The sequence below is a fragment of the Dasypus novemcinctus genome, chromosome 8, assembly GCF_030445035.2.
Source record: "Dasypus novemcinctus isolate mDasNov1 chromosome 8, mDasNov1.1.hap2, whole genome shotgun sequence".
Classification (NCBI taxonomy): domain Eukaryota; kingdom Metazoa; phylum Chordata; class Mammalia; order Cingulata; family Dasypodidae; genus Dasypus; species Dasypus novemcinctus.
Window position 1 is genome coordinate 79,452,221 of NC_080680.1, and position 72,089 is coordinate 79,524,309.

General features: G+C 41.4%; 2 protein-coding genes and 1 non-coding gene across 3 annotated transcripts in view; 1 reads left to right on the forward strand and 2 right to left on the reverse strand.

The window, feature by feature from the left end:
* Window positions 1–6,844, reverse strand: part of LOC101415473 (protein SPATA31F3-like) — a 10,260-nt gene extending 3,416 nt beyond the window's left edge. Inside the window, exons 1-5 of the mRNA XM_071216834.1 lie at window positions 6,701–6,844; window positions 6,174–6,219; window positions 5,609–5,669; window positions 3,295–3,791; window positions 1–1,449 (exon numbers count right to left, since the gene is read on the reverse strand). The exon at window positions 1–1,449 is cut by the window's left edge and continues 3,416 nt beyond it. Of these exons, the coding sequence (XP_071072935.1) occupies window positions 1,091–1,449; window positions 3,295–3,791; window positions 5,609–5,669; window positions 6,174–6,219; window positions 6,701–6,844 (1,107 nt within the window). The 3' untranslated portion in view covers window positions 1–1,090. The remainder of the gene's footprint in view (window positions 1,450–3,294; window positions 3,792–5,608; window positions 5,670–6,173; window positions 6,220–6,700) is intronic.
* LOC111762046 (small nucleolar RNA SNORA72) lies at window positions 4,824–4,957 on the forward strand. Its single transcript, XR_002795261.1, has one exon. It is a non-coding gene; the product is annotated as a small nucleolar RNA SNORA72 (small nucleolar RNA).
* Window positions 6,845–24,432: 17,588 nt separating the features above from the next.
* Window positions 24,433–37,466, reverse strand: LOC131279468 (protein SPATA31F3). Its single transcript, XM_058302023.1, has 5 exons — window positions 37,285–37,466; window positions 36,584–36,629; window positions 29,824–29,884; window positions 28,370–28,866; window positions 24,433–24,978 (listed from the first exon to the last, which is right to left on the reverse strand). The coding sequence occupies exons 1-5, from the start codon at window positions 37,429–37,431 to the stop codon at window positions 24,692–24,694; spliced, it is 1,038 nt and encodes a 345-aa protein (XP_058158006.1). The 5' UTR covers window positions 37,432–37,466; the 3' UTR covers window positions 24,433–24,691.
* Between the last annotated feature and the right edge of the window lie 34,623 nt (window positions 37,467–72,089).

The window sequence follows — 72,089 nt, forward strand, 5'->3', positions numbered from 1 at the left end:
CCTTAACAACCCCTCATAAACTAGGTTAAGTACCCTGTGTTCTTTCACCTACTTCCTCTAACTAGCTCCTATCACAGTGCTTTTAATGATTTTTTTATTATCCCATGAGACCACAAGCTCCATGGGGGCAAGGCCTGCATCTTGTTCACTGCAGTGTCTAGTGTCTGGCATAGTATCTGGCACATAGTAAGTACTCAGATACTTGAATTGTTGAATGCAGGACTCAACTCATAATCATTGTCATTGTGACCCTTTTAGAGACCTCCTCATCAACTGATCTTCATTCTAGGGGGCATTCATACATGCAGCTGGCAGGCAGTGGAGGTGGGAAACAGGCAACAGGGCTGCAGCAAGCTCCCAGATGGAATACCCTTCAAGCTCCTGTCAATACCAACAGAGCAGAGAGGGGAGATTTTGGTTCTGACATCTGTCATATTAGCTATGTGCATTCAATAAACACAAAAAACACCTCTTCAAAGAACTCCACTAAAAAACTTCTCTCTGTGTTGTGGGTACATATGCCATTCATTAATGAACTTTGCCTCTTTGGGTGGGCCAAGAATGCTTTGGATCTCCAGGTACTCCCCCTTGCCAATACTCTCATCATGCCCACATTGCTCCTCTGGGGCCCAAGGACATCTTGGGAAGCCATGACTGAATCCAGGCCACCTTTAACCTCGATGCACCTCAGGCAAAGGCCTTGCTTCACTGCTCAAGTCCCTTTTTCCACACTCCAGCATGAGAATGGGAGGAGTTGTGTGGAATGATGACCCATATGAGATGTGAGTTTAACTCCTATACCAGATGGGAAGTGCTTTCTACCACCCTACATGCTCCATCATATGTCACAGTGAAAATAAGGGGGCACATACAGCTGGCTCTTTGAGGTATAAAGTATATTTGGGGAGAGTCCTACCTCACTTGCACATTAATGGAAATGATAGTGACAGCTATTTTCAGGGGGACGCAGAGGTTTGGGAACCTACAAACTCCTCCTGTTCGGGTTGGGTATTCTCCTTGTGTAGATCTGTGCCTTCAACTGAAATAAGAGTTGAGACCTGGGATGGATTTTCTGGTTGGGTGGCACAAGTCAGTTGATGATAGTGCTAGCAGTAGTGGGTAGGGTGGCCAAGGACACAGGAAAGATGGAATGAAGGGAACGTTGCTGGAGCTGATCGTCTGGGAACTGAAGGGTGTTGGAAATGGTCTGTCTCTCCTCCTCAGTGTGGAGAAGCTGGGCCGTGGGGTTCCTTTTTGTGTTCTCCAACTTAGCACCCCCCACAGGGTCTTTGGTGGGGGGTTGGCTCTTTTCAACATTTTCCATCCTGGGTTTGGCTTCTGTCTCAGCCTTAGAAAGGGGAATGGATTCCTTGTGTTCTTCACCATTCTTCTCAGGGTTAATCGAGTTCAGGAACTGCTTAACTGTATTTCCCAAGCCAGCTTCTGGAGCTTTTGGAAAGATGAGACTCTTGTGAGTATTGGCTGCCCTTACCAGACCCTACAATTCTTGACTCTAGAAAGTGTGGCTGTTCAAAATTGACTCTGCAAAACGTGACCCTGGAAAACTAGGCCTTTTGAAGTCTGGCCTTGCAGTCATTGGCCCAGCAAAGTTTTACCTCTGAGGCTGTCTCTGTAGACCTGAAATAACTGACCCTGGATAATTTGCACCTTCAAATATTTTACCTGCAAAATTTGGCCAGCAAGTTATTTTTGTAAGGCCTTGGGCACTGCAAATTAGCCATTTCTCTAGATTCCTTATTTGCGTAAGGTCATCTAGCGTGGCTTAACTTTCTTGCATTTCACTTTTTTTTTTTTTGAGGGTTGATTTATTTTTCCAGTATTATAGTTTGATAAATTTCAAACCTATAAGGAAATTGTAAGAATAGAGCAAACAACGCTTATCTGTCACCTAAATAACAATACTTAATATTTTGCCACATTTGCTTAACATCTCTATGTATGTAAAGGTATATACTATTTTATCCCTTTCTCCCTCTGAACCATTTGAGGGTTGTTGCATGTCATTCTTTTCAGGTCTTTTTGCCCCAGATAAACCTGAAAAATGCTATTGGATCTCAAGGTGGAAAAGAAACTGTTGAAGGGAACAGCAAACTTAGAGGATGGAAATGATGCCTCTAGATATGTGCTACCCTCTAGTAACTCTAGGCATTCACTTGGCCAAACTAAATTTCTTTTACAGTTGTGGGAAGAGATGGTACCCTGGCAGATCCTCCCACATTTGAGTCAGTGTGGCTTAAAACATTCCTTGTCCTGGACAAGAATCTGCAGCATGGGAAATTACCCACAGCCACAATGAGTCAGAACAAGCAACTGTTCCCACTGGCCTCCCGGGCTGCAGGCTTGGAGAGACTCATACTGGTCAGGGTTGTACCGCTCTGGGCAGGGCCTGCTGGCCAGCACGGGACAGGATGGACTGTCAGATCAACTGCTTCTGGAGGTGGAATCCCAGCAGTCACTGGGCGCGCCCCAGGAAAAAGCTAGTTCCCTGAAATGGACTTCCCCAACTAGGCAGGCCCTGAGCCTGGGGGAAGGGTATACAATATGCCTCAGAATTACACTGTAAGTTTCTCTGGGTCCGCAGAGATCTCTGGACAACAGCTGGAAAGCCCCACTGAAGCTGGAGCTGTCTCTGAGCAGGTTCTAGTCCAAGCTCACACATGGCCAAAGTCAGAAATAGGACACTGATCTGGGCTTATAGGTTGTCAGTTGGAGAAACCCAAATTGGGGGATGTGGGGAAGAAGGTAGGGCTGACTGGAAGGGGGGAAATTTTAGTCAGGATGGAGCTGAAGGAGAAACCACTGAAGAGAAAGGGGCCAGGGCTTCCCTTTCATGGACTTATCTCCAGAGGCAGACCAAGGACTCAATGCGCAGAGAAGAGAAACCACAGTAGAGGTAGCTGTGTTCCTCCTGCACAGAGCACTGAGGCCACAGCCTGTCCCCAGGCATCGGACCAAGGCTTTTAGAAGCTGAAGAGTGGGGGACGTTAGAGAAAGAGCTATGGAGTTTGGGATTTGCTCACAGTGTACTTCTGCTCTGAGTCCATAGTGGATGCTTTAAAAGCCAGAAAACTTGTACAGGCTGGCCAGACTTCATGAACCCTACCTGGGGAGCCCTCAAGTGTGGAAACACACCCATTTATGTACTTGAGAATCTCAGGGCTTCAAGACCTAGGAACAGTAGGTGAGCAGGGAATACAGGGTCACAGCGTGTTCAGGTTCGTGAACTCCGGGTTCAGAAAAGGCAAGGGGACCTAGTATTCAAGGGCTGCTGACCTTGGTTCTCCAGGGCAAATTCAGAATTGTTCTTCCTCCTCTTCTGCTGGTCGACAGGAATCCTAGGCTCCTCGAGGCTTGAAGAGGACAGAGCTTCCGCGTCCCAGGACACATCGGGTAGTCGCAGTCCCTGCCTGTGCTGCAGGAGTTCAGTGCGGTAATCTCGGATGCTGACTGTACTGGGTGACTGGGCAGCTATCTGGGTTAAGGATTTCTGATCTGTTAATTGTGTCAGTGTGGAGGTTAGAGATACCAGTGAAAGCTCTCTAGACTGCTGGGAAGGCTGCTCCAGACTCTGCTCAAAAGAGACACTAGACACGGACAAAATCTCTAGGCAAGAAGAGACCTGCGATGATTCCGATGAAATGGGGGAGATCGGGGCGTTCTCACCCACCAACAGTTGCTTAACCTCAAGAGCCACAGCATTGCAGACTTGGCAGCAGGGATCTGCACACAGGAGCCGCCGCACACTTCCCTCCTGAGGAAGCCAGCCCTGGCTGGGAAGGGAAACATGGCAGCTGTTACTGAAGTGAGTCCTCTGCCTCCTTGGAAGAGAGTGGCATGGAGGATAGGGCTGCCCTCCCCATGTCCTGTAAGCCCTAAGGCCTACCTCACAATAGTCTACCCCTTTGCTTTTTCTCCCTAAGATAATGGCATTCAGTGGGTTAGGGCTGCCTTGACTTAGTATCTGGGCTTGTTGAACTAGAGGGCAGGTAGAACTGAGAGTTGGGGGTCAGTTTTTGCTTCCCTGTACTGAGGAGCTAATGAGAAGGGAATCAGGCTGATAGAAGAGCCAAGTGTTGAGCTGATGGGGTGTCACCAGGAGCATCACTAGGTAAAACCTGGGGGAGTCTCTTTGGGTCTAAGAAACAGAGCCTGGAATTCAGCTTTTCCATACTATGGAAATGAGATCCTTACGTAAGAACTATGCATTCTGGGGCTAGAGCCTGTCCCTGGTCCTCTATCAAATATCTCTTCTATTTTTTTTTTTTTTATTTCTCTCCTCTTTCTCCCCCCCCCCCCCCCCCCCAGTTGTCTGCTCTCTGTATCCATTTGCTGTGTGTTCTTCTGTGACTGCTTCTATCCTTATCAGCGGCACCGGGAATCTGTGTTTCTTTTTGTTGTGTCAGCTCTCCGTGTGGGCGGCGCCATTCTTGGGCAGGCTGCACTTTCTTTCGCGCTGGGCGGCTCTCTTTATGGGGTGCACTCCTTGGGCGTGGGGCTCCCCTACGCGGGGGACACCCCTGTGTTGCACGGCACTCCTTGCGCGCATCAGCACTGCGCATGGCCAGCTCCACACGGGTCAAGGAGGCCCAGGGTTTGAACCGCGGACCTCCCATGTGGTAGCAGACGCCCTAACCACTGGGCCAAGCCCGCTTCCCTAGCCAATATCTCTTGGGAACCAATCCTGTTCTCTAGAGCTCTTATGAAGAGGATAAGTTTTTAGGCTTCTGTCTGGGGGCTGTCCCAGGGGATTTTGTCAGCAGGGTTCAGCCAGCTCAGATGAGCTTGTTTTTGAAAAGGTCTATCTGCGAATATTCACGCTGTCCTGATTTTGTGATAATCAGGGTAGGCTAAATGTTCACTATATTAGAAACCATGCATGTGTCCCCAGACCTAGTTTTTCTCCCTAGGGCTGGTTTTTAGAATGCTGGTGATAAACCAAGCCTGATTTATGATATGACCATCCTGTATGGGAAATGACTAAGTCAAGATATCTTTGGCCAACTTTAAGAGATAAAGCAACTACAATAATTTTGAAAATAACCAGTATTAATTTTGCAGAGTTATTTTTAAAGAAGGGAAAATTTGTGATTACCAGTTGCCATTAAATGAATTGTAAAATTATTGTTTTATTTTCTAGGTGATTCTGATATCATTAGAAGCATGCCAGAACAGACTGATGAAAAGTAAATCATGTAAAAAATTTCTTAATAAAGCTTGTTTTAAAAGCAAAAAAAGAAAAAGAAAAAAAAGAAAAGAAAAGGTCTATGTGCATAAGTGCAAAGAAAATACAACGAGGATGATTTATATATGAGAAATCCATTTTCCTGCCTGGATGAATTTGTGCCATAGCTGAATTCAACCCCATGTAGAGGCATTGACCTGAATTCCTAGAATAATATATCTGTAGCTTCCCTCCTGGGATGTGTGACCTGTATGCCCTCACAATCCCCTGAAACCATGAACAAGTCTCTTAGGGAGTGGCTTCTTTCCAGCCATTATCCCTCTCCTCATCGTACTCATCAGATTAAGCTAAGAATTAATTACAGACCAGAATGGGGTTAGGAGATAGCTGTGAGCAACAAATCACCTTTTTAAGAGAGAGAGCAGCTCCCGTGGCTTTTCAGCTTCTTCCTGGGAAGCTCTCCTAGCTGAGAAAACAAGAGACAATGGTGTGTGAGATGGGAGACAGTTAATGGACATGCTATAGAAAACTATATAGTGAGGTCCTTGACTCTGAGTGAAATTTGACTGTAAGCCAAGAATCAGTGCTGTAAGTCATGTCTATGTACAACTTAAAACATTTACAATGTGGTCATTCCTAATCTTTTATCTTTACAACCACAGTGTGAGTGAGGTTGGATCATCAGTGTTGTGCCCATAACAAGACTGAGAAAAGAAGTGATTTCCCCAAGGTCATATAACTAACAAATGGCAGATAAGAACTTCTGCTCTGCTTCGCTATTTCTCCTTCCCAGTTGGGGTAAGGTAGAGAATTTTGGAATATATACAGGCTCTGATTTCCCATCCAAAGAAGTTTTTTCAACAAGTTGTTAATTTAGGAAATTGGGACCTTCAGTGGTCAGAGAGGGTCAGAAATCCATGGGAACATCACCCACAGTGGAGGAGAGTCAGAAGAGAGATTGGGACTTTACCTCTTGATGTTCTATCTCTAGCCCTTTGTCTGACTCTTCGATGACTCTGAAAGACAAAAAGTTAGGAGTGTGAATCTGAAGCACCATTTTCTTTTCATATGTATAATGAGACAAACTCCACAGACAGTAGACAATCCTTTTCTATATACCAGTTTTTTATACTCTTATACATTACTTTTCCCTACTCCCCCCCTTTTCACCTCATCTCCCTTCTCTGCTTAGTTCTGATTCACTTTGAGGTTCTTCTGTACATCCCACCACCCAAGACAAGTTCTGGAGGGAGGCTTAGAATGAGGGCATAGGAAAAGTGGAACAGATTAAAGAGTCAGTTATTTAAGTAGCCAAATGACCTCAGCCATCAAGCTACCACCAACCAGAAAAATCACCCAAATTGGAGCTTTTCTGGGATCCAGCATGGAAAACCCCATTAAAAAAGCTGTGGGTAAGAATAACAAGTGAAAGTGAAAGGATACAATTTTTCTTGTTGAAACTTAATCAGTTCAGTCATTATTATAGCATTTCCCTACCCGACAACAGCTCCTGGTGTGTCCCAACCTTAATCCTTGGTGGCTTCTTTTCACTTTCCAAATAATTAGGATAATGATGAAGATGGAACCATAGGTATATAAGGGATATCCAACATCCCACAAAATAAATGTAGGGCTCAACATGACCTAAACCTCACTAGCTATCCATCTTCCTAGCCTTCCAGGGTCTTGGAACTTAATGCCTCCAGATTCTACACCTTGTCATGTTTGCCTCACAGAAGATGGAACTAGGCCACAGAGTGCATCATAAAGTCCTAATTTTTTAACAAGGCACACATAGCATCACACACCTTTATCTGTCTTAGAGATGCTCATGTGGTGATTCAGTGTTTAGATGACGGTGTCTTGTAAGTGAGGGTTGCAGAGCCTGGGACTAAAGGTGCCATAGTCACAGGTAGCACATACATTCTCATGCTCCCATACTTCCTGATGGCTCAGTTCTCTCCTTAATGACAACAGTATAATCACCCATCCCCAGATAATTGTATCTTTAAGCAGTTTTCCCTTTAAGAGATAATGATGAGTTTAGAGGAACTCCATCAACTCCATCACCTATACAGGGGAGATAACTGAAGAAACATAAGAGTATAGGACCAGTATCATCTTGTTAAGTCTTGGAAACAGAGTTTTGATGTAAAACGCAATGTGTAGTCTGTGTTAAGGGGTTCAGGAGAAAGACCATGTCTGATAGGACAATAAAAGGACAAAGCACCAGTCCTTTCAAATATCATTCTGAGAATCAGAGGACTCTTGCCAGTCTGTGTGCTCAGGCTTGCAGAGGGGTGGAAAGAATGTAAGCACTGCCTTCCCTGGAGGTACATAAATGAGACTCACTTCTGGAGGTCTGTCCAAGTCTTGTTTTTCCAGATCTGCCTCTGCAGATCTTACAGCATCTTTTATGCTTTTTTATGGAGATGGATTATTGACAAGGCTTTTAATTAAAGGTCAAGTTTGTGGCTCTTTGATTGAATCAACATGATTGTAATGTTTGGCTAAAAGTGTTTTTTGTTTTGTTTTGGAAAATCTGAATTCGAACCTTTTAGGTAGGGCAGCTTTTTTCCTGTTCAAACCTAATACTCTAACATATCGATGTCCATTGATTCACTTACAGTCCCTGTCAACATTGTGATATACCTCCAATATGCCAGGAGTTCTGTATTTCCTTGAGAAGGTCTTCCCTGGTGAGGGGTATCCTACACCAAAAATTCCTTAGGCTGAAAATCTCTGAAGAAGATATTTGGTCCTTGGTCCAGCATCCAGCCCCCCCACCCAACAGGCATGGTGAACACTCAATATGTGCTCAACCCTAAGCTGGTCAAAGGTAAAAAGACATTCGAGTTTATTGCATGCCTACTCTCAGGACACTTAAAAATCTAGTTTCAAATACAGGATTAATTCACAAAGCAAGAGTCAACAATTTATTTCAAATAATTTTATGTACCCAATTTTTAGGCTCAGATCTCAAACATAACATTTCAAGAGAGAAAGCTTAGAGAGACTCAGGGTGGGTATAAAAGTACAGAATGTGGGGGAAAACAGTGTTCCAAGTGGAGAGAAACTTACCAACAAATAAAAATACTGAGGAATGGCTCATGGATTTCCTTTGACAGTGAGATAAGCAGTTGACCTCTAAACAAAGGTGCAGTTGGGTAGATTGGAGAGGAATTATGAAAAAAGATTGGAGGAGCAGGCATGATTCCTCTTGAAGGAGGACTTTGGCATTTATTTTATTTCAACCTTTATAATTAATTATTTTTTAAAGTAAAAAATAATATACAACCAGTAAGATGGTGGCAGAGTAAGGAGTTCCTAGAGTCAGCTCATGCTATAGTGCAGTTAGTAATTACCCAGAGCTTTCTAAAGCACTGGTTTGGAGGCTCCAGGAGACCAGAAGAGCATCCTGCAACATCCTTGAAGGAATGGAAGGAGGAGACTGCCCATCTGCAGAGAAGATGCATAAGTAGAGTGCTCCATGCCACGGAGGCCAGTGCCCATCCTCTACTGGAGGCTCAGGCTGCCTTAGAAGCTGTTACATGACTGGAATTGGAAACTCCACTTCCCAAAAATGGGGGAGGAGAGATGGTTGGGCACCAACTTCAGCTAAATAGTAAATTTGGCGGGCTAAAGTATAATCCTAAGAACAGCTAAAGTTTGAACCTGTCCAAGTCAGAAAGAGGCTGGTAGCTGCCATCTTAACTTCGTGCCTGGCACGAGGGGAAGGGGGGCAGACTGAAAATCACAGTGCTGGTAGGGACTGGCTTCTTTCCATCCAGGTCAGATTGCAACTCTAGCATGAGCCCCAGCCCCACCTCCGGCAGGGAGGAAGCTGGGGAGAGCTGTGCCAGGCTCTCAGGGAACTTACAGGCCATGCCACAGAGGTGGTGATTATTCCACTTTGGCAGTGCAAGCTGCCCCAGGAGCTATTCTGTGGCTAGAATTTGAAGCTCCATTTCCCAAAAATGGGGGAGGAAGAGACAGTTGGCCACCGACTTCAACTACTGATTGGTAAATTTAGCTGGCTAAAGTATAACCCTAAGAATAGCTAAAGTTTGAACCTGTCCAAGTTGGAAAGAGGCTGGTGGCTGCCATTTTGACTCTGGCCCCAGCATGAAAGAAGCTGGGCTGACTGAAAATCACAGTGAAAGTAGATACTGGTTTCTTTCAACCAGATTGGCCTGCAGCCCTAGCCCAGGCTTCAGTCCCCCCTCTGACAGGGAGGATGCTGGTGGACACTGCACCAGCCTATCCAGGTAACTACTGGTACATTTGGCTGGCACAGACTGAATTATCAGAAGTCTTCTGGGGCAACTGTGATCATCTTGGACCCACACTGCCTAGATTGCTGCCCACACCTGCAGCTCCATCCCTGCCCCAGGCAGGGGAGAAAGGGGGTGTGAAGCTTCATTAAGTCTCTCTAGGCATCTAGAATCTAGGCCTGCACGACTTGGATTATTCCACATAGCTGTGACTCTGTCCCTACTCCTGGCAAAGGAGAAAGTTGGGGAAGCTTCATCCCAGGGGCACTGCGGACAGCTTGAGTCTCCACAGTTTATAGTAGCAACTACATCCTTGGTTTCTATTACACAAACAGCAAGGAAAAACAGCCAAGAAACACTAAATTAAAGAGAAAAACTGCACCCAGAATAAATAATCTAGTAAGCCAGATGCCAAGACAGCAACAAAAAATTACAGTTCTCACCAAGAAACAGGAAGATATGGCCCAGTTAAAGCAACAAGATAAACCACCAGATAACATAAAGGAGTTGAGATAACTAATCATAGGTTTTCAAACCTCCTTAATAAATTCAATGAGATGGCTAATGAGATTAAGGATATTAAGACATTGGATGAACACAAAGAAAAATTTGAAAGCATACATAGAAAAGTAGCAGATCTTATGGTAATGTAAGGTGCAATAAATGAAAATTAAAACACACTGGATATTCACCAAATGCAATGAATGTCCCACGATGATGAAAGAGGTTGCTGATGTGGGAGGAGTGGGGTGAGGGGGGTAGGGGGTATATGGGGACTCATAATTTTTTAATGTAACATTTTTTAAAAATAGAGGAAAAAATACACACACTGGAATCATATAATAGCAGAACTGAGGAAAGAGAAGAAAGGATTGGTGAGGTTGAAGAAATGGCCTCTGAAAGCGAACATACAAAAGAAGAGATGAAGAAAAGAATGGAAAAATTTGAACAAGGTCTCAGGGAACTAAACAACAGCAAGAGATGTGCAAACATATGTGTCATGGATGTCCAAAAAGAAGAGAAGGGAAAGGGGTGGAAGGAATATTGAAGAATAATGGTAGAAAATTTCTCAACCCTATTGAAGGACATAGATATCCATGTCCAAGAAGCATAATGTACTCCCATCCAAAAAAAAATCTGAATAGACCAACTCTGAGACACATAGTAATCAGAATGTCAAATGCCAAAGACAAAGAATTATGAGAGCAGCAAGAGAAAAGCAATGCATAACATAAAAGGGATACACAATAAGATTAAGTGCTGATTTCTCACCAGAAACCACTGAGGCAAGAAGACAATGGTATGATATATTTAAGACATTGCAAGAGAAAAACTTGAGCCAATAATCTTATATGCAGCAAGATTGCCTTTCAAAAATGAGGGCAAGTATAGAATATTCACAGATAAAGAGAAACTGAAAGAACTTGTAACCAAGAGACCAGATTTGCAGTAAATACTAAAGAGTATGCTACAGCCTGAAAAGAAAGGAGAGGTCTGGAAGAGAGTCTAGAAATGAAGATTATATAAATAAAAGTAACTAAAAGTGTCAAAAGGGGTGAAAATAAAATATGACAGATTAAACCCAAATATTCAGGAATAAACTTAACCAATGATACGTATTTAGAAAACTACAACTCTATGTTAAAAGAAATTTTAAGAAAGGCCTAAATAATTGGAAGGATATTCCATGCTCATGAATTGCAAGACTAAATATCATTAAAATGTCAATTCTACTTAAATTGATATACAGATTCAATGCAATCCAGATAAAAATTCCACCAGCATTTTAAAAAAATAAATGGAAAAATGATTATCAAATTCATTTGGTAGGGTAAGGGGTCCTGAAGAACTGGAAACATCTTAAAAAGGAAAGTGAAGTTGGAGGACTCACATTTCTGGACTTTAAATCATATTACCTAGGTACAGTGGTAAATACAACATAGTGCTGGTATAAAGACAGACATATAGATCAGTGGAACCAAATTGATGGTTCAGAAACAGACCCTCACATGTATGCTCAAGTGATTTTTGATTAGCCTGTCAAATCCACCACACTTCGGCAGAAGAGTCCATTCAACAAATGATGCTGAGAGAACTGCATATCCATAGCCAAAAGGAGGAAAGAGGAACCCTATCTCATTAACTCAAAATGAATAAAAAACATAAATATAAAAGCAAAAACCATAAAGCTTCTAAAAGGAAATGTAGGAAAATATTCTCAAGACCTGGTGGTAGGTGGTGGAGTCTTAAAGAAGAGGAGTATTGAGATGGACTACTGGTGTTCAATGTATGTAGAAGTTTTAATTAGCTTTACTGTAAATGTGGAAATGTACAGAGTTGATGGTAATATATTACAGTGAGTAACAGCTGGTTTATAAATGGGGATGTGGCTGAAAATGGCAGTCTAGGGATGTAAATGCCAACTGACAGAAAGCTAGAGAATGATGTAGGGACTGAATAGCACAGTAAACCCATAGGTGGATGAGAATTGTGGTTGATGGTACAGATGCAAGAGCGTCCTTTGTTAGCTAGAGTATATATACATCACTATTGCAGGGTGGCGGGAATGTGGAGAAGCATGGGAAAAATACAACTGGGGTGACCTATGAACTGTAGTTAACAGTAATAATGCAACATTCATGCATCTTTGCCAAAGATGTACTGTGCTGATAATAGGGGAGTATGGAAAAAGTGTATCAAGTGTATGCTATTGACACAGTAATGGTCTGATGATCTTATCTCATAATCTGTAACAAATGTTCCATCACAGTGTGGTGTGTTGATAGTGGGGTTTTGTATGGCAATTCTGCACATGTGCATGTTTGCTTTGTAAGTTCACAACTCTTACTATACACTTATTGTTTATGTATGTTCATGTATAAATATATAGAAATATTATTATTATAGGGTGGGTTGGGGAAAAATACAACAAATGTAAGATGCTTTGGTTAGTAGTAATATTTTGACAATACTCTGTAATCATTAGTTTAAAATATTTCACAAAATTGCAAGATATTGGTCGTAAGGTAAGGTATTAGAGCCCTGTATGATGTTATGTATTTTGTTTTGTAAGTTCACAACTATTACTATACATTTAATGTTTATGTATGTTTATGTATGAGTGATATACTTCAATAAAAAATTTTTTTAAGTAAAAATAAATAGAAAAAACAGCATGTATGGGGTACCGTCAGGCAATAGAATGGCAGGCTAGGAACTGGATCCAAGAGCACTGTGGTGAAGCAATGGATTCCTAAAGTAATGGCTAGTCACTGGAGAACATCCAGACCACTTGGGGCCTGGGTTTTCTCAAAGAGCAGGAGTCCCACATAGGGCAAAAAGTGACTCTCTTTTTTACACATTTTTCTTAGATGTGCAGTGAGCTCAGTATGTTTGAGTGTGCATTCTGCATTTTAAAAAAAAACTTTATTTTGAAATAACTTCAAACTTACAGGAAAGTTGCAAAAATAATACAAAAGTCAATACAAAGAACTCCATTTTGCCACATTTTTTATATAATTTTATCTATATGTCTGTCTTTATTTTCTAGAAACTTTGAATATAGGTTGCATACATCACACTCCACTAAACATTTAATACTTCTATGTACATTTCTTAAGAACAAGAGCATTCAGTTGTGTAACCACCTCAAGTACAGCTATCAAGTTCAAGAAATTTAACATTGATATAAAGCATACATCCATATTCTAATTTTTTCAGTTGTCCCAATAATGTCCTTTGAGGCATTTTCTCCTAATGTGATTAATCCCTCATCATATGTTTGGGAGTGGTTGAGTTGGGAATTTTTATGTTGTATATGTGTTACCACAAGTAAAAGAAGAAAAAAAAGAGACAATGACAATAAAATGCAACGCATTCTGCTTTTCTTCTCTTTTTTTTCCCCACAGATCCTGTTTCTGCTGGTTTTCCATACCCTTGCCTAAGATCACTTTCTATGTTAGGTGTGTAGCTTTCCTTGAAGCTCTAAGACTTTCTTCAGGCACTTACTTCCAGGACCCAATTCTTGATTGCCCTGAAATTCTGCAAACTAATGAAGAGATGTTACTCTTGCTGATTCTTCCAGCTCAAACACAGGGCCAAGGAAATGCATTTTCAAGCATCTATCTTGCTCCTTTGAGGTAGCTACTCTCCTGGGAGCCAGGCTACAGTGCCACAGGCCATAGCATACATAAGACTTGACTTTTGGTGGTTTGGGAATTTTCTTACCATTTTCTTACCATTGTGGTTGTGGAAATTGGCTAAATTCCAAAATTTAGTAGCTTTCCCTGTGGTCAGAGAAATCTCCCATAACTACTCTATGGGTTACCTGTGCTCACCCCTGCTCACCCTCACTTACCTTTCAGGTTGCACCTCTGGGGAAGCAAAGTAGATGTGACAAGCTAGGGGATGCATAGTCTCTGAAGATTTGGTCTGATCAGTCCCATTTTGAGGAAGAGAATGGATACTAACTCCATGTCCACAAATATACTTATATTTCTCGGTCACTTCTGCAGCATTCATTCGCCAAAGATGCAGAGAACACATGCTTTGAGGAAGGCAGCAGGAACCATCTAGATTTTTATCTTCCCTTCTGATTGCAAAGAAAAACTGCAGCTTCCTTTTCTACCTTTAAAAATCCTCTTTAGTTGCATCCCCTGTCCTCTCTTTCAGGTTTCCATTGCTTTGTTTTTGCTTAGTGAAGTCCTCTCATTTTCCAAATCACTTATTTACTTTTGAGCTTTTCCAAATGTAACCACTGCCATGTCAAGAATCAATGAAACAAGGGGAGCACATGTAGCTCAATAGGTTGAGCGCCTGCTTCCCGTGTACAAGATCCTGGGTTCCATCCCCAGGACCTCCCCAAAACAAAAGAAACAAAAAAACACCAACTCTCATTGGGGAGCAGATGTAGCTCAGTGGTTGAGCACCTGCTTCCCACGGACAGGATCCAGGGTTCAATCTCTGGTACCTCCTTAAAAAAAAAAAAAATCAATGAAACCAAAGTCTCTTCCTTTACATTTGCATTTAACATAGCAGGTTGAGAGCGCCCAGGCTCCTGCCTAATAAGAGAACTGCTCCACAGAAATTCCGCAGCTAATATGCTTATTGAGACAGCTAAAGGAGAGGCGTTCCCTAGCTGCCTTCTTATCCCTTCATTCCTAACTCCTGCTGCAGAGCAGCTCCCTCCTCCTTTCACTTTGCCATTATAAATAATCTACTATATCATAAGCAAGTTCTCTGCACAGAATGTGTGTTGTACACACACACATTACCCACATATATCTTTCTTCTTGACAAATACATCTAAACAGGCTTCTTGGCTGCAACAGCATCAGGGAAAGATCCAAACTGTCCTCTGCTTTCACCTCCTTTATTCATACACCAAGATGGCCCTGTTCTGTCCCACTGAGGTCCTTTTTAAGTCCTCCCCAAGATACCACAAATTCTCTGGTATTCACATTATCCTTGTGGCATCTTTTTCTCTCTCTTTTCATCCTTGTTAGGGAAGCATACATTCTCAGTTTCCAACCAAAAAAGTAGTTGTTAGCTATGAGTGGCTGATTTCTTTATAACTCGCTCTTCTTCCTAGGACTTCTTCCAGCCCAAGGGAGGCCAGGTTTTTCTCTCCATGCATTTGTTTTTATTAATCACTGATGCTTGCTTCTCAAGAAATTAGAAATGATTTTGTTAATATCTCAGACACCCCAGGGCACAGCATTGATATTTGAATACACTCACTTTTAACCTAGGTGTTTTTTGTATGCAGATTTGATCCTCTTTTCCATTAAGCATTAAGGTCTTGGGCTCATTGATAAAGCTTAATTCTGTTGCATCCTCACAGGTTACTCTCAAAATCAGCCACTTCAATCCAATCTTGTTTGGATTTAGATGTTTTCCTTTTATGATTCTACTCTATACTTTCTGTGTTTACAGGAATAAAGGGGCCTAGAAAACAGAGCTATTGCAGGTAAAAGGAACAGACATGCTGGAACGTGCGTTTGGAGGGATTTTGTGTTTGTTTGTCTTACTGGTGGATGTCAGCTTCAGTCTTCATCAAAATTCCTTTAAGGACAAACTCTAAAACCATAGCAATGAATTCATTATATATATACAGCTTAAAGTGATTCCTGTTATCCTTAGAGAATAATGAGTTAAAATAGGACTGCAGTGTTTTGGGAGGTACCTGTGGTTAGTTTACTGATGCGCTATTAATGAGTCAGTTCACTTTTAGAGCAACCCTCCTAAGCGACTGGACATTGTTCAGTAACCTTTATGTCATCTGAAAAAGCCAACAAAAACCACATGCATACCATTAATTTTTCTCCAGTGAGTCATTCTTTCAAAAATGAATTTAGGGAAGTGGTTGTAGCTCAATCAGTTGGGCTCATCTACCATATGGGAGGCCCTGGGTTCGCATCCTGGGGCCTTCTTGTGAAGGCAAGCTTGACTGCACGCTGTGGAGAGCCGCCGGCCCACAAGCACCACAGAGTGCCATCAGCCCGCAAGTGCCACAGAGAGCCAACTCAGAAAGGTGATGCAACAAAAAGGGAGACATGCAAAAACAAAACAAAACACAGAAGAGCGCCCAGCGAATGGACACAGAGACCAGACAATAAGCAAGCCACAAGGCAGGGGAGGAAATAAAGAAAATAAATACAGACACAGAAGAACGCACAGCGAATGGACACAGAGAACAGACAGCAAGCAAAAAGCCACAAGGGGGGGTAGATATAAAAAAATGAATTTCCACCTTTATATTTCTGTAAACAATGCTCCAGTAAATATTTAATATATATCTGTAGTTCAAGGAGTAGGGTTTTTCTTCAGTCAGTGGTATATTAGAAGCTAAAGGTTCTAAAGCTGAGTTTTTTCAAACAGCAGATCCAGATCCATTAGTAAGTCATGAGATTGTTTGAGAAAGTTACTCTCAGAAATGTTTTAAGGAAATAGGATAGAGAGGATATTCGATATAAGGAAATACTAGGGAGTCACACATGTAGCAAATATAGGATTTTTCCACAAAACTTTTGTTCAGTTACAGATCTATAAATACAGATATGTGTGAATAGGGTCACAACATAAATTATATTTCTTGCTATGGATCACAGTAAAAAAAAAAATTGAGAAATGAACCACAAAAGATTTCTGAGGAAAACATGTGTGCCTGGAAATAGTTGTTGGTCATAAGGTATGCAGGGAAAGGTTGTTTATTGGTTTTGCATTCCCTTTTGGCATATCTGTACCTCTCACTGTAAGTGGGGAGCTTGCTTTCCCACCTGGTGCTCCTGAGGTATCTGGGCTGGGCCTGGGTCTGGTCTGTAGGTCCAGACTCTCACTTTAAGCAATTCCTGAGTCAACAACCACAGCCAAAGTATTTCACACACACATATGCCTCCCCTGCTCCCATTAAGTCCATGAACTTTTTTTCATAAGGCATGAGCTTTATATATATTTTTTCCTTCTTCCCCTCCCCGACCCTGCTGTTTTTTGCTGTGTGTGTCCATTCACTGTGTGATCTGTATCTATTTCTCTTTTTGTCTTCTCTTCTTGTCTTTCTCCTCTAGGATTCACCAGGATTCAGTCCTGGGGACCTCTGATGTGGAGAGAGGTTCCCTGTCAATTGTACCACCTCAGTTCCTGGTCTCTGCTGTGCTTCACACCTTGATTCTCCCCTTTTGTCTCGTTGCATCATCATCTTGCTGCGTGAGTCACTTGTGCGGGCACTCGGCTTGCCGCGTGGGCACTTGGCTCGCCACGCAGGCACTGGCTCGTTGCATGGGCACTGGCTTGTCGCCTGGGTGCTGTTAACCATGCGGGCACTCACATGGGCACTTACTTGGCTCACCACACAGGCACTTGTGCAGGCACTCGGCTCACCACGTGGGCAATGGCTCGCCACGCAGGCTGCTTTCTCTTCTTTTTCACCAGGAGGCCCCAGGGATCAACCCAGGCCCTCCCATATGGTAGGCAGAGGCCTTATCACTTGAGCCACATCTGCTTCCCAAGTCCATGAATTTTTAAAAGAATTTGAAACAAAGCATGGACATTCCAGATGTTTATGACAGAAAGGGAACTCCCTGCCTCTCTGCTCCTATACTCAGTAACAGGTAGGGAAACTGAAGCCCAGAACAGCAGATGCAGAACTAAAAGAAGTCACCATGTTGCCAACTCTGAATTTTTAAAAATTATATAATAAATTGTAGTTCTCAATGTGAAAAATTAGAAAATACATTAAAAGTAATTATTTTTTTCAAAAACGAGGTCATATTTTTATTTACCCTTTTCACGATGATCATACTGTCTTAACATATTTCCAGAGATTCTGCCTGGATAGGTAGGAGCAAATATAGGATGGCAATGGGAAGGCTGGCCACAGTCTAGAGATGGGGATGATGAAAAAGGATGGCATTCAGAGAATGCAGGGGCTAGAGATGAGGGGATTTAGGGACAAGTGATGGGGGCATTGTTTTACCCCAAGGTACTGAGAGGAAAGGGACTAGTATTTGAGTGGAAGAGTGGAAGGATAATTGAGCCCTTAAGCCTGAGGATCTCTGACAGATTTCTAGCAGGGCAGGCAGTTTCTACTCATGGTTAGGGATTCCCAGTCCCCTAGTGGCAAGAGGCTCTCATGACAGGAGTGAGCAGGTAAAAAAAACTTTTAGCAATCATGATAGTTGCCGGAAATTACCGTGGTAGAAATCTGCTGGTATGAGAGGATCCTATGGGGGACTGTAGCAGTTTGATATTATTTATGAATTCCAAAAAAGATATGTTTGTAAACTGGTCTGTTCCTCTGGGCATGATACCCTTTGATTTAAATTCAAAGGCTTTATGTTTACTTGATTAAATCAAGATCAGGGCTTTGATTCAACCACGTCATTAGGGCACGCAGGGTTAAGTCCCTGCCCCCTTGGTGGGCTATATAAACAGATGCTACAAATTTTGGGGCAGGTTACTAAAAAAAAACAAAACAGATGCTTGATCAAGAACACAGAAGTAGATGCACAGATGAAGGGTGCTCCACAGACATAGAAGATGATCCTGCAGCCCCCGGAAATGAGATGAGCCATTCGCCTATTTACAGCTGACCTTGTGAAGAGACCAGAGCAGCTGAGCCCGGAAAGAAATGAGCTGCAGAGGAAGAGAGACAAGCCCTATGCCAGCCTACGGCTGAGATCGGAAGCAGCTGGGACCACGGAGCCTTAAGAGGAAACAGGAAGGCTGAACCCTTGCAGACACTGCCTGTCATCTTCAACACGTGGCACCAGACTTTGGGTGAGGAAATAACCTTGAGTTCGACTCTTTAGGGCCTTGTAACTGTAAGCATTTCCCAAATAAATACCCTTTATAAAAGCCAATCCATTTCTGGTACTTTGCATCAGCATCCCTTTGGCTAATACAGGGATCATGGGAAGAAACTTCTCCATCCTAAGCCAAGATGTGTGCTCACTAACCCTGGCTTCCCACCTTGTGCTTTTGTGACCCTTCTGAGTCACTTCCTGTCACTGTAGAGTGACATTCTAAACTCTCCACCCTACTGTGGCTCTTTGCCCAAATCCGCTCAGGCAGAGAGGATATGCCTGCCACAAAATCTCCCTCCAGCTCATTTGGGGAAGCTTTAGGAAAACACCTGAGTGTGTGGGCACTACCCTGGGGGAGGCGGGGGGAGGCACGCTAGGGTCTGGGTCCTCTTCCCTTAGACACAGAATTACCAGAGCAGGGACACATCCATGCTTCTTGCCACTCTAGCTTTTCTGCAATCTATCTGCAGATACCTTATGCTATGTCTTGAGAGCTTGCCAGAGGAAGCCCTGAGGTCCTTTTTAATTGATAGGATGGTGAGTGGTCCTGGAATTTTTTAGGAACCAGTGAGGGAGCCACATTCCACAGTCACCAATGCCACTTAATAAGAAAGCCACAGCACTCTGTGCCCTTTCTCCAGCTGTTGACTACTCTGTGGTAGGTCAGAAGGATGATGCAAAAGTACACCTTCTGAGGGATACTAAGTGGCCAATACAGAAATCCATCTTCTGCTTAGGGAAACCTCTTTGTCTTGCTTCCCAATTCTCACCCCCAAAACTTTTCCCTGGTCCCTCGCTGAACACTAGGATGCCACACCTCCATTTTCTTCTTCCCCAGTCCCATGCTCTTCCCCAGGCTCTGTGCTTTTACAGCTCTCTCTGCAATCTCTCCCCCAGCTCAAGTGCTCCCATAACACCTGCTCCACATTCATGATCAGCAATTTCAACCACCTTTTCATGCCCAACTCTGTTCTCTACTACTCATTAGGCCATAATAGAAACTAGCTGTGGTAACTTCCAGAATCCCTCACCATATCTGGTTTTCCAGGTTTGGTTCTGCATTACCAGTGCCCTTCCCATCCACGCCCTTCCCACACTGTGCTGGATCTTTGCCCAGACTCTCACATGTGGAGAGAACTTTTCTTCTCCTGATCCACAAAGTCCTCCCTCATTAATATTACCTTCTCTCTACTTACCTTCTGTGAAGTACTTTTAGTTAGCTAAGGCAATTCCTTTGACTTGGGTCCTTGCTCCCAATCTCTCAGTTCTATATGACATTGCCCCAGCAATTGTCCCTTTTCTCTCCTGAATCATCAATTTATCCTCTCCCTGGATCTTTTCCATCAACATCTGTGTACTATATCTCCCATCTTTAAAAACAAAAACACTTCTCCCTCCAGCTGTTGCCTTGCTTTTCTGTCCCTCTGTGGAACAAAAGTCCTTGAAGACAGTGATTACACTCGCTATCACCTATTTCTCTTCCATTCTCCCTTGAAATCACCCCATTCACTCCTTCATCTCCATCACTTACCTGAGTCTGTCCTTTCCAGAGTCATGAGTGATGATCTCTGTATTGTTAAATCTAATTCTCAATTCTGAGTCCTCATCTTATCTGACTGGCAACTTTTCATTCAGTTGATTATTTTCTCCTTCAAATATGTTTCTCTCTTGGGTTTCAGTATACCACACTCTTTTTTTCTGCCTCAATGGCAGCTGCTTCTCAGTCTCCTCCACTATTGGTTCCTCCTTTTTTCCCTTGATTTCTTACCATTGGGCAGTCTCAGTCCATAATCCTCTCCTTTATTTACACTCACTCTCTTGGTAAACTTATCCTTTTTCAATGTTTCGAATACATACGTCTATCTATCTGTGGCCTGGACCCCTCCCTAAGCTCTATACTCATATGCCCAAACTGCCTAATTGACATACACATTTGGATGTCAAAATGTCCTCCCTAACTGTATACAAGTGAACTCTTTGATTTCCTGCCCCCACCACTACCCAATCACACATATAAGACCTGCTGCAATTGCAGTATTCCCCATATCAGTTACAGCAGTCCATTCTACTTGCTGAGGCCAAAAACATTGGTGTCATCCTTAACTTTTTTCTAACTGTCCACATTCAATCCATCAGTAAATCCTGTTGTCTCTACCTTCAAAATGAACCCAGAATCTGACCATTTCTCACTTCCTCTGCTGCTACCATTACTGCAATAGCCTTATAATTAATCTGGTTGCTTCTACCCAAGTCCACACCACCCAACAGTTAATTATTTTTATTTTATTGAAGTATATCACTCATACATGATCATACATAGACAATAAGTGAATAGTGAAAGTTGTGAACTATCAAAACAAACATGCATATCATCATACAGGGCTCCAATACATTACCCTATCACCAACACCTCGCATTGCCAACAGTTTACTTTTAGCACAACAGCCTGAAACATAAGTCAAATCATGTCCTCTGCTGAGCAGACCCTCTAATAGCTATACCAGTTCACTGAGAGTGAGAGTCAACGCCCTTGTAATGACCTAACAGGCTGTAAACCCTCTTGTCCCTGTTATGAACTGACCTCATCCTTTGTTACTTTTTCCCTTGCTTATTTTGCTTCAGGCTCATTGGTCAACTTGGAACAGGATAACCGTGCTCCAGCCTCCAGACACTTACATTATCTAAAATGCAATGCTCTTACCCCAGTTGTCTACATGGCTTATTCTCTCATCTCCTCAAGTCTTTGCTCAAATATTGAGTTCCTAGTGAGAACTGTGCTAACTCCTTATTTAAAATTGCAACTCTCTCTGATCCTCCTCAATACATTTTCCCTGATTTTTTTTGCATATGTCTGATCACATTCTATATACTGCATTTTTTAAAAATTATGCTTACTTTTCCTCCATCCCTAGCACACTCACAATCTAAGGTCCTTGGGAGCATTTTTTTTTTTTCTTTTGTTAACTGCTGTATCCCCAATGCCTAGAAAAGTGCCTGCCTTTTGCTAAGTGCTCAATAATTGTTGAAGGAAACCAATCCAATGTCCACATAGAAGAGGTGGCATTGGATTGGGAAAAGTGGACATGGTGGCTGATGGGTATGGGGAAAGGCAGGAAGAGATGAGAGGTGGAGGCGTCTTTGGGACATGGAGCTGCCCTGGATGGTGCTTCAGAGGCAATCACCGGACATTGTAAATCCTCACAGGGCCCACTGGATGGAATGGGGGAGAGTATGGGCCATGATGTGGACCATTGACTATGAGGTGCAGAGGTGCCCAAAGATGTACTTACCAAATCCAATGGATGTGTCATGATGATGGGAACGAGTGTTGCTGGGGGGGGGAGAGGTGGGGTGGGGGGGTGGGGTTGAATGGGACCTCACATATATATTTTTAATGTAATATTATTACAAAGTCAATAAAAAAAAAAGAAAAAAAATAATTGTTGAAGGAAAAAAAAGAGTGGGTAAATTAATACCATCCATTCTCCAGCTTGGCAACCTCATTCTGAACCCTCAAGCAATGTATTTCTGTAATTATTACAGGACTTCTCCAGCTAGTCACTGTTCTCTGACATACCATACTATTTTCCCAATACCATGCCTTTGCTCATGTTGTGCTCTCAGCCTGGAAAATGGTAACCACTCCCCACCACTGCTATCTAACTTCTTATCCTTTGAAACTTAGTCTACATAGCATCTCTTTCAAAAAACTTTCTGGGAAGCAGACTTAGCCCAGTGGTTAGAGCGTCCGTCTACCACATGGGAGGTCTGTGGTTCAAACCCCAGACCTCCTTGACCCGTGTGCAGCTGGCCCACACACAGTGCTGATGCGTGCAAGGAGTGCCCTGGCAAGCAGGGGTGTCCCCTGCATAGGGGAGCCCCACGTGCAAGGAGTGCGCCCCATAAGGAAAGCCGCCCAGCGCAAAAGAAAGTGCAGCCTGCCCAGGAATGGCACCATACACAGGGAGAGCTGACACAGCAATCCGATGACACAACAAAAAGAAACACAGATTCCTGTGCCACTGACAACAACAGAAGCAGACAAAGAAGAAGACGCAGCAAATAGACACAGAGAACAGACAACTGGGGCAGGGTTAGGGGAGAGAAATAAATAAATAAATCTAAAAAAAACATACAACTTTCCATTAACACCCCCTTCTCAAACTAGGTTAAATGCCATCTTGGATTCTCTCCTACTTTTTTTTTTAAAGAGGTACTGGGGATTGAACCCAGGTCCTCATACATGGGAAGCAGGTGCCGAATCACTGAGCTACATCGACTCACCCACATTCTTTTTTTTTTTTTTTTTTTGAGGTACTGGGGCGAACCCAGAACCTCGTATGTGGGAAGCTGGTGCTCAACCACTGAGCCACATAGGCTTCCCTGAGTTGGCATTCTCGCTTGTTTGCTTGTTGTTTATTCCTGTTTTTTTTCAGAAGGCACTGGGAACTGAACCCGGGACCTCCCACATGGGAGGCAGGCCCCCAACCATTTGAGCCATATCCACTCCCCCCACATTATATATATATTTTTAATTTATTTTATTTATTTCTCTCCACCCCTGTGTTGTTTGCACTTGCTGTGTCTGTTCATCTTCCTTGTTTCTTTAGGAGGCACTGAGAACCAAACCCAGGACCTCTGATACAGGAGGGAGGCCAATTGCTTGAGCTACCTCTGTTCCCTGCATTGTTGTGTCTCTCATTGTTTTCTTCTTCTTGCATCAGTTCACTGCATCTGCCCATTGTGGTAGCTTGCCATCTTCTTTAAGAGACACTGGGAACTGAACGAGGGACCTCTCATATGGTAGGCGGGAGTCCAAGAGCTTGAACCACATCCACTTGCCCCCACGTTACATTTTATTGATTTTTTTACTTGACTGTCTACCCCATGAGACCACAAGCTCCATGGGGGCAGGGCCTGCATCTTGTTCACTGCAGTGTCTACTGTCAGGCATAGTATCTGGCACATAGTAAGTACTCAAATACTTGAATTGTTGAATACAGGACTCAACTCAGAATCATTGTCATTGTGACCCTTATAGAGACCTCCTCATCAACTGATCTTCATTCTAGGGGGCATTCATACATGCAGCTGGCAGGCAGTGGAGGTGGGAAACAGGCAACAGGGCTGCAGCAAGCTCCCAGATGGAATACCCTTCAAGCTCCTGTCAATACCAACAGAGCAGAGAGAGGAGATTTTGGTTCTGACATCTGTCATATTAGCTATGTGCATTCAATAAACACAAAAAACACCTCTTCAAAGAACTCCACTAAAAAACTTCTCTCTGTGTTGTGGGTACATATGCCATTCATTAATGAACTTTGCCTCTTTGGGTGGGCCCAGAATGCTTTGGATCTCCAGGTACTCCCCCTTGTCAATACTCTCATCATGCCCACATTGCTCCTCTGGGGCCCAAGGACATCTTGGGAAGCCATGACTGAATCCAGGCCACCTTTAACCTCGATGCACCTCAGGCAAAGGCCTTGCTTCACTGCTCAAGTCCCTTTTTCCACACTCCAGCATGAGAATGGGAGGAATGATGACCCATATGAGATGTGGGTTTAACTCCTATACCAGATGGGAAGTGCTTTCTACCACCCTACATGCTCCATCATATGTCACATAAGGAGGCACACACAGGCACACACAGGTGGCTCTTTGAGGTATAAAATATATTTGGGGAGAGTCCTGCCTCACCTGCACATTACTGGAAATGATAGTGACAGCTATTTTCAGGGGGGTGCGGAGGTTTGGGAACCTACAAACTCCTCTTTGGACTGGGTATTTTCCTGAGGTGGGAGTTGAGACCTGGGATGGATTTTCCGGTTGGGTGGCACAAGTCAGTTGACAATAGTACTAGCAGTAGTGGGTAGGATGGCCAAGGACTTAGGAAAGATGGTCTGAAGGGAATGTTACTGGAACTGATTGTCTGGGAACTGGAAGGTGTCAAAAATGGTCTGTGTCGCTTCTTCAGTGCTTGGAGGCTGGGTCTTAGGGTTCCTTTTCGTGTTCTCCAACTTAGCGCCCCCTACAGGGTCTTTGGTGGGGACTGGGCTCTTTTCAACTTTTGTCTTGGCTTTGGTCTCTGTCTCAGCTTCAGAGTGGAGAATGGATTCCTCTTGCCATTGTCCTTTCATCTCAGGGTTAATCCAGTGCAGGAAGAACTTCATCTTATTTCCCAAGCCAGCTTCTGGAGTTTCTGGAAGGGTGAGGCTCTCATGAGTATGGGCTGCCCTTATCAGAACCTGCACCTCTTGACCCTGCAAAAGCTGATTCTGCAAAGCCTGACCCCAGAATACTAGCCGTTCAAAGATTGGCTTTGCAAATATTAGCGTAGCTAGTTTTGCCCTATAAGGCCTGACTCTGTAGCCCTTAACATGACTCTGAAAATTCTGGATCTGAAAAAAAATATGGCCCCTTCAAAAGTTGAATCTGTAATATTTGGTACAGCATATATTGGTCTAATATTTTAGCCCTTTATAGTCTGGCACTTTCAGGCCTGGGACAGCCCAGGTTTGGTATTTATATAATCTCTTGTTTTGTGAGGTCATTTAGCTTGGTTTAACTGTCTTGTAGGTCAATTCTTATCAGATATTTTTAACTCAAGGAATCCTGGAGGAAGCTCTGGGACCTTAACATGAGTGGGGAAGCTGGTGAAGGTGTTCTCAGGGAGCTAAAAGCTTAGATGATGGAGATAGTGCTTCTAGACCTAGGCAGATCCCACTCATCCCTAGTTAACTCAGGGTATTCATTTTCTCCATATTAAATTCCTATCTGAGAAAGAAGATCCTGCAGATATATTTGGGAAGTCAAGGGCTCTGGGGTTCTGCTTTGAGGTACTATTCTGGCCCCTCAACCTTAGTAAACTGGCTAGTCTCTCTGGTTGAGGAAAGCTCCAACCCTGCAAATCTGTGGTCCCCTGCTGCTTTGAGTTTCCCTATGTCCTCTGTCTTTTCTACTAGGTTAGCATGTGAAGTTAAGAACTGGTCCCCAGATTTGCAAAGGCCTGGGCTTAAGTATACCCGGGCACCTCCTGGTGGGTGCTATTCACTCTGGCCTCCAAATGAACACAAACACTTAGGTGCCTGTCATGTCTCCACTGGGCTGTGAGATCTTGGAGGTCCACTGGACAAAACAATGGACACTCTCTCGAACTAGCTTGCTGTTGGCTCTGCTGCACTGCTTTAGCTCATTGGCAAGCTGTTCTTTAAGGCTTGGCCCATTCTGAATCTGGTGCATATGGGATTCCTGGTGGGATGGTGAATTCCTAGAGCAATCTTTTTCCTTGGTTTTTATATTAGTCAGTCTAAGGGGTGCTGATGCAAAATAAAAGAAATTGGGTGGTTTTTATATAGGGTATTTATTTGGGGTAGGAGCTTACAGATACCAGACCATAAAGCATAATTTACTTCCCTTACCAAAGTCTATTTTCACGTGTTGGAGCAAGATGACTGCTGATATCTGTAGGGTTCAGGCTTCCTGGGTTCCTCCCCTCCTGGGGCTTGCTTCTCTCTCCTCTGTGTGCTTACTTCCTGGGGCTCAAGCTTAAGGCTTCAGCACCAAACTCTATCATCAAAACTCCAACATCAAAACCCTTCAACTCTGTTCTTTGCCATGCCTTTTATCTACAAGTCCTCATCCACCAAGGGGCAGGAACTCAACACCCTACTGACACAAGTAAACTTAATCAAGTAAACCTCTGAATCCAATAAAATCTCATATGCCCAGAGGAAAAGACAAGTTGAAAAACATAATCCAATATTTCTTTTTGGAATTCATTAATAATATCAAACTGCTACAGTTGTTTAGAGTGCTACAGGACCCGTTGGTGGAGATATTCTCTGGGACTGCTGTAATTTGTTCACTGGACTCCTTTGAATTTATGGGACTTCTCAAATGTATTACAGGATCTTCCTTTTTGGTAGAAATTTATGTTGCCCAAGATGGGCATCTTCAGTGAGTAGGGGCTAGCAGAATCTATCTAGCTCCCTAGAAACTCCATTTTTATCCACCTACACTTAGGTCTGGAATTCTAGTGCATTGTCTGTGCAAGTGTCATTCACATCTTGAGAATCTGGCTCAGGATTTATACATTGTTTTTGCGACAATATTGAGTCAGAGGCTCTGTTAGGGCCCCGACAGGCATAGGCACTATTCCTCTGATTGCACGTCGGCTAGTGATTGCTGGGGCTATAGCCTTGCAGAGAGTCACATAATAGAAAGCAAGCAACCTTAACAGAAAGCCAAAATTGGTCTCTAGTTTCTCAATGGCTCCCTGGGACAGGACTGGAGCAACTCAGGGTGTTCAGTGATAACATCAGTACCTGATGCTGCTGATCAAGGTTTGTCAGTATTCAGGATGTCACTCTCTAATCCATGCAGTGGCTAATTGCTGGGTCCAGGAATAGGGCTTGTTTTACAGGATGTAGGGGGAACAATTCACTGCCAAGAAATCAGAAAGCTTCTACCCCAGTGGTTCTTCATTCGCAACAACTGTAGACGTAGGCAAGATGGTACCCTAGCAGATCTTTCCACATTTGAGTCGGTATGGCTCTGCAAAATTCCTTGTCCTGGACAAGAATCTGCAGCATGGGAAATTACCCACAGCCACAATGAGTCAGAACAAGCCACTGTTCCCACTGGCCTCCTGGGCTGCAGGCTTGGAGAGACTCACACTGGTCAGGGTTGTACCGCTCTGGGCAGGACCTGCTGGTCAGCACGGGACAGGATGGACTGTCAGATCAACTGCTTCTGGAGGTGGAATCCCAGCAGTCACTGGGCACGCCCCAGGAAAAAGCTAGTTCCCTGAAATGGACTTCCCCAACTAGGCAGGCCTTGAGCCTGGGGGAAGGGTACACAATATGCCTCAGAATTACACTGTAAGTTTCTCTGGGTCCGCAGAGATCTCTGGACAACAGCTGGAAAGCCCCACTGAAGCTGGAGCTGTCTCTGAGCAGGTTCTAGTCCAAGCTCACACATGGCCAAAGTCAGAAATAGGACACTGATCTGGGCTTATAGGTTGTCAGTAGGAGAAACCCAAATTGGGGGATGTGGGGAAGAAGGTAGGGCTGACTGGAAGGGGGGAAATTTTAGTCAGGATGGAGCTGAAGGAGAAACCACTGAAGAAAAAGGGACCAGGGCTTCCCTTTCATGGACTTATCTCCAGAGGCAGACCAAGGACTCGATGCACAGAGAAGAGAAACCACAGTAGAGGTAGCTGTGTTCCTCCTGCAGAGAGCACTGAGGCCACAGCCTGTCCCCAGGCATCGGACCAAGGCTTTTAGAAGCTGAAGAGTGGGGGACGTTAGAGAAAGAGCTATGGAGTTTGGGATTTGCTCACAGTGTACTGCTCTGAGTCCACAGTGGATGCTTTAAAAGCCAGAAAACTTGTACAGGCTGGCCAGACTTCATGAACCCTACCTGGGGAGCCCTCAAGTGTGGAAACACACCCATTTATGTACTTGAGAATCTCAGGGCTTCAAGACCTAGGAACAGTAGGTGAGCAGGGAATACAGGGTCACAGCGTGTTCAGGTTCGTGAACTCCGGGTTCAGAAAAGGCAAGGCGACCTAGTATTCAAGGGCTGCTGACCTTGGTTCTCCAGGGCAAATTCAGAGTTGTTCTTCCTCCTCTTCTGCTGGTCGACAGGAATCCTAGGCTCCTCGAGGCTTGAAGAGGACAGAGCTTCCGCGTCCCAGGACACATCGGGTAGTCGCAGTCCCTGCCTGTGCTGCAGGAGTTCAGTGCGGTAATCTCGGATGCTGACTGTACTGGGTGACTGGGCAGCTGTCTGGGTTAAGGATTTCTGATCCGTTAATTGTGTCAGTGTGGAGGTTAGAGATACCAGTGAAAGCTCTCTAGACTGCTGGGAAGGCTGCTCCAGACTCTGCTCAAAAGAGACACTAGACACGGACAAAATCTCTAGGCAAGAAGAGACCTGGGATGATTCCGATGAATTGGGGGAGATCGGGGCGTTCTCACCCACCATCAGTTGCTTAACCTCAAGAGCCACAGCATTGCAGACTTGGCAGCAGGGATCTGCACACAGGAGCCGCCGCACACTTCCCTCCTGAGGAAGCCAGCCCTGGCTGGGAAGGGAAACATGGCAGCTGTTACTGAAGTGAGTCCTCTGCCTCCTTGGAAGAGAGTGGCATGGAGGATAGGGCTGCCCTCCCCATGTCCTGTAAGCCCTGGAGTCAACCCCTTCACTCTTCTGTAAGAAAATGCTATGTATCAGGTTAGGTTAGAACTAGCTGGGGCTTGTTGGACAAGGTCTTGGACAACCAAGGGCAGGGCAGGGCCTCCAAAGAAGACTGGGTGTTAGGGGTCAGTTGTTTGTTGACCTCTGCTGAGAAGCTAAACTAGCAGATGGGGCATCACCAGGAACATCACCAGGAAGAACCTGGGATCAGTCTCTTTTGTAGCTGAGAAACAAAGCCTGGAATTCAGCCTTTCCATGCTATGGAAAAATGAGATCATTGCATGAGAATTCTGCATTCTGGGCTGGGGCCTGTCCTTGGTCCTGTACACTGCATATCTTGGGAACCAATTCTGTTTTCTAGAGATCTTAAGAAGAGGATAAGAAGATAGGCTCTTTTCTGTGGGATGTCCCAGGAACTCGCTTTCCCAAAGACTGACCAGAAAAAGGAATGCCACTAAGGTTAGCCAGATTCAAAGGAATCTGCCCTTGTAAGGGTATTGGGCAAAAAGAATATGACAATAATCAATTATTAAAGTAAAATCCATTTTTTGCCTGGATAACTTCCCTCATGGCTGACTTAAAAACCATGTAGAGTCTTTTGTGAAGTATGTATTAGTCAGCCCCTGAATTCCAGGACTACTCCTGCTCCAGGAACGGAAGTGGGAGACTTCCCTACTGGGATGTCTGACACCCCTTCTACCCTAGCAACCACTTAAAACTCTGAACCAGCCTCTACTGTGTATGGCTCCTTCCAAGCCAATATCACTGTCCTTATCCCTGCCTCGGGCCAAGCTGAGACCTAATCACAGACTGAGGGTTAGAAGACAGCCAACAGCAAGATTACCTTTTCATAAGAGCAAGCAGCTTCCATGGCTTCTCAGCTTCTTTCTGGGAAGCTCTCCTAGCTGAGAAACCGGGGGACAGTATTACATGGGATAGGAGAGGATTCAAGCATGTAATTGTTTCCTAGCACTGCCATAACAAATTAGCACAAACTGGTTGGCTTAAAACAACAGAAAGTTACTCTCTCACATTTTCTGGAGGCTAGAAATCTGAAATCAAAGTGTGGACAGTGCCACGTTCCCTCTGAGTGTCTAGGGAAGAATCTATTCCATGACTCTCTCCTAACTTCTGGTGATTGTAGACAATCCTTTGGCATTCCTTGACTTGTAAATGCATCACCCCAATCTCTGTTTTCATCATTATGTCGTGTTCTGCCTGTGTGTCTATTTCTCTTCTTCTCTTCTTACAAGGATATCAGTCATATTGGAGTAAGGGCCTATGCTACTGCAATATGACCTCATTTTACTTAATTACAGCTGCAATTACCCTGTTTCCAAATCCAGTCACATTCTGAGGTACGGGGAGTTAGGACTTCAATGTCTTTTTGGTGGATACAACTCAACCCATAACAGTCCATCCTAAGATTCCTCCAAAATTCTTATCCTTCCCATGTGCAAAACTCATTCAACCAATCCCAACATCCCCAAAAGTTTTATTCCATTCCAGCATCAACTCTAGGTCCAAAAATCTCATCTATTTATATTTATATTTAACTCAAAAAGTCCCAAGTTTTCATTCTATGAAGCCAACATTATCCTAATACCAAAGCCAGGTAGAAATACACAAGAAAAGAAAATTACAGACATATCCCTTATAAATACAGATGTAAAAATCCTCAAAAATATAAGTAAACTGAACCTAACAGCACATCAAAGAGATTATAGACTATGACCAAATGAGATTTATCTCCGGAATGTAAGGTTGGTTCAACATAAGAAAATCAACCAATGTAAATATATCACAGTAATAGAACAAAAGAAAAAAACCCCAAATGATCATTTCAATTGATGCAGAAAAGACATTTGACAAAATCAGCACCATTTCTTGATTAAAAATTATAGAAAAATCGGGATCAAAAGGAACTTCGGGATAATAGAAAAATAATAGAAAAATCAGGATCAAAAGGAACTATGTTAAAGGGCATATATGAAAAATTCATAGCTAACATCATATTCAACGGTTAATGACTGCAAGCTTTGCCCCCAATATCAGGACCAAGCTCTGACCACTGCTATTCAACATTATACTGGAAGTTCTAAGCAGAGCAATTAGAAAAGAAAAAGAAATAAAAGCATGCAAATAGGAAAAGTAAAAGCAAAGATTTCCCTATTTGCAGATGATATTATCCTAGATATAGATAATCCAGAAGAATCTGCAAGAAAGCTAGTAGAGCTAATAACTTCAGCAAAATTGTGTCGTCTGAGATCAGTACACAGAAATCAGTGGCAAGGGACCCAAAATAGCCAAAACCATCTTGAAATAGAAGAACAAAGTTGGAGGACTCACACTTCCCAATTTTAAAGCTATCACGAAACTACAGTAATCAAAACAATGTTGTACTGGCACATGTATAGACATATAGGCGAATAAAATAGATTTGAGAGTACAGAAATAAACCCAGAACATCTATAACCAATTGAATTTTGACAAGTGAGTCAAGTCCATTCAATGGGGAAAGAACAGTCTCTTCAACAAATGGTGCTGAGAAAACTGGATATCCACATGCAAAAGAATAAAAAATGAACCCCTACCTCACACCATATAAAAAAATTAACTCAAAATGGATCAATGATCTAAATATAAGATATAAACTATAAAACTCTTAGAATAAAACAGGGAAATAGTTGCAGCTGTTTTGTTAAACAATGAATTCTTATACTTTATACCAAAAGCATAAGCAACCAAAGAAAAACTAATAAATTTTACATCATCAAAATTTTAAAATTTTGTGCATTTAAGGGCATTAGCAAGAAATTAAAAATGGAATGAAGGAGTGGATGTAGCTCGAGTGGTTGAGTGCCTGCTTCCCAGGTCAGGTCCTGGTTTCAATCCCCAGTCTTTCCTAAAAGCAAACAAGCAAAAAACCCAACTCTCATTGAGGAGTAGATGTAGTTCAGTGGTTGAGCACCTGCTTCCCATGTACAAGGTTCTGGATTCAATCCCTGGTACCTCCTTTGGAAAAAAAAAGGAACCAACATAATATAAGAAAATATATGGAAACCATATTATCTGATAAGGGTTTAATATTCAGAATATATAAAGAACTCCTACAACTCCACAACAAAAAGACAAACAATCCAATTGAAAATGGCCAAAGGGAAAGTGGATATGGCTCAAGTGATTGAGCTCTTGCCTACCACATGGGAGGTCCATGGTTTGGTTCCCAGTGCCTCCTAAAGAAAACAGCAAGCTGGCACAATGGGCGGGCATGGCAAGCTGATACAACAAGAGACACAAGAAGTAAAACATAATGACAGACACAACAAAGCAGGGAACGAAGTGGCTAAAGTGATTAGGCACCTCCCTCCCACATCGGAGTCCCTGGGTTCAGTTCCCTGTGCCTCCTAAAGAAACACGGAAGATGAACAGACACAACAAGTGCAAACAGGGGTGGGGAGAAATAAATAAAATAAATCTTTTTTTTTTAAATGGGCAAAGGACTTGAATAGACATTTCTCCAAAGAAGACAAGAAGACATACAAATGACCAACAAGCACATGGAAAGATGATAAATATCATTAGCCATTAGGGAAAAGCAAATGAAAACCATAATGAATTACCTCCTTACATCCACTAGAATGGCTAATATTTGAATATAAATAACAAGTGTTCATAAGGACACACAGAAATGAGAACAATTGTTCATCGTTGGTAAGAATGTAAAATTGTGCAGCCACTGTGGAAAACACTTTGGTGGTTCCTCAAAAAGTTAAACAGGGAAGCAGATTTGGCTCAACAGACAGAGCATCTGCCTACCATATGGGAGGTCCTACATTCAAATTCAGGGCCTCCTGACCTGTGTGGTGAGCTGGCCCACGCGCAGTGCTGACGTGTGCAAGGAGTGCCGTGCCACACAGGGGTGTTCCCCACATAGGGGAGCTCCATGCGCAAGGAGTGTGCCCGGCAAGGAGAGCCCCCCCTTTTGAACAAAGTGCCTGCCCAAGAGTGGCGACGCACACACAGAGAGCTGACGCAGCAAGATGGCACAACAAAAACAAAAAAGAGACACAGATTTCTGGTGCTGCTGACAAGAATACAAGTGGACACAGAAGAACACACAGCGAATGGACAACAAAAAAAAGCAGACAACAGGGGGTGGGGAAGGGGAGAGAAATAAATAAAAAATAAATCTTAAAAAAAAAAAGTTAAGCATAGAACTACCATAATGCCAGGCAATCCCACTTTTACATATATACTCCAAAGAATTTTAAGTAGGGACTTGGACAGACATTTGAACACTGATGTTCATCTTCAATATTCACAATAGCCAAAAGGTGAAAGCAACCCAAGTGTCCATCAGCAGATGAATGAATAAATAAATTATGTTGTATTTACACAATGGAATACTCAGCCTTTAAAAGGAATGACATTCTGATACATGCTGCTACGTGAATGAACTTTGGAAACATCATGCTGAGTAAAATACGACAAACACAAAGGGACAGATATTGTTTGATTCCATTTACCTGAAATAGCTAAAATACGTAAACTCATAGAAAGTAGAGTACAGGTTACTTGGGTCAAGGAGGAGAGGGAAGGGAGAGTTAATGCATAATTGATACAGGGTTTTTATATGGGGGGATGGGAAAGTTCTGTAATGGATGGTGGAGAGGGTAGCACAACATTATGAATGTGATTCATCCCACTGAATTGTATGCTTGAGAGTGGGTGAAATGGGAAAGTTTACGTTGTATGTATGTTTCCAAATTTTAATACAGAGAGCAGCCAAAGAGACAACAGCAATTAAATGCAAAATATGATCCTGGACTGGATCTAATATTGAAGGAGAAAAGGCCCAAAAGGACACACTCTTGAGATACACAGGAAAAATTGGAATACACTGTAAGTTTTAAATCAATGTTAAATTTCTTGAACTTGATAATTGTACTTAAGGTGTTTATGTAAGTGAATATCCTCATTCTTAGGAAATGTACATGGATGCATCATGTGTTCAAGGAGCATGATGTACACAACCTACTCTCAAATGTTTAAATAAATAGATATTTGCTAGATGACAGAAAGAGAGAAACAGCAAATATGCCAAAATGTTAAAATTGGTGGATGTGAGTATCTAGGTTGGAAAGTATATTGGGAGTTCTTTTTTTTTTTTTTTTGCAATTGTCCTGTAAGTTTGAGATTATTTCAAAAGAAAAAGTTTAAGAAAAATAATAGAGCACAAGTAAGAGAAGAATACATTATTTAGAGGAGAGGTAAATAAAACTAAGAATAAATAGGAAAGCTTTTTTTAAAGTAGCTTAGGGTTGTCAGGAGCTGGGAAGGGGTGGGATGGGGAGGATACAAGGTTTCTTTTTGGGGTGATGAAAATGTCCTGAAGTTAGATTATGGTGATGGTTGCATAACTCCATAAGTATACTAAAAATTCACTGAATTGTATACATTAAATAAATGGTCAAACGTTACAGTATGTAAATTATAAATAAAGTTGTTAAAGAATGAAAAATAAAGTCCCAAATCTTATCTTCTAAATCATCTAAATCAGGTGTGGGTAAGATTGTGGGTATGTCCATCCTGGGGCAAAATTCCTCTCCATCAATGGACTTGTGAAACCTAGAAACAAGTTATCTGCTCCCTAAACACTATGGTGGGACAGCATAGGATAGACATGCCCATTCCAAAAGGGAGAAAGTGAAAGTAAAAACAGGGTCTCTGGTCCTCATCAAGTTCTAAGGGCAAATTCTATTATTTGTGACTTGATGCTCTGTCCTCTGGATCTCCCATGGCTGGGATCCCTCCACTTCCACCCAAGGCAGTGGCCCAACCTCTGAAACTGAAGGGACAGTGTTCTCTCCCCCCTGGCCTATACCCACTAGGCTCATGGTGGTACTGGCAGCCCCACTAGCCTCTGAGCCACACTCTGAGACATAAAACACATTCATAACCAAATAGCTCTTTTGGCCTGTTTGTTTCATGCCTGTAGATTCACAGAAGTCTAACAGCCTTTCTTTATGTAGTTTCACCTCTGTCTCCACCAGTCCAAGCTGGTGGTGTTTCTGCTGGTGGTTGATTGGATCCATAAGTCCCAAGCCAAATCTCTTTAGCGAATGATTGTCCAGCCACACCCTTGGTCCTGTTTCCAGAGCATGCTATTTGGGTTAGGTTGAGAATTTTCCAAATCATCAAGTGCTTGTTCCTTTTGCCTAACAGTTTTATTCTCAATTTATCTCTTTCTTCCTGCATTTTATGAGAAACCAGGCTACACCTTCCACACTTTGCTTGGAAATCTCCTCAGCTAAATAGTCAAATTCATTGCTTACAAATTCAATTCCACTTTCCACAAAACAGTAGAGCATAGCTCAGCCTCATTCTTTGCCACTTTATAACAAGGATCACCTTTCCACCTTTCCATGTCTAATAACATGTTCATCATTTCCTTTTAAGGCCTCATCAGAAACACCTTTAATGTCCATTTTTCTTCCAACTGTCTTTTCAAGACAGTCTAGGTTCTTTCTATCAAGTGCCTCAAAATCCTTCCATCTCTACCCAGTATCCAATTCCAAAGCTATATCCACGTTTTTAAGTATTTATTACAGCAGCACCCTACTTCCCAGTACCAAAATTTGTATAGTGCTGCATAACAAATTAGTATAATCTTGTTGGCTTAAAACAACAGAAATACATTCTCTCACAGTTTTGGAGCCTACAAATCCTAAATCAAAGTGTAGGCAGGGCCATGCTAACCCTCTGAGCACGTAGAGAAGAATCTGTTCCATGTCTCTGCCCTAATTTGTAGTTGTTATCTGCAATCCTTTGGCATTCCTTGACTTGTATACGCATCACCCAAATCTCTGATTCCATCTTCATGTGGTGTTCTCCCTATGTATCTTTGTCTCTGATTTTCTTCTTCTGTTCTTATAAGGACATCAATCATATAGGATTAAGGCCCACCCTACTCCAGATGACTTCATCTCAACTAATTGTATCTGCAATGACCCTATTTCTAAATAAGGTTACTTTCTGAGGTACTTGTGTTTGAAACTTCAACATATCATTTGGCAGACACAATTTAACACATAACAATGGGCATCCTATAAGAAGCTGGATAGTAGGGCCTTTGACTGAGTGAAAGGAGACCAAAAACCCCAAGACTCAATGTTCTAAGGCATGTCTGAGTACATCTTAAACATTTATGATATGCTGTCTCATTCTGAATTTCATTGATCCTCACCACCACAGGGTAAGGCAGGAGCATCAGTGTTAAGCTCAGTGTATCAATAACAAGACTGAGAGACCATGTGACTTTCATAGGGTCATAACAACTAGTAAATCACACAGTTAAGGACGTCTGTCCTATTCTTGTTTCTTCATTCCTAGGGGAGTAAGGTAGAGAATTCTGGAATATTCCCATGCAAATGTGGGAAACATTCAAAAAAATTTCTGTGACAATTTATCAATTTGGGGAATTGGAATCTTCAAAGGTTAGAGCACCTGGCTCCAGGGGCACCCAAGGGTCAGAAGGGGCCAAGATCCATAGGAACCTCACCAACAGTAGAGGGGAGCTGAAGGAAAGATTGGAATTTTACCTCTTGATGCTGCCTCTCTAGCCCTTTGTCTGACTCTTCGGTGACGCTTAAAGACAAAATGTTAGTGTGAAGTTGAGCACCATTTTCTTTTCATGTCTAAAATGAGACAAAACCTAATCTGTTCACCCATTTTCTATATCCCAATATTATACACTTTCCTACATTTCCTTTTCCACCTCTACCTTTTGTACCCCCAACATTTCTCTGTTCATTTTAAACTCATTTTGAGGCTCTTCCAAATCCTTTACCTACTACACCATCCCCAGGAGAAATGTGGGGGAGGAGGTTGTGCTTAGGATGAGACAGGTGGATATGGAACAGAATAAATGAAGGGTGAGTGTTTCTAGAAGCCAAAGGGCTGTAGTTCAAAAAGGTCCTCAAGGAACACTAAGTCCAATTATCATCCAAACTGGGAGGGGTTCTGGGATTCAGTGAGGAAGAACTCATATACTCCAGACTTCAACCTAGGTCAGTTCGTGGCTTTTCAATTAAAGCACACTATAGGGATAGCCTGGTAAGGAATTATTTCCATGCTCTGAAAAGAAAGGACTAGACAAGAGTAACTGAAAGTGTAGTATTAAGACAAAAATAAAACCGAAAGTGGTTGGGGTGTGGAGGTGGGATAAGGAGAGAAATCAAGGGAATAAAAATGTCTTGTCTAAGGCTTTACCAGGCCAATTGTGGTCACAATGTTTCCCTACCCAGCAGCAGCTCCTGTTATGTCCCAACCTTAATCCATGGTGGATCCTTTTGACCTGCCAAATAATTAGGACAAGAATGAAGATGGACCCAAAGTTATATAAGGAATACTCAATTATATCCCACTGGACATATGTAAGGCTCAACATGGTCTAAACCTCATCAGCATAAGGCAACCACCCATCCCTACTCCTAGGGATAAAAGTCTTGTCCTAATGCCTCCAGATGTTATATCTTGTCATCTCCACCTCACAGATGACGGAACCAGGCCATGGGACTGCATCACAAAGCCCTCCTATTTCACAAGGCAGGTGTATTGTCTGTCTTTATCTGTCTTGTAGAAGCTGATGTGGTGATTCAGTTTGTAGATGAGGAAATCTGTGAGGGTACAAAGCCTAGGGTGCCACAGTCACAGGCAGTGTCCACACACCCATTCTCTCTCCACTCTCCACACCACACCCTATGCTAGCCTATTGGTTCATTTCTCTTTATGATAACATAGTCTGGTAACCCAGTCCAGAAAATTTAGTGTTTAGGCACACAGGGCACCTTATAATAAAGAGTGATCCAGAGGATGTGGGGAAATTGGAACCCATCATGCATGGTGGGAATGTAAAATAGCATAGCCACTATAAAAAACAGTTTGGCAATTCCTCAGAAATTTAAACATACAAGTACAATATGACACAGCAATTGTACACCTAGGTATATACCCAAAAGAGCTGAAAACAGGGACTCAGGTACTAAAACACCAATGTTCATAACAGCATTATTCATAATAGTCAAAAGATGGAAACAACTCAAGCATCCATCAACAGATGAATGAATAAACAAAATGTGGTATTTACATATACGTTAGTAAGCCGAAGGGGTGCTGATGCAAAGAACTAGAAATCTGTTGACTTTTATAAATGGTATTTATTTGGGGTAAAAGCTGACAGTTATAAGGCCCTAAAGAGTCGAACTCAAAGTTACTTCCTTACCCCAAATCTGTTGCCACATATTGAAGCAAGATGGCAGGCGACCTCTGTGAGGGTTCAGCCTTCTTCTTCCTCTTAAGACTCTGAGAGCGCACTTCTTCTAATCTCAGCTGTAGCTGGCAGGCTCATTTCCTTCCCCATCTCAGCTGCTCTGTTCTCTTCACAAGATCAACTGTAAACTATCAGGTGAATGGCTTATCTCTTCCTGGAGCTCCAGCGTCAAAACCAAGTTCTCTCCTCTGCCATGTCTTTTTCTGTGTATCTGCTTCTCTGTGTTCTTGATTGAGTGTCCATTTATATAGCCCTACAAGGGAGTGGGGACTTAACCCCGCAGGCCCTAATGAATCAAAGCCCTAATCTTGATCTAATCAAGCAAACATAAAGTTGAATTTAAATTAGTCAAAATGTATCATGCCCAGAGGAAGAGATCAGTTTACAAACATAGTCAATATCTCTTTTTGGAATTCATAAATAATATCAAACACCACAACATACAATGGAATATTATTCAGCCATGAAAGGGAATGAAGTTCTGATACATGCTACAACACTGATAAACCTTAAAAGCATTAAGTTGAGTGAAATAAGCTAGATGCAAAAGGACAAATAGTGTATTATTCCACTTATATGAGGTACGTAGAATAAGTAAATTCATAAGGACAGAAAAAGTTAAATAGAGGTTACCATGGGTTGAGGGCAAGAGGAGAGGAGAATTATTGCTTGATGGGTATAAGAGTTTCCAGAATTTCTGTTCGGGATGATAAAAAGTTCTGGAAATAGCAGTGCTGATTACACAATATTGTGAATGTACTGAATGCCACTGAATTGTAAACTTAAAAATTATTAAAACAGCAAATTTTAAGTTATGTATATTTTATCCCACACACACACAAAAACAGAAAACTAAGAGTAGCCACAACAGAGTAACCTCAGCAGCAGCCCCATTAGAACTGGAAACATACCTGAGAAAGCACACAAGAAGTTAGGGTGACAGAGTCTGGTTAAGGCTTTGGAAACAGAGAGCTTTGATATTATAGGTAGTGGGTGATTGGTAAGCAGTGGTTCAGGAAAAAAAACCATGGTTGATGTGGCAAGGGAAGGCCAAGGATTAATGACATTCTGAGAATAAAGAAAAGATGCTTCCTAGTCTGAGAGGTCAAGCTTGCAAGTGGATGGGAAGAGATTATAAGCACTGCCTTCCATAGAGGCACATCAATAAGGAGGACTGTCCAAGGCTTGATTGTCCAAAGATCTCTCTACCCAAGTTACAGTATTACACCTGCTCAGGGAGGTGACTACCTGCAGAGATGGGTTTCTGGCCAGACTTTTGCCTGAAGGTCACAAACTAGTAGCTTACCATTATATGGTTGAAAACATGAGAGGTTTTAAACTTGAATTTGAATACTATGTTAGTTTTCTATTGCTGCATGTGTTCGTTTGCCAAGGTTGCCAATGCAAAATATCAGAGATGAGTTGGCTTTTATAAAGGGAACTTATTTACATTAAAAGCATACAGTTCCAAAGCTGTGAAAATGTCCAAATCAAGGCATTATTAGAGATGCTTTCTCACCCAAGGTCAGTTGCTGGATCCTGGACTCCTGCCACATGGCAAGGGAAAATGGCGGCTTCTTTTTCTGTGTTTTGCTTGACACCAGCAAGCGTGGAAACCCACCCTGGGTCATACCTCATTGGCAAAGTCCAATCAAGGGATCTAATTAAAAGGACCTGAATCTAATGCAATCAAAGGGCCACACACCCACAGGAATGGATTCGTTTGAAGAACATGATCTTTTCTGGGATTCACAAAACCTCAAATTGTCACACTGCATAACAAATTACCACGAACTTAGCAGCTTTAAACAACATTCATTTATTATCTTACAGTTTTCATGGGTCAGGAGTATGGGCACAGCTTAACTGGGTTCTCGACCAAGGGTCTAACAAAGCTGCGATCAACTTGTCAGCCAGACCTATAGTCTCAGCTGAGGCTTGGGGTCCTTTTCCAAGCTCATGTTGCTGGCAGAATTGATTTTTTTGTAGCTGTAGAACTCATGTATATTTGCTTCTTTAGGGATAGAAGGAAAGAATCTCTGCTGCTTGAGTCTCTAAGGTCATGAAACCTAAGCCCTCTTTTAAAGGCTCACCTGATTAAGTCAGGCCTAGCCATAATTATCTCTTTTTTCATTAACTGAAAAGCAAACGGATAAAGGACCTTTATCACATCTGCAAAATCCATTCGCCTTTGCCATATAACAGCCTAATAGTGGAAGTGACATCCATCATATTCACAGGTCCCACCCACACCCAAGGGAAAGGAATTTTGTAGGACATAGACACCAGGGGTCAAAAATCTTGGGAGTCACATTAGAATTCTGCCTACCACAAACACATTTAAGGAGGGCAGGTGTTTTCCAATTCTTTTTCAAAACCCACTATTCCTACAATTTCCCTCTTATGCAAACATTTATGTTAACTGCTTGACCTCTACCCACTTTTTGGTGTTCCTCTAACATTCGAGGATATCTAAATTTTCATAAGATGAACTTGTCCTACTGAGAATGAACTCTCAGCCAAAGAATTCTTGAGCTAAAATGTCTCTGAAGAGACTACTTAGTGCTTCCAGCATCCATTCCTTCACCCATAGGTAAGGTGAACATTCTATATGTGTTCAGGCCTGAGCTGGGCTGTGTGAAGGATACAAAGACATTTTCTTAGCCATTTTTCAAACTTTGTATTAAAGTATAATTTAGATGCAATAAAATCCATCCTTTTTAGTGTATAGCTATGCATGTACAATCACAATCAAGACGCAGGACATGTCATTCAAACCAAAAGTTCCACTATTACTAATTTGTAGTCAGCCCCTCACTTGACTCCTAGCCCCTGGCAACCACTAATCTTATCTTCAGTTGGTATAGTTTTCCCTTTTCCAGAATGTCATAAATAGAATCATACAGTACATACCTTTTTGTATCTGACTTCTTACACTTATCATAATTCATTTTTGAGATTTGTCCATGTTGTTCTGTGTATCAGTATTTTATCCTTTTTTATTTTTTAAGTAGCATTCCACTGTATGGATATACCACTGTGTGTTTATCCATTCCCTAACTGAGGGACATTTGGGTTGTTTCCTAATCATTCATGTACAGGTTTTTGGGTAGATGTATGCTTTTATTTCACTTGGATAAATACCTAGGAGTGGGATTCATTTAATTTTATTTTAAAAAAACTGATCAAGTGTTTTCCAAAGTGGCTCTACCTATATCTCCAGTTGCTTTACATCCTTGTCAGTACTTATTTTTTTCAGGTTTAAAAAAAAAGCCATTCTAATGGGTATATACTGGTATCTTGCTGTGGCTTTTCTTTCATTAGAAAATTTGTGAGTTTATAGAAAAATCATGCATGAAATATAGGATTCCCATATACCACCCTATTACCTTGATATTTGTTACAATTGATGAAGGCATATGTTTATGATTATACTATTAACTATAAAGTCCAGGGTTTAACTTAGGGTTCATTATTTGTATACTGCATTCCATGAATTTTTTAAAAATTTACTCTATTACCATATATACAACCAATCATTTCCCCTTTTAACCACATTCAGATACACATTTCAGTGCTGTTGATTATTTGACAATGTTGTGCTACCATCACCACCATCCATTACCAAAACACTTCCATATTTTCAAATAGTAACTCTGTACATTTTAAACTTTCTCTCCCTATTCCCTACTCCTACCCCATCCCCTGGTAACCTATATTCTAAATTTTTTATTTTATGAGTTTGCTTTTCTAATTATTTCATGTCAATGAAATCATACAATATTTGCCCTTTTGTGTCTGGCTTATTTCACTCAACATGATGTCTTTGAGGTTCATCCAGGTTGTCGCATGTATCAAAACTTCATTCCTTTTTACGGCTCAGTAATATTCCATTGTGTGTGTATATCACATTTTGTTTATCCATTCATCAGTTGATGGACACTTGTATTGTTTCCACCTTTTGGCAATTATGAATAATTCCACTATAAACATCATTGTGCAAATATCTGTTCGAGTTCCTGCTTTCAATTCTTTGGTATGTACCTGGTAGTGGAATTGCCAGGTATTATGGTAATTCTATACTTAACTTTCTGAGGAACTCCCAAACTGTTTTCCACAGTGGCTGTGCCATTTTACATTTTTACCAGCAATGAAAGAGTGATCCTATTTCTCTGCATCCTCTTTAACATTTGTCATTTTCTCTTGTTTTTTCTTTTAATAGTAAACATTTTAGTGGTGTGAAATGGTTTCTCATTGTTTTGATTTGCACTTCCCTTATAGCTAATGATAACTGTGCATTTTGGCCATTTGTATATCTTCCTTGAAGAGGTATCTATTCAAGTCTTTTGCCCATTTTTTAATTCGATTGTCTTTTTATTGTTAAATTGAAGGATTTCTTTATATATTCTGGATAATAAACCTTTATCGAATATGTGGTTTCCAAATATTTTCTCCCATTGTGTAGGCTGTCATTTTACTTTCATGATAATGTCCTTTGAGGCACAACACTATCTGTTTATGAATTCCAAATGTTTATGAATTCCAAAAAAAAGATATTGGATTATGTTTGTAAACTGGTCTGTCCTTCCAGGCATATTAGAGTATATTGGATTCAGAGGTTTCGCTTTTACTTGATTAAATAATGATTAAAGCTTTGATTGGGTAATGTCAGTAAGATGTTAAGCCCCCATTCCCTTGGTGGGCGGGGATTCACAGAGGAACTGCTCTGCAGAGTAGGGAGTTGGGGTTTTGATGTTGGAGTCTTGATGCTGGAGTTTTGAGCTGGAGCCTGGGAAGTAAGCACCCAGAGGAGCAGAGCAGCTGAACCTGGAGAGAATCAAGCCTTGGGGAGAGAGACTGAGCTGGTCATCTGATAGCCTATAGCTGGCCTTGTGAAGAGAGGAAAAGCCTAGAGAACCTCATAGTCTATAGCTGACCTTGTGGAGAAAACAGAGGGGCTGAGCCCAAAGAGAAATGAACTCCGGGGAAGAGAGGAACCCAGGAAGCCTGAACCCTGGAAGATGTCAGCAGTCATCTTGCTCCAAAACATGGCAAAAGACTTCAGTGAGGGAAGTAACTTATGCTTTATGGCCGGGTAACTGTAAACTTCTACCCCAAATAAATACCCTTTATAAAAGCCAACTAATTTCTGGTATTTTGCATCAGCACCCCTTTGGCTAACTAATACACATTCCAATCATAAAATTTATTACAAAGTCACAGAAATCAAAATAGCATGGTACTGGCAAAGGACAGACATATAGACCAATGGAATAGAACTGTGAGCTCAGAAATCAATCCTCACATTTATGGCCAACTGACTTTTGACAAGGGGCAAAGGCCACCGAATTGTAAAAGAATAGTCTCCTCAACATATGGTACTGGGGAAACTGGATCTCCATGTGCAAAAGAAAGGAGGACCCCTACCTCACACCTTATACAAAAATCAACTCAAAATGGATCAATGAGGGAAGTGGACTTGACCCAATGGATAGGGCATCCGCCTACCACATGGGAGGTCCATGGTTCAAACCCCGGGCCTCCTTGACCCATGTGGAGCTGGCCCATGCACAGTACTGATGTGTGCAAGGAGTGCTGTGTCATGCAGGGGTGTCCCCTATGTAGGGGAGCCCCATGCGCAAGGAGTGCACCCTGTAAGGAGAGCCGCCCAACACAAAAGAAAGTGCAGCCTGCCCAAGAATGGCGCTGCACATACAGAGAGCTGACAGAGCAAGATGATGCAACAAAAAGAAACACAGAAACCCAGTGCAGCTTATAAGGATAGAAGCATCACAGAAGAACACACAGCGAATGGACACAGAGAGCAGACAACTGGGGGGGAGGGGGCGGGGAATAAAAAAAAATTTCTAAAGAAGCATATTCAAGACCTTGTGGGGGAGCAGATGTAGCTCAAGTGGTTGTGTGCCCACCTCCCACATGGGAAATCCTGGGTTTGATTCCCAGTGCCTCCTGGAAAAGAAAAAAAAAGACTGTGTCGTAGGCCATGGTTTCTTAGACTTTACACCCAAAGCAACAAAATAAAAGAATAGATAAATGGGACCTCACTGTGGTTTTAATTTGCATTTTCTTAATGACAATTATGTGCAGCATCTTTTCATTTTATCAGCAGCTGCATATCTTCTTTGGTGAAGTGTCTATTCAAATATATTGCCCTTTTTTATTATGAAATTTTCATTTTTATTGAGTTTTGGTAATTATTTATATATTCTGAATATAATGCCTTTGTTACATGTGTAGTTTTCAAATATTTTCTCCCAGTCTTTTGCTTGTCTTAATTCTTTTTATTTCAAGGAGCAGAAGTTCTTAGTTCTGAACAAGTCCACTTTATCCATTTTTTAATAGATTGTGTTTTTAGTGTCATATCTAAGAAAGCTTTGCCTAACCCAATTCACAAATTATTTTCTCCTATATTTACTTCTAGAAGTGTCACAGTGTTATGCTTTACATTTAGAGCTATGATCCATTTTTCATTAATTTTTGTATATGATGCCAGCTGTGTGAATTGAAATACCTTTTACAGATGGATATCCAGTTGTTTCAGCACATTTTTTGAAAAGACAATCCTTTCTCCATTATGGGCATAAGGGGCACCTTGGCAGAAAATCAATTGGCCCTATAGACATGGATCCATTTCTGAACTATCCATTCTGTTCAACTGTTCTGTATGTCTATTTTTTCTTCATACAAAAATGACTCATTTCCAGTAGCTTTACGGGATATCTTAAAAAATCACATACTTTGAGTTTGCCAAATTTGTTCTTCACTTTCAAAATTATTTTGACATTCTAGTTCTTTGTATTTCCACATAAATTTTAGAATTAGCTTGTTGATGTCTATAAAAAATTCTACTGAGATTTTGACTGCCATTTCAAGTGAATTTCTACAGATCATTTGGGTAAAGTTGACATCTTACCTATATTTAATCTTCTAATCCATGAATATAAGCTATCTATCTTTCATTTATTTAATTCTTATTTTATTTCTTTCATTGGTGTTTTGTAGTTTTCAGCATAAATATCTTGAATGTACATTGTTAGATATATTCCTAGGTATTGTGTGGGTTTTGTATTATTGTAAATTGAGCACATTTAAATTTCAATTCCCTATTGTTAGATTGTCGAATAGAGTGTTGAACTGACGTGGTGAGAGTGGACATCTTGTCTTCCTCCTGACTTTAGAGGAAAAGCATTTAGTCCTTCACTATTAAATATGATATTATATAGAGGTGTTTTGTAGATTTCCTTTATCATTTTGAGGAAGTTTCCTTTCAATTGCTAGTTTTCTGAGTTTTTATCAGGAATGTATATTGGATTTTGTCAAATGTCTGTTCTGCATCTATTGAGATGATTATATGGTTTTTATTTTTCAGCTTCTTTTTTTAAATAAACTGTATTTCAAATTCAAAATATAAAATAACAGACAAAGGGCAGCACAAGTTATGGAAGAATTACTCCCAAAAATTCTGTCCAGACACTCATCTAATCCTAAAAACAAACTCGACTGTTACTCCAGTTTTCAGAAAGATACACAGATGAACACAGATTGGTTAAGTGACATGATCAAGATCTCCCTGTTAATGAAGAAAATGAAGAAGAAAAAAATGCTTGATCATATTTATATCTCATAAAACTCAACCCAATATTGGTTTTTTTAACCTTTAGCATTGATATAGTACCTTCTTTGCTTTTGCTACAAAAATATTACAATATTATTAACTATAGACTATAAGTTACATTAGTTATATTTTCCCCAGGTATCATCTTGTAGTAGAAGAACATTACTGTATTTATATTAAATGCAATTCTCATCTACCAACAAAATCACTGTTATACAGTCCTCAGATTATCCTCTAGTTGTCCTCCAACTAACATTAACCTCCCTAGACTACTCGTTTCAGTCACAATCACATCCATAAATCAGCAGTTTGTTATACTCATTATAATCTGCTACCATCAGCTCCACCCATTACCACATATTTACAATTAACCTTATCAAACATTCTACATACATCCAGCATCAACTCTCCCTTCTCAACCCACATTCCATCTCCCACCAACCTGCTCTCTACAGTCCAACTCCAATAACTCTACTCATCATTTTTAGTTATATCGGCAAGATCATATGATATTTGTCCTTTTGTGTCTGGCTTATTTCACTCAACATAATGTCCTCAAGGTTCATCCATGTTGTCATGTGCTTACCCAATTCATTTATTTTTACTGCTAAATAGTATTCCATCGTATGTATAAACCACATTTTGTTTAGCCATTCATTGGTTGGTAGACACTTGGGTTGTTTCTATCTTTTAGCAATTTTGAATAATGTTACCAAGAACATTGGTGTGCAAATATCTGTTTGCATCCTTGCTTTCAGTTCTTCTAAATATATTCCTAGTAACGGGGTTGCTGGATCATATGGCAATTATATATGTAGCTTCCTGAGGAGCCACCAAATCATCTCCCACAGAGGTTGCACCATTTTAAACTCCCACCAACAGGGAAAGAGTGTTCCTATTTCTCCAAATCCTCTCTAACACTTAGAATTTTCTGTTTTATAATAAAGACCATTCTATAGGCATGAAATGATTCCGTTTCTTAATATGTTGAACTACATTGATTAACAGATCAGTGGTTGCCAGGCATTTGGGAAAGAAGAGAAATATTTTACTTCAGGAATCATAGAGAATTTTTAGGGTGTAGAACTACTACAGTATGATACTGTAGGGGTGGCTACTTGACACTATTCATTTTTAAAAATCCATGGAACTTTATAGTACAAAGAATGTGAACTTTAACATATGCACATTTTTTTAAAAATCAACCAGGAGTTCAGGGAATCACAGAATGGAATACAAACTGTGACAAAAGAACCTAAGCATATTATAAATGTATAATATAACATCATTGTGAGGGGCAGGAACTGAATAAAAAATAACATTAGAAAATGTTTTGACTAGAAATTGTAGGACTAAAGACAAAGATAACTATATAAACATTGTATTCTAGTTGGTAAAGTTGTCTCTCACAGGGATATTAGTTAACAATTCTGAAACAGCTATAAATACATACTTGGAATGAATTAGTAAGTAAATAGATTATGGATGGTAGGAACTAAGTTCTCAATATTGGGATGGGATGTTACAGATAACCAAGTGAGAAAGACTAGAATGAGCCATGTGATAGTGGATTAGAGTTACAGATTAGTGTAAACTCAATTTTCACTCAAAGATAAATACAGATGGATAAATACAGAAATAATTATAGATATTGTGTCTATACATGGGTTAGTACACATATATATACTTCCTAGCTCTCTGCTGAGAGGGCGACATCCCTAGATATAGAAGCAGTGATATCCCCATAACAATAAGCAAACCCAGGGCACAGATTTTAGTTTCGAATACCATTCTTCAATAAAGGAACCAGGGATCCTTAGAGAAATGGCTGCTTTGGATGTTGGGCAAAATGAAAGAGGACCATCTTGTAGAACCGGAAAGTAAGGAAGTGCTCAAAAAAACAAAGGACATTTCAGAGGCACACAGGAGTCAAACTGAAATAACTCCCAATGAACAAAGTTGGAACAATTTAAGCAGCAAAATAAATAATGGACTGTTGGATTATAACTCAAAGTATAAAATAAATATTCAAGAGTCCACAATAAAATAAATAAGTTATTGAATAAATAAACAAATGTTGGGGAAGAAACAAAGCTCCCTTACAGAAGAATTCTAAATAATTTAGAATTCTCCAGGTGGTAGAGTTAAACTTTCCCCCTCTTGTGTGTGGGCTGTGCTTAGTGACTTCTTTCTAAAGAATAGAGTATAGAAGTATAAAGGGAGGAATAACTTTAAACTGGAGAAACCTGGGAAACACTACCTTGGGCAGGTGATCAAGGTTACAGCATCAATGACAAGGCATGTTGATAGCATGTATCCTTGATGTGATGTGATGTGATGTGATGTGATAATGGCACTTCACTCTTGCAGTCTTCTTTCCCAAAATTCATAACCTTAAGCAAACCATGAGAAAAGAAATAAAACAAATCCAAATTGAGGGACATTCTACAAAATACCCCACCATTACTCCTCAAAACTGTCAAGGTCATAAAATACAGGGAAAGTCTGAGAAACTGTCATGTACTAGAGGAAGGTAAGAAGAAACAATAACTAAAATATAAGTGGTACCCTGAGGGAAGCAGACTTGGCCCAGTGGATAAGGTGCCCGCCTACCACATGGGAGGTCCGAGGTTCAAACCCCGGACCTCCTTGACCTGTGTGGAGCTGGCCCAGGCGCAGTGCTGATGCACGCAAGGAGTGCCCTGCCACGCAGGGGCGTCCCCTGTGTAGGGGAGCCCCACACACAAGGAGTGCGCCCATAAGGAGAGCTGCCCAGTGTGAAAGAAAGTGCAGCCTGCCCAAGAATGGCGCTGCACACACAGAGAGCTGACACAACAAGATGATGCACCAAAAAGAAACACAGATTCCCGGTGCCGCTGATAAGGATAGAAGCGGTCACAGAAGAACACACAGCAAATGAACACAGAGAGCAGACAACCGGGGGAGGGAGAGAAATAAATAAAAAATATATCTTAAAAAAAAAAAAAAGTGGTACCCTGAATGATATCCTTGAACAGAAAAAGGACACTGGGTAAAAATTAGTGAAAGCCAAATAAAATGTGGAGCTTAAACAATAGTAATATACCGATATTTGTATCTTAGTTGTGACTTATGTACCTCAGTAATATAAGATCTTAATAGGAGAAACTGAGAGAGGAATATACAGGAACTCTCTGTACTATCTTCATAATTTTTCTGTAAATCTAAACCTATTCTAAAATTAAATGTATTAAAAATTAAACACACACATACATGAGACACCACTACACACACTAGAATGGGCAAAATTAAAAGGACTGACAATATCAAGTGTTGATAAGGATGTGGAACAAATGGAATTTTCAACTACAATCATTTTGACAGTTTCTTAAAATGTTAAACATATACCACATGTCTTAAATATTCTAAATCTAGATATTTTCCCAAAAGAAATGACAGTGATGTCTATACAAAGACTTGTATGCAAATGTTAATAGCAGCTTTAGTTGTATGTGCCAAAAATTAGAATCAATCCAAATGTCCATCAACAGGTAAATGGATAAACAAATTGTGGCATATCCATACAATGGGAAATTATTGTGCAATTAAAATAAATGAACTATTTTAACATATGAAAGCATGTATGAATCTCAAAATAATTATGCTGAGTCAAGGAAGCCAGGCATTTTGTATAAGAATTTATGTAAAATTCTAGAAAATGCAGACTATTTTCTAGTGATAGGAAGCAGATCAGTGGTTGCCTAGGGATGGCAGGATGGGACAAAGAGTGATAGATAACAATGGAACATGAGGAAACTTTGGGGAGAGATAAATATGTTCATCATTATGATTGTAGTGATGGTTTCACAGGTACATACATGAGTCAAAATTTATCAAATTGTACACTTTCAATATGTACGGTTTACAACAGATCAAATACACCTCCATAAAGCGTAAAAAATATACACAACATATCAAAATTTGTGGAATCCAGCTAAAGCTGACCTTAGGAAAAAATGTATTAGTAAGGAAGAAAGGCAGAAAATCTGTGATCTAAGTAACTAAATCAAGAAGTCAAAAGTTCTGTAACATTTATGTAATAGAGGGAAGCGAATTTGGCTCAATGGATAGATCATCCACCTACCACATGGGAGGTACAGGGTTCAAACCCAGGGCCTCCTGACCCATGAGATGAACTGGCCCATGCGCAGTGCTGATGCGCACAAGGAGTGCCGTGCCACACAGGAGTATCGCCCCCGTAGGGGAGCCCCACGTTCATGGAGTGCACCCCATAAGGAGAGACGCCCAGTGTGGAAAAAGTGCAGCCTGCCCAGGAGTGGTGCTGCACACACAGAAAGCTGACGCAGCAAGATGATGCAACAAAAAGAGAGAGATTCCCAGTGCCGCTGACAAGAACATAAGTGGACACAGAAGAACACACAAGGAATGGACACAGAGAGCAGACAACTGGGGGGGAAGGAGGCTGTGGAAGAGGAGAGAAATAAATAAAAATAAATCTTATAAAAGAAAAAAAAAAAGAATAGAGGGGAGCAGATGTAGCTCAGTGGTTGAGTGCCTGCTTCCCATGTTCACAGTCTTGCGTTCAATCCCCAGTACCTCACTGAAAAAAAAAAAAGAACAGAAAAATTAAATCCAAAGACAGTATAATGAAGGAAACTAAGGATGAAATTAATAAAGTAGAAGACAAATATACAATATAAAGTATGCACAGAGCCAAAACATTATTTTTTTAAGATTTATTTATTTATTTATTTCTCTCCCCTTCTCCCCCCATCCCAGTTGTCTGTTTTCTGTGTCTATTTGCTGCATTTTCTTTGTCCACTTCTGTTGTTGTCAGCCACACATCTGTGTTTCTTTCTGTTGTGTCATCTTGTTGTGTCAGCTCTCCGTGTGTGTGGCACCATTCCTGGGCAGGCCGCACTTTCTTTTGTGCTGGGCAGCTCTCCTTAATGGGTGCACTCCTTGTGCATGGGGCTCCCCTATGCGGGGTACACCCCCGCATGGCACAGCACTCCTTGCGCACATCAGCACTGTGCATGGGCCAGCTCCACACGGGTCAAGGAGGCCCGGGGTTTGAACCGCGGACCTCCCATGTGGTAGACGGACACCCTAACCACTGGGCCAAGTCCGCCGCCCAAAACATTATTTTTAAGTAATAAAATTAATAAACTCCTGGTGAGACTTCTAAGGAAAAAAGATGAGACACAAATAACTAATGGAAATTTAAAAGGGGACATTACAAATACAGTCATTAAATAGGTAATAAAAGGATATTAGGAAAACCTCATGCCAATTATTTTGAAAAGGTAAAAGATTGGTAATGATTCCTAGAAAAGCACAATATATCTAAACAGACATAAAAAGATATATAAAATCTGAGTAGTTATATATCTACTAAAAGAAAAATAATCGTATCTAGAAAACTCATCACAAAGAAAACACCAGGCCCAGATATTAGGTTGGTATAAAGATAATTGTAGTTTTGCACTGCTGAAATTTGCTGTTTGATATTGGCATACATTCTTAAGTGAATGTGATTATGTTATACATCTTTTTAATGTGCATTTCTTCCTTTATGTTTTTTTGCTAATGACTTATTACTTGCTGTTTATATTAATTATAGACTATGCAAATGATGTCAGGCAAAAAGCAAATTCTAGCAATTTTCTTATTTGAGTTCAAAATGTGTTATAAAGCAGCAGAGGCAACATGCAACATCAACAATGCATTTGGCCCGAACTGCTAAAGAACATACAGTGCAGTGGTGGTTCAAGAAGTTTTACAAAGGAGACGAGAGCCTTGAAGATGAGCAGAGTGGCCAGCCATTGGAAGCTGACAACAACCAACTGAGAGCAATCACTGAAACTGATCCTCTTAAACTACATGAGAAGTTGCCGAAGAACTCAACGTCAACCATTTTATGGTCTTTTGGCATTTGAAGCAAATTGAAAAGGTAAAAAGCTTGATAAGTAGATGCCTCATGAGTTGACTGAAATTTTAAAAAACATCATTTTGAAGTGCCATCTTCTCTTCTTATAGGCAACAACAATGAAGCATTTCTCGATCGAATTGTGACGTGCGATGAAAAGTGAATTTTATACAACAACTGGTGACAACCAGCTCAGTGGTTAGACTGAGAAGACGCTCCAAAGCACTTCCCAAAGCCAAACTTGCACCAAAAAAAGGTCATGGTCACTGTTTGGTGGTCTGTTGCCAGTATGATCCACTACAGCTTTCTGAATCCCCATGAAACTATTACATCTGAGAAGTATGCTCAGCAAATCGATGAGATGCACCAAAGACTGAAATGCTTGCAGCCGGCATTGGTCAACAGAAAGTACCCAATTCTTTTCCACTACAACACGTGACTGCACATCTTACAACCAACACTTCAAAAGTCAAATGAATTGGGCTACAAAGTTTGGCCTCATCCGCCATATTCACCTGACCTCTCGCCAACCGACTACCACTTCTTCAAGCATCTCAACAACTTTTTGCAGGGAAAACACTTCCACAACCAGCAGGATGCAGAAAATGCTTTCCAAGAGTTTGTTGAATGCTGAAGCACAGATTTTTACACTACAGGAATACACAAACTTATTTCTTGTTGGCAAAAATGTGTTGATTTTAATGGTTCCTATTTTGATTAACAAAGAGGTGTTTGAACCTAGTTATAATAATTTAAAATTTACAGTCAGGAACCACAATTCCTTTTCCACAAGTACCATCAGAATCAAAGGGGGGATGTTACAATGGACCCCATAGAAATAAAAAGAATAATAAGAGGATATTATGAGAAACTGTATGCCAACAAACTAGACAACCTAGATGAAATGGACGAATTCTTGGAAATGCACAAACAACCTACACTGACAGCACAAGAAATACAAGAACTTAACAAACTAATCACATTTAAAGAGATTGAATCCATCACCAAAAATCTCCCAAAAAAGAAAAGTCCAGGACCAGAAGGCTTCACAGGTGAATTCTACCAAGCATTTTGAAAAGAATTAACACCAATCCTGTTCAAACTTTCCCAAAACAATTGAAGAGGCGGGAAAATTACCCAACACATTTTATGAAGCCAATATCATTCTAATACCAAAGCCAGATAAAGATACTACAAGAAAAGAAAATTAGAGACCAATCTCTCTAATAAACATAGATGTAAAAATTCTCAAAAAAATACAGGCATTGGTTCTTCTGAGGGCTAAAGAGACCCACAGGTTTTATGGTCATGGCAGATGGAGTTCACTGCCATGTCAGTTGGCCCTTCTTTGGAGTTGGTGTTTCTGCGTGATGGAGCTGGACTCAGATGGGATCTCTTTTCACAAGCCTTTCCTGCTACTTTACTGGAATTGTAGTTGGTGCTGGTGTTTAAAATATATCTAGGGGATCTGAATCTCTGGACTGACAATATGATAGCCAGGCCCTGAGCCTCAACATACTTCAGCTCCTACACTCTGATTTATTGGACTTACCCCACTCAGCTAACATGGAATTGAAGAAGGTCAACCACCACACCATGGAGCCTAGAGTGCCTACAACTGAAAGCAGGAGGATTGCATCCAGTATCCATGTGGAATCTAAGCCCCCTCTTGACATAGATGTGGAATGAACACAACCAATCCAAGGTCCACAGGAAGGAGGAAAACAGTAAGGATTAGAGTGGATTTACTGATATTCTATTCATGAACTATTGTGGTTAGTAATCGAGAAAATGTGGCATTGGTGTGGAAAAAGTGGCCATGGTGGCTGCTGGGTGCGGGGAATGGGAGGAAGAGATGAGATGTGGAGGCATTTTCGGGACTTGGAGTTGTCCTGGGTGGTGCTGCAGGGACAATTACCGGACATTGTAGATCCTCCCATGGCCCATGGATGGAACGTGGGAGAGTATGGGCTATGATGTGGACCATTGACCATGAGGTGCAGCGATGCCCAGAGATGTACTCACCAAATGCAATGGATGTGTCATGATGATGGGGGAGAGTGTTGCTGTGGGGGGAGTGGTGGGGTGGGGGCGGTGGGGGTGAATGGGGACCTCATATTTTTTGAATGTAATATTTTTAAAATATGAATTAAAAAAAATAAAAGACATTCAAATTCGAAAAAAAAAACTTATATAAATAGAATCTAACAGCATATCAAAAGACTTATACATCATGACCAAGTGAGATTTATTCCTGGTATGCAAGGCTGGTTCAACATAAGAAAATCAATCAACCGAATACAACACATTAGCAAACAGAAGGAAAAAAATCCACATAATCATCTCAATTGACACAGAAAAGGCATTTGACAAAATCCAGCATCCATTTTATTACAAAAACACTTAAAAAGATAGGAATTTAAGGAAAATTCCCCAATATCATAAGAGGCATATATGAAAACCCACAGCCGACATCATACTTAACGGGGAAAAGTTGAAAGCTTTCTCTATAAGATCGGGAACAAGACAAGGATGCCCACTGTCACCATTGTTATTCAACATTGTACTAGAAGTTCTAGCTAGGACAATTAGACAAGAAAAAAAAATTCTGAGGTATCCATGACAAAACTACTTGAGCTAATAAATGAGTTCAGCAAAGTAGCAGGATGGATACAAGATCAACATGCAAATATCAGTAATGTCTTTGTACACTAGTACTGAACAATCTGAGGAGGAAATCAGGGGGGAAATTCCATTCACAATAGCAACAAGAAAACTCAAATCCCTAGGAATTAATTTAACCAAAGAAGTATAGGATGTATATGCAGAAAATACAAAACAATGGTAAAAGAAATCAATGAAGACCTAAACAAATGGAAAGACATTCTGTGTTCAATCATGAATTGGAAGACTAAATATCATGAAGATGTCGATCCTACCCAAATGGATTTATAGATTCAATGTAATACCAATCAAAATTCAAACAACCTACTTTACAGAATTAGAAAAGGCGATTACCAAATTCATTTGGAAAGGAAAGTGCATCCAAATAGCCAGAAGCTCTCTAAAAAAGAAGAGCGATGTGAGAGGAATTTCACTGCCTGACCTTGAAATATATTATAAAGCTACAGTGGTTAAAACAGTATGGTACTGGCATAAAGACAGACACATCTGTAAGTGGAAAAGCATTGAGAATCCAGAAATAAACCTTCACTTTTATGGTCAACTGGTTTTTGATAAATCTACCAAGTCCATATTAATGACACAAAACATTCTCTTCAACAAATGGTAGTGGGAGAACTGGATATCTATAACCAAAAGAATGAAAGAGGACCCCTAAATCACTCCCTACACAAAAATCAACTCAAAATGGATCAAAGACCTAAATATAAAAGCCAGAACGACAAAACTACTAGAAGAAAATGTAGGGAAAATATTCAAGACCTTGATGTAGGTGGTGGTTTCTTAGATCTTACACCATGACATGCAACAAAAGAAAATAAGATAAATGGGACCCTCTCAAAATTAAACTCTTTTGCACCTCACAGGAATTTGTCAAAAGGGTGAAAAGGGATGACCAAATGGGAGAAAATATTTGGAAATCATATGTGATAAGGGTTTAATATCCAGGAAATAAAAAGAGATCATACAACTCAACAATAAAAAGACAGACAACCCAATTTAAAAACGGGCAAAAGACTTGAATAGACATTTGTGCAAAGAAGAAATACAAATGGCAAGAAAATACATGAAAAAATATACAGCATCACTAAAGATTAGGGAAATGCAAATCAAAACTACAATGAGATATCATTTCACACCTATCAGAATGGCAACTATTAACAAGACAGAGAACTACAAATGTTGGAGAGGATGTGGAGAGACAGGAATGCTTATTCACTGTTGGTAGGAATGCAGAACGGGACAGCCACTGTGGAGGACTATTTGGCAGTCCCTAAACAAGTAGAATATAGACTTGCCATGCGACCCTACAGCACCACTACTGGGTATATACCCAGAAGAACTGACAGCAGTGACACGAATAGACATCCCACACACCTCTTTTCATAGTGGCATTATTCACAATTGCCAAAAGCTGGAAACAACCCAGGTGTCCATCAACCAATGAATGGATAAACAAACTGTCGTGTAGTCACATGAAAGAATATTATGCAGCTGTAAGAAGAAATGAAGTCGTCAAGCATATAACAACATGGATGAACCTGGAAGGACATTATGTTGAACAAAGCAAGCGAAACATAAAAGGACAAATACCATATGATTGTATTACTATGATCCAAATATACTGTGTAACATATTGTATGATTAAAAAATTTTTATATGGGGAAGCGGACTTGGTCCAGTGGTTAGGGCATCCGTCTACCACACGGGAGGTCTGTGGTTCAAACCCTGGGCCTCCTTGACCCATGTGGAGCTGGCCCATGCACTGTGCTGATGTGCACAAGGAGTGTCCTGCCACGCAGGGGTGTCCACGTGTAGGGGAGCCCCACGCGCAAGGATTGTGCCCTGTAAGGAGAGCCAGCCAGCGCGAAAGAAAGTGCAGCCTGCCCAGGAGTGGCGCCACACACACAGAGAGCTGACACAACAAGATGATGCAACAAAAAGAAACACAGATTCCCATGCCACTGACAACAACAGAAGGGGACAAAGAAGAACAGGCAGCAAATAGACACAGAGAACAGACAACTGGGGCAGGGATGAAGGGGAGATAAATAAATAAATAAATACATAAATCTTTTTTAAAAATTTTTATATGTATCCAGTATATTTAATTGAGAAATGTTTTTGTGTGTTTATTCAACTGTATTTTCTATTTTAAATTATTGTTTATATTTACAATTATCAAATGTACAAAATAATAAAGTTTAAAAAAAAAGATCCTCTTATGATGACCTGGAAGTACTTTCTATTATCTGATGGAATTTTTGTAAGATTGGCACTAATTTTTTTTAAAAGATTATTTATTTCTCCCTACCCCCTCATTGTTTGCACTTGCTATGTCTGTTCATCTTCCTTGTTTCTTCAGGAGGCACTGGGAACCAAACCTGGGACCTCTGATGTGGGGAGGGAGACACCTAATTGCTTGACCCACCTCTGTTCCCTGCTTTGTTGTGTCTCTCATTGTGTTTTTCTTCTTGTGTCTCTTGTTGTGTCAGGTTGCTGTGCCTGCCTGTCACACCAGCTAGCTGTCTTGCTCATTCTCTTTAGGAGGCACCAGGAACCTTCGCTCCCTGCTTTATTGTGTCTAATTATGTTTTCCTTCTTGTGTCTCTGTTGTGTCAGCTTGTGCCTGCCCATTGTGCCAGATCGATGTCTTTTCTGGGAGGCACTGGAACCGAACCAAGTACCTCCCATTTGGTAAGCAGGAGCTCAATCACTTGAGCTACATCTGCTTCCCAGCACTAATTCTTCATTAAAGTTTTGGTGGAATACATGAGTTAAGTTATTAGGTTAAAGATCCTAGCAGAAAGGTCCATGTGAACTTTTTTTTTTTAAGATTTATTTATTTTTCCCTACCCCATTGTTGTTTGCACTTGCTGTGTCTGTTCATTATGTGCTAGTCTTCCTTTTAGAAGGTACCAGGAACCAAACTCAGGACCTCCCATGTGGGAGGGAGGTACCTAATTGCTTGAACCACCTCACACCCTGATTTGTTATGTTTCTCATTATGTTTTCCTCTTCGTGCCTCTTGTTGCACCATCTTGTTACATCATCTCGCCACACCAGCCCATCAAGTCAGCTTGCTGTCTTGCTCATCCTATTCAGGAAGTACAAGAAACCGAATCTAGGACCTCACATGTGGTAGGCAGGAGCTCAATCACTTGAGCCACATCCACTTCCCTCCATGGGCACTTGAGAAGAATGTATAACCCGCTGAGTTTGAGTACAGTGTTCTGTATATGTCTGTTAGGTCTAACTCATTTATCATCTTCTTCAAGCTCTGTTTCCTTGTTGAGGTTCTATCTGGTTGTTCTACCTAATGATGTGAGTGGGTGTTGAAGTCTCCAACAATTATTGTAGAGGTGTCTATTTCTCCCTTCAGTTTTGCCAGTTTGTCTCCTGTATTTTGGGGGCACCCTGGTTAGGTGCATAGATATTTATGACTGTTCTATCTTCCTGGTGGATTGTCCCCTTAATTAATATATAATAGCCTTCTGTACCTCATTACTTTTTTATTTTTAAGTCTGTTTTGTCCAATATCAATATAGCTACCCCTGTTCTTTTTGGTTACTTTTGCATGGAGTATCTTTTTCTAACCTTTCACTTTCAGCCGGTTTGTATCCCTGGGTCTAAGGTGAGTTTCTTGTAAGTAGCATATGGATGGCTCATGTTTTTTTATCCATTCTGTCACCCTATATCTTTTGATTGGGGAGTTTAATCCATTCACCTTCAATAATATTACCATAAATGCATTATTTACTTCCACCATTCTATTCTTTGGTTTTCATGTCATATCATATTTTTGTCTTTTTACTCTTTTGGTTACCCTTTCTGCTATTCTTTCTTCTTTTTTTTAATTAAATATTTATTTTTATTTCTCCCTCCCCCGCTGCCCCACCATTGTCTCTGCTCTTGTGTCCATTTGCTGTGTTTTCTGTGGTCACCTGCATTCTTTGACAGGTGGCACCGGGAATATGTGTCTCTTTTTTTCTTTTTCAGATTTTTAAATTTATTTCTCTCCCCTTTCCCCCTTCACTCCCCTCCCCCCAGTTGTCTGCTCTCTGTGTCCATTAGTTGTGTGTTCTTCTGTGACCGCTTCTATCCTTATCAGCGGCACTGGGAATCTGTGTTTCTTTTTGTTGCGTCATCTTGTTGTGTCAACTCTCCATGTGTGTAGCGCCACTCCTGGGCAGGCTCCACTTTCTTTCGCGTTGGGCAGCTCTCCTTACGGGGCATACTCCTTGCATGTGGGGCTCCCCTACGCGGGGTCACCCCTGCGTGGCACGGCACTCCTTGCGTGCATCAGCACTGTGCATGGGCCAGTTCCACACGGGTCAAGAAGGCCCAGGGTTTGAACCGTGGACCTCCCATGTGGTAGGCGGATGCCCTATCCATTGGGGCAAGTCTGCTTCCCCTGTGTCTCTTTTTGTTGCATTTTCTTGCTGCATCAGCTCTCCATGTGTGTGGCGCCACTCCTGGGTGGGCTGTGTTTTTCGTGTGCAGTGGCTCTCCTTGAGGGGTGCACTCCTTGCACATGGGTCTCCCCTATGCAGGGGACACCCCTGCGTGGCATGGCAGCACTGCATGTGGGCCAGCCCACCACATGGGCCAGGAGGCCCTGGGTTCAAACCCTGGACCTCTCATATGGTAGGCAGATGCTCTATCAGTTGAGCCACATCCACTTCCCTGTTCTTTCTTCTATACTCTCTTCCAGTTCTCTTTCTCCTGTCTTTTTCTTTTAGGCTGTAAGGCTTCCTTTAATATTTCCTGCAAATGTGGATTCTTTTTTACAATTCTCTTAGTTTCTATGGTTTGTGAATATTTTATACACACCTTCATATTTGAAGGACAATTTTGCTGGGTAAAGAATTCTCAGCCGGCAGTTTTTCTCTTTCATTATCCTTATTGTATTGAACCACTGTCTTCTCACTTCCATGGTTTCTGAAGAGAAATCTGTACTAAGTCTCACTGGGCATTCTTTTTATGTGATGGTTTGCTTCTCCCTTGCTGCTGAGAATTTTCTCTTTATCTTTGACTTTTTTTTTTTTTTGGCATTTACAATGAGGATTTATTTTTATAGTTTTAGAATTTACAGTTCTGGGGCCATGAAAACGTCCAAATCAAGGCATCAGATGACACTTTCTCCCAACAAACCTGCTGCTGGTGACCGTGGACTTCTCCATCAAATGGAAAGGCACAAGGTGGTGTCCCCCTTCTCCTCAAGGTCTCTTCACTTTCTGCTTCCTGGTTTCCGTGGCATCCTCCCTCAACTTCCATGGTTTTCTCTTTGTGCTTCTGTGGGTTTCTCTCTGTCAATATTCATCCAATTCATAAAGGACTCCAGCAAGAGAATGAAGACTCACCCTGGGCCACATCCTACTTAAGTACTCTAATCAAAAAGTCCCATCAACAATAGGTGCAAACTCACAGGAATGAATTAGATTTAAAAACATGGTTTTCTGGAGTACATACAGCTTCAAACATCCACACTAACATAAGAGTGGGAGCTTACAGTGGTTGAGTACCTGCTTCCCATGTACTGAGTCCCAGGTTCAATCCCTGGTAACTCCTTAAAAAAATAAAAAAGCAGTCCAGGTTGAAGATATCATTTTGAGGGTCATTATTATGTAAAGGGTGTTCAAAGAGTAGATATCCAAGGGCCAATCCTGAAATACACAAATACAAAAATGTGAAAGAGATGAAGAGGTACAAGAAAGAGGTACAGAAGTTGTAGACTGTGATGTAAGAGAAAAACCAGCAATGTCATGTTCTGGAAGTCAAGTGATGAAAGTGTTTTTAGGAGGATAAAGTGAACAACTGTTTTGAATGCTGCTAATGGGTTAGGTATGATGAGGACTGAGAAGTGACCACTGGACTTATCAAAATGGAGATCACTGGAGCTCTAGAGAAGAAGAGTTTAAGGGAATTGTTTGGAGTTAGAGCTTGATTTTATTTCTTATCTATAACAGTTTTAAGAGTACTCTTGGGAAGCGGACTTGGCCCAGTGGTGAGGGTGTCCTTCTATCACATGGGAGGTCCGCGGTTTAAACCCTGGGCCTCCTTAACCTGTGTGGAGCTGGCCCATGCTGTGCCATGCAGGGATGTCCCTGCATAGGGGAGCCCCACGTGCAAGGAGTGCGCCCCGTAAGGAGAGCCGCCCAGCGTGAAGGAAGGTTCAGCCTGCCCAGGAATGGCGCCGCACACACGGAGAGCTGACACAGCAAGATGACGCAACAAAAAGACACACAGATTCCCGTGCTGCTGACAACAACAGAAGCAGACAAAGAACACGCAGCAAATGGACATGGAGAACAGACAACTGGGTGGGGGAGGAAGGGGAGAGAAATAAATAAAATCTTAAAAAAAAAAAAGAGTTATGATCATCTTTCCTACATGAAAAAGCAAGAATTAAATCAGTGAAATGCCTTAAATACTTTTATGACCCTGCTCATAGTTATGAAACCATGTCAATGGGATGATTTTATCAAGGGAATGCTTTGACTTCATGTAAAAATAAGCTGTAGGACACGGGAAGCTATCAGGTATGAAAATAAATTATGGTGTAAGCCTTTAAAAAAAAAGAGTGGGCGCTTAGACTTTAATTCACAAATCACTTATTAAATACCTATTTTTTAATGTGGTTTTTTAATCTATTTTTTAATTATACTTTTTGAAGATAAATAGATCATAAAAAATGTTACATTAAAAAATATAAGAGGTTGCCATATACCCCACAACCCACCCCACCCCACTCCTCCCACATCAACAACCTCTTTCATCATCATGGCATATTCATTTCATTTGGTGAATACATTTTGAAGCACTGTTGTACTACATGGATAATAGTTCACATTGTAGTTTATACTCTCTACAGTCCATTCAGTGGGTTATGGCAGGATATATAATGTCCAGCATCTGTCCCTGCAATATCATTTAGCACAAAGCCAAGTCCCAAAAATTCCCCCTCATCACATCTCTTCTTCCCTCTCCCTGCCCTCAGCAACTACCATGGCCACTGTCTCCACATCAATGCTACAATTTCTTCCACTACTAGTCACAATAGTTCTATAGTAGAATACCAGTAAGTCCACTCTAATCCATATTTTATTCCTCTATCCTGTGGACCCTGGGATGGTGTTGTCCACTCCACCTCTAAATTGAGAGGTGGCTTAGATCCCACATAGTTGATGGATGTGATTCTCCTGCTTGCAGATGTAGGCACTCTTGGTTCCCTGATGTGGTGGGTAACCATCTTCACCTCCCTGTTAGCTGGCCTGGGTAAGTCCAATGAACTGGAGAGTAGGAGTTGCAACTCTGCTGAGGTTCAGGCAAAGTAGATACAACCCCAGGAAATGATGCTCCTGAGGGCTATGGAGACACACAGGCTCTACGGTCATGGCAGATAGCTCTGGAGTTCAGTGCCTTGTCAGTGGGCCCTACTTTGGAATTTGTGTTCCTGAGTGTGATGGAGTTGGACTCAGATGTGACCTTTCTTATCTTTGACTTTTGACATTCTGAGTAGTATGTGTCTTGGAATATGTCTATTCAGAGTTCTTCTGGTTGGAGTACAGTGTGCTTCTTGGATATGTATGTTCATTTCTTTTGTGAGAATTGGGAAATTTTCTGCTATTATTTCCTCAAACACTCTTTCAGCCCCTTTTCCCTTCTCTTCTCCTTCTGGAACTCCCATGACACATATATTGCTGCATTTCATGTTGTCATTCAACTCCCTGAGCCCCTGCTCAATTTTTTCTATTCTTGTCTCCCTCTGTTCTTTTCTCTCTTCAATTTCAGCTGTTCTGTCTTCAGCATCACTTATTCCTTCTTCTATCATTTTGAGTCTGCTGCTATATGCCTCTAATTTGTTTAATTTATTGAAATATATCACTCATACATAAAGACACATAAACAATAAGTATACAGTAATAGTTGTGAACTTACAAAACAAACATATATAACATTATACAGGACTCTCACACCTCACCCCACCACTAATACCTTGCATTGTTGCTAAACCTTTTTAACTCATGATTAAAGAGCATTGTCAAAATATTACTACTAACCAAAGTATTATCTCCCAACTCCCCCATTACTATAATTATCTTTATATCATTTATATACGAACATACATAAACAATAAGTGTATAGTAAAAGCTGTGAACTTATGAAGCAAACATGCATAACATACAGGGGTCCCAAACATCAACCCTCCACCAACACCTTGCATTGTTGTAAGATGTTTGTTACAAATTATGAAAGAATATTGTCAAAATCTTACTACTAATTTTAGTCCTTATCTTGTATTTGGTGTATTTTTCCCCCAAAACACCCTATTATTGTTTTTTAAATATATTTTTTATGACAGAAGTTGTAAACTTATATAACAATCATGCTCATGTGCAGAATTCCCAAACAACACCCCTCTATCAAAACACCACACCATGGTGGAACATAGTTGTAAATAATATTATCTGTTACCAAGTCCATAGTGTACATTTGGCACACATTTTCCATACTGTCCCATTACCAATGCAGTACATCTTTAGCATAGATGCAAGAATATTATATATATTTTTTTAAGATTTTTTTATTTATTTATTTCTCTCCCCTTATCTCCACCCCCCAACCCCCCTCCCCCCATTGTCTGCTCTCTGTGTCCATTTGCTGCATGTTCCTCCGTGACCACCTCCATCCCCATCAGCGGCATTGGGAATCCGCACCCCTTCCTGCTACATCATCCTGCTGCATCAGCCCTCCGTGTGTGCAGCGCCACCCCTGGGCAGGCTGCACCCTCTTCTGCACTGCGCGGCTCCCCCTATGGGGGCACACTCTCTGCACGTGGGGCTCCCCTACACAGGGGACACCCCTGCGCGGCAGGGCAGTCCTTGTGCTCATCAGCACTGCGCATGGGCCAGATCCACACGGGTCAAGGAGGCCCAGGGATCGAACCATGGACCTCCCATGTGGTAGGCAGACGCCCCATCCACTGGGCCAAGTCTGCTTCCCAAGAATATTATATTATTACTGCTAACCACAGTCCATAGGTACTCCAGCATCTTTCCAATGCTTCTCCACATTCCCACCAACCTGCAATAGTAATGTACATTTGCTCTAGCTAGCAAAGGACACTCTTGCTATTCAGGACCACTTACCCTTCCAAATAAATTTAATAATCATGTTTTCAATGTTAAAAGACATGCTGGTGGACTTTTTATTGGGATTGCATCGAATCTGTATATCAATTTGAGTAGAATTGACATCTTAATGATATTTAGTCTTCCAATTCATGAGCATGGAAAGTTCTTCCAGTTATTTAGGCCTTTTTTGACTTCTTTTAACATTCACTTGCAGTTTTCTGAATACAAGTGCTTTACTTGGTTAAGCTTATTCCTGACTATTTGAGTCAGGAATAAAATATGACTGTCATATTTTATGTTCACCACTCTTCTGACACTTTTAGTTACTTCTATTGATATAATCTTCATTTCTAGACTCTCTTCTAGGCCTCTCTCTCCTCTCTTTTCTTTTCAGGCTCTGGCACACCTTTTAGTATTTCCTGAAAATCTGATCTCTGGGTTAGAAATTCTCTGAGTTTCTGTTTACCTGTGAATATTCTAAACTCACCCTCATTTCTGAAAGACAATCTTGCCAGATATAAGATTCTTGGTTGGAAGTTTTTCTTTTGTAGTATCTTAAATATATCATACCACTGTGTTCTTTCCTCCATGGTTTCTGGTGAGAAATCAGCACTTAATCTTATTAGGGTATCCTTTATATGCTATGCATTGCTGTTCTCTTGCTGTTCTCAGAATTCCTCTTTGTTTTTGGCATTTGACATTCTGATAAGTATGTGTCTCAGAGTTAATCTGTTCAGACTTTTTCAGATGGGAGTACGTTGTACTTCTTGGACATGGATATCTATGTCCTCCAATAGAGTTGGGGAATTTTCTACGATTATTTCTTCAAATATTCCTTCTGCCCCTTTTCCCTTCTCTTCTCCTTCTAGGACACCCATGATACATATGTTTGCATGTCTTTTGCTGTCTTTAGTTCCCTGAAACCTTGGTCAGTTTTTTCCATTCTTTTCTTCATCTGTTCTTCTGTATGTTTACTTTCAGATGCCATTTCTTCAGGCTCACCAATTCTTTCTTCTGCCTCTTCAAATCTGCTATTATATGATTCCAATGTTTTGAAATTTCATTTATTGTGCCTTTCATTCCCCATAAGATCTACTACTTTTCTATGTATGCTTTCAAATTCTTCTTTGTGCCCATCTAATGTCTTCTTTTTTCTTTTCTTTTTTTAAAGATTTATTTATTTATTACAGACACCCCCTCGCCCCAGTTGTCTGTTCTCTGTGTCTATTTGCTGCGTGTTTTTCTTTGTCTGCTTCTGTTGTTGTCAGCAGCACAGGAATCTGTGCTTCTTTTTTTGTTGTGTCATCTTGTTGTGTCATCTTGTCGTGTCAGCTCTCCATATGTGTGGTGCCATTCCTGGGCAGTTTGCACTTTCTTTCACGCTGGGCAGCTCTGCTTATGGGGCGCACTCCTTGCGCGTGGGGCTCCCCTACGCAGAGACACCCCTGTGTGGCACAGCACTCCTTGCGCGCATCAGCACTGCGTGTGGGCCAGCTACACATGAGTCAAGGAGGCCCAGGGTTTGAACCGCAGACCTTCCATGTGGTAGATGGACACCCTAACCACTAGGCCAAATCCACTTCCCTCTAATGTCGTCTTAATATCCTTAATCTCTTTAGCCATCTCATTGAATTTAAGGAGATTTGCTTAAACATCTATGATTAGTTATCTCAACTCCTTTATGTCATCAGGAAGCTTATCTTATTGCTTTAATTGGGCCATATCTTACTGTTTTTTGGTGTGGATTGTAATTTTTTTGTGGTGTCTTGGCACCTGGCTTACTAGAGTATTTATTCTGGGTGCAGTTTTTCTCTTTAGTTTAGGACTTCCTGTTATTTCTCCCTTGCTGGTTGTGCAATAGGAACCAAGGATATAATTGGTGCTATACACTGTGCAGGCTCAAGCTGCCCTCATCACCCCAGGGACTGATGAAGTTTCTCCCAACTTTCTCCTTTTCTAGGGGTAGGGACGAGTCACAGCTGTGTGCAATAATCCAAGTCGTGCAGACCTACACTCTAGTTGTCCAGAGAGACTGATGAAGCATCACGCTCCTTTCTCCCATGCCTGGGGAGGGGATGGAGCTGCAGGTGTGGGCAACAATCTATGCAGTGCAGGGCCAAGATGACCACAGCTGCCCCAGTAGACTTCTTTTTTTTTTTTAAGATTTTTTTAATGTATTTCTCTCCCCTTCCCCATCCCCTGCTGTCTGCTCTGTGTCCATTTGCTGTCTGTTCTTCTGTGTTTGCTTTCATTCTTCTCAGCAGCACTGGGAAACTGTGTCTCTTTTTTTTGCATCATCTTGCTGTGTTAGCTCTCCATGTACATGGCACCACTCCTGGGCAGGCTGCACTTTTTCTCACATGGGGCAGCTCTCTTTGCAGGGTGCACTCCTTGCGTGTGGGGCTCCCCTACACAGGGGACACCCCTGTGTGGCAGGGCACTCCGTGCACCTATCAGCACTGCATGTGGGCCAGCCCACCACACAGGTCAGAATGCCCTGGGTTTAAACCCTGGACCTCCTATATGGTAGATGGATGCTGCATCAGTTGAGCCAAATCTGCTTCCCCTCAGTAGACTTCTGATTATTCAGTCTTTGTCAGCCAAATGTACTTGCAGTTACCTGGATTGGCTGGTGCACGGCCTGACACTCTTCTCCCTGCCAGGGGTCTGGCTGAAGCTAATCTAGGGCTACAGGCTGATCTAGGTGAAAGAAACCAGTCTCTACCGTCACTATGATTTTCAGTCAGCTGAGCTTCCCTTCATGGTTGGGGTGGGGTCAAAATGGTGGCTACCAGTCTCTTTCCCACCTGGACAAGTTCAAACTTGAGCTGTTCTTAGGGTTATACTATAGCCAGCCGAATCCACCAGTCAGCAGCTGAAATCTGTGGCTAACTGTCTCCTCCTCCCCTGTTTTTGGGAAATGAAGCTTCAAATTCCAGCCATAGAATAGCTCCTGGGGCAGCTTGTGATGCCAAAATAGGATAATCATCGGCCTCCGTGGTTTGGCCTGTAATTTCTTGGAGAGGCTGGCGCAGTCCCCCCTGCTTCCTTCCTTCTGGAGGTGGGGTTGGGGCTTATGCTGCAATCTGATCTAGATAGAAAGAAGCTGGTCCCTACCAGCACTGTCATTTTCAGTCCACCCCCGCTTCCCCTTGTGCCAGGTGCGGAGTTAAGATGATGGCCACTGGCTTCTTCCTGGCTTGGACAAGCTCAAACTTTAGCTGTTCTCAGGATTATATATTAGCCTGCTGAATTTACTCATGTATAGCTGAAGTTAGTGCCCAACCATCTCTTCCTCCCCTGTTTTTGGGAAGTGGAGCTTTCAATTCCTTTCCAGTCACAGAACAGCTCCCAAGGCAGCTTGTGCTGCCGTGGAGGCAGGGCACCAGCCTCCACAGTATGGAGTGCTCTACTTACAAATCTTCTCTTCAGATGGGCAGTCTCCTCCTTCCATTCCTTCAAGGATGTTGCAGGATGCTCTTCGGGCCTCCGGAGGAGAACAGAGTCCTGCATCTTTCTAGTCCTCCATCTTCCCAGAAGTCAAGAGGATCTTAAGTCTTAATGTCAAACTTAATAAGAATATTATAAAGAAATCAAGGCCTGTCTCATTCATGAGCATAGATGTTAAAATCTTAAAATTAAGCCAAGTCCAGTGATATATAAAAAAGGTAACATGTCATGGTTTATATCAGAAATGCAAGACTGGTTTCACATTTAAAAAGGAATCCTCATTAGCAGAATAAATTATAAAAATCATATGATCATATTGACATATACAATATAAGGATTTGATAAATTAAACTTCCAGTTGTGATTTTTTAAGAACTTTTAGGAAACTAGGAGTCTAACAGGGAATATCTACAAATATTTAAAATCCCTACAGAAAATACGTATAAAGAGGAAAGATTGAGATCTTTACCCCCGAGAAAGGAAACAAGACAAATATGCTCGTGATCACCATTTATATCACAAGTTATTTTGGAGTTCCTAGCCAATATAATAAAGCATGGAAATATAGTAAAGAATAAAGATTGGAAAGGAAGAAGTAAAACTGTTATTATACACAGACGAAAAGATTGTATATATGGATAATCTAAAAGACTTTATAGATAAATTTTTAGAATAAGTGAATTTAGCAAAGTTACTAGATACAATATCAATCTACAAAAATCAATATATTTCTATATACCAACAGTAAACAATTAAAAAATGAAAGTTTAAATGATATGATTTACACAAACATAAATAGGCATTAAAAACTTAAGAATAAACCTGACAAGCATTGTGCAAGACCTCTATGTAGTACCCACAAAATATTATTCAGAGAAAAAGACCCATATAGATGGAGGGATATACCATATCTGTAGCTTAAAAGGTTCAATATCATAAAGTTGTCAATTCCCCTCAAATTGATCTATGCATTTCAAGCACCCCCATCTATTTTATTTTTTTGAGGTACAGGGCCGGGGATTGAACCCAGGACCTTTCATGTGGGAAGTCAATGCTCAACCACTGAGCCACATCAGCAACCCTGAGTTTGTTTTTTCATTTGTTTGCTTGTTGTTTGTTTTTTTGTTTTTAGGAGGCACCGGGAACTGAACCCAGGATCTCCCAAGTGGGGAGCAGGCGCTCACCTGCTTGAGCCATTCCACTCCCAGCAGGTTTATTTTTGAACGGTAATAGACAAGACAATTCCAAAATATATATGGAAATGCAAAAAGCCAAGAATAGCTGAGAAAAGCATGAACAATAACAAAATGGAGTTAGTCTACCAGATATGAATACGTATTATAAAGCTCCAGGATTTAAGGCAATGTCATATTGGTGCAAGGATAGACAAAACTAAAATAAAGTAAAACAGATTAGACAGTACAGGAACAGATCCATACTTATTTGGATCCTTAATTTACGACATAAACAGCATGGCAAACACTGGAGGAAGAAGAATCTTTCCAATACATAGAACTAGGTTATTTGAATATCCATATGGGAAAAAAAGAAAAGAAAGAAAAGAAATTGCCCTCTACTTCACACAACATACAAAAATCAATTTCAGATGGACTGTGCATCTAAATATTAAAAGTAAAATAATAAGACTCTGTCTTAGTTTGCTAAACCTGCTGATGCAGAATGACTAGAAATGGACTGGCTTTTATGAAAGGAATTTATTTAGGGTAAAGGCTTATAGTCCCAAGGCCATGAAATGTACAAATCAAGGTACCATCATAGGTACTTTCTCACCAAAGGTTGTCTGCTGTTAGATCTTGGAGTCCTGCCACGTGGCAAGACAAGATGGTGGCCAATCTTTGCTGTTCCTGAAGTCCTTTCTCTTACATGGCAGGGGACAAATAACAGCTCTCTTTCTCTCTATGTTTCTGCTTCCAGCATTTTATATGAGACTCCTGCCAGAAGGCAAAGGCCCAACCTGGGTCGCACCTCACTGACGTAGTCCAATCAAAGGCCTTAAAGTTATTTAATCAAGTGATCTAATCAAAGGTCCCTTAACCAAAACTAATCAAAAGTCCCCATCTGCACTGCATTTACAAGCACAGGTATGGTTAGCTTAAGAACATAACTTTCTGGGATCCACAAAAGACAAATCAGGACAGGCTCCTAGAAGATAACATATGAAACTATTTTTATGACCTTCTGACTAGGGAAAAAATTAGTAAACAAGACACAAAAACATTAACCATAAAGGAAAAGATGGACATATTTGGGCTACATTAAAATCAAGATCCTTCTGTTTTATTTTTTTAAAAATACTATTAAGAGAATCAAAAGGCAAGTAAAATATAGCAAAAATAATTGCAACATACATAACCAATAGGGGATATATTCAGATTATATAAAGAAATCTACAAATCAATGAGAAAAAAATATAACCTAACAGACAATAAACAAATGAGTAGGGGGCCTAACCAGGCAATTCACAAAGACAATACAAAATTGTCAGTAAACATATGAAAAGGTGCTCAACCTCACAAGAAATCACAGAAATATATGTAACTAAAACCACATTGAAATACTATGATATAGCTACCAGAAAGGCTGAAATTAAAAGACTGACTACACCAAGTGATAGTGAGGATATAGAAAACTTAAACCTTCATATTCTACTGCTGGTTAGAATGCTAAGTCAGTATCACCACTTTGGAAAACCATTTGACAGGAACTACCAAAGCTGGCCATCTACAGTTCCCATGACCCAGCAATTCCACTCCAACGTATATACCCAACAGAAATGTGAACATATGTGCACCAAAAGGCATATACTACAATGTTCATAGCAACATTGTTTAATATACAGCCAGACTGAAAGCAGCCCAAATGTCCATCAAGAGTAAGATGGATAAATAAATTGTGATATAGTCATACAATACTATATTATACAATAATGAAAATGAACAAATTATACCCTATATGCAACAATAAGGACAAATCTCACAAACAATGCTGAGTGAAAGAAATTTTTAAAAATACATTTGTATTTTACCATTTTAACAAAGGTTAAAAATAAGGAAAACCAACCTATGGTGTGAGAAATCAGGGAGAATATAGAGTGGGCGGAAAGTGACTGGGGGCATAAGAGAGTTCTGGGATGCTGGAAATATTCTATTTTCTTGACTATGTTTACTTAGATGTTTTAATTTTGTGCTAATTTATTGAGCTGTGCACTTGTGAACTATGTATTTTTCTGTATGTCATTTTCAAATTTTCAAGAAGTAAAACATTAGCATGAGGGATTTTTTTATTAGCATAAGGAAGAAATGCTGAAAATGATTTGACAAAGAAATGTGCAGTCACCCCTCGGGCTGAAGTGTGGTTTGCTGGCCTGGCGGGGGAGCAGCCGCGGCAGGCCAAGCTGCTGCCCCCATAATAGGGTGGCTGGTCGGACTCACCGCCGCCCCTGAAGGGAGCTCGGCATGGGCGCAGAGTGCCCTCGGGTCTCCCCTTCTCGGCAGCCATGCTTCCACGGCCGCCCCTCCTCCCAGATGACGCCACACGATGCCTGTGGGGCGGCACCCTTCTTCTTCTTTCTCCCTACGCAGGCGCAGGGCGGAAAATTCCAGTCTGCCCTTTTCCCCTCCCCCGACAGCAGCAACAGCCAGGCATGGGCGGAGAAATCCAGTCTGCCCTTTTCCCTCCCCCCGACAGCAGCAACAGCCAGGTGTGGGCGGGAAACTCAAGTCTGCCCTCCACCCCAGCAACAGCGGCCACCAATCACTAAACCCTGCCCCTTCCCCCAGCAACAGCGACAGCCAATCCCTAACCACCACCCCTCCCCCGTCCAGTACCGCCCACTGACCTTTCGCCGGCAACCAATCAGAACAGGGCGTGGCTTCGACCAATCAACCTTCCCCAGCCCCTATAAAACTGTTGCCTCTCCCTCAGTAAAGTGGACTTGCGTGTTTACCTTGTCTCCGCGGTAGTTCTTCTGCCGTGCGCCCTCCAGTCCTGAGAGCCCCTGACAAGGGCCTGGCCTCCCTTGTCCCCAGTTCGTCGCCTGCTTCTCCGGGCGACCCCTTCGTCGCCGGCTTCGCCGGGCGACCCCGTCAGCCGAACCGCGCAACCCCTTGTGAGACCGATCCCTCGTCTGCTGCCGGACCGACCCCTCGTCCCAGGTGGGACCAACCCCTCGTCCCAAGCGGGACCGACCCCTCGTCCAGAGCTGGACCGACCCCTCGTCTGCAGCCAGACCCCACCTCTACCGACCGAGCAAGCCGCCGCAGAAATGGATTAGCTTAATGTTTTCCTTAAATATCCCTCCTCTTATATCTACAAAAACAAAATAGATCCTTACATTTAAAGTCATTTAAAAACAGTCCCACCTGAAGATGGATGGATATGAGCCATTTCAACATCTCTGAACTTGCAAATTCCATAATACAGGAATGAGAAGAACCAAAGAACACTGAATGACAGGTTAACAAAATCAAGTGAAAATCAAATACTACCAGAGTCAGCTTTTTAGTAGCAGGTCAAGATACTTATAAACTAGTTTGAATCTTTTATTGCTATCCTATATTTCCAACCTAATCAGCTCCTGCTTCCTGCAGCTGCTGCTGCCCTCTATAGTGCTATGCTGCTACGACAGTTCTCAATCTCCTATTAATCTAACCTTTTGCCTGAGGCAAAATCAACAACTTCTGCAAGCCTCTCACCTGCTGCAACCAGGGCACTGTTTACCTTCCAAAGAAAATCCATAGCCACTGTCATCCACTAAACCATTAAAATTGCTGCAAACTCTTCTCCGGCAGTTCACCCAGCCCTTGCTCCTCTGCCCCAGAAATGAAGAGTTAGAGCTAAATGCTGAACCAAAAACAGTTTCAGGCCTTTTGGAAGAGCAGACCTTTAGTATAGGTTGTTTATTGATTTGGGGCTCACTGAT

Excerpts from the sequence above, each read along its gene's own strand:
- LOC131279468 (XM_058302023.1), bottom strand. The coding sequence starts at position 37,431 with ATGTTGAGCCTTACATATGTCCAGTGGGATATAATTGAGTATTCCTTA. Across the intron at positions 36,630-37,284 it reads ATAACAGGAGCTGCTGCTGG|CGTCACCGAAGAGTCAGACA; the intron begins GTAGGGAAACAT and ends TTTGTCTTTAAG. Across the intron at positions 28,867-29,823 it reads CTGCTTGCTCTTATGAAAAG|CCAGGGCTGGCTTCCTCAGG; the intron begins GTAATCTTGCTG and ends TTCCCTTCCCAG.